This window comes from Amphiura filiformis, chromosome 1, assembly GCF_039555335.1.
Source record: "Amphiura filiformis chromosome 1, Afil_fr2py, whole genome shotgun sequence".
NCBI lineage: Eukaryota > Metazoa > Echinodermata > Ophiuroidea > Amphilepidida > Amphiuridae > Amphiura > Amphiura filiformis.
This window is the reverse complement of record NC_092628.1, coordinates 29,465,670-29,537,758: the sequence shown is the minus strand read 5'-3', so window position 1 is coordinate 29,537,758 and position 72,089 is coordinate 29,465,670. Positions and strand designations below refer to the sequence as shown.

The window sequence follows — 72,089 nt, the reverse complement described above, 5'->3', positions numbered from 1 at the left end:
TTTGGCGCAGTATAGAATCTTACGCTGCTACTACTACTGAAACTACATAATGATGAGAGAGAAAAAGGAATTTAATATATAACTCCTCAACGAAAGTTTGGAAAGTTTTTTCAAGCCTCTATATCTCAGATTATTTGTGTCATGTTCATAGCATGTTGGATATCAATGGATAGCTACTTTATTCCCCTTTACTATGACACTATTTTTGAAACAATCACGTTTTTCACGGCTGATTACACGTCTTGTGATTGTAGTAGAATCTCAAACTGAATGTGCCAAATTGAACATTATTCTGTGCTCAAGCAACGTCAGTCACTAACCTCAATAGCGGGTAAAAAACAACAACATTCGATTCGCAGCCACAACAGTCAGGCACCTCCTCTTCATGCTGCACACCAGCCTGGTAACACGTTGCTGTGACATGGCATTACATTCTTCAACCAGGATTCTTCGCTGATCATTCAATATGGTTCCAATGGCTACTCATGGCACGCACAGCACGACCAAGGTGGTCCCACAAGTGTTCAATTGGGTTGAGGTCTGGGCTGATGGTAGGCCATTCCATTCTCTCTGCTCTCATATTGCGAAGGTAGTCGTTGACTACCCTGGCTTTGAGGGGGGCAGCGTTGTCATCTAGGAGGATTGCATCGGGTCTCAGATTGTGAAGACATGGGATAGCCGCTTGGTGCATAGAATAAAGGTCGATTTGGCACATTGTGTTTAAGACCCCACTACATTCACAAGACGTTTACTCAGGCGTGAAAAAGGTTATTGTTTCAAATGTGATGCCATTGATATGCAACACGATATTAACATGTCACAAATAATATGAGACATAGATGCTTGAAAAAACTTTCCAAACTTTCGTTGAGGAGTTTATCAATAAATATTGATCAAACAAAAGAAAGGTGAGGAGGAAGTAAACTCCATTGCATAAATAGACAAACACATGTCATGAAAATAAACACAAAATACATGTACATGTAGTGGTTAAAATGTCATGTAAATGCCTTTGTATATGATGTTCAACCAATTTCAGTTCACTAGAAGTAAATGTGCCTCTAAAAACTTAAGCGATAATGGAAAAATAATCTTAGATTTTGAGAGAGATCTATTTTACAGATTTTTATGCACAATTTTTCAGGCGGGACAAAAGACCACTAGGTAGAATAACTTGATGTAAACACGAGTTTCAAAAATGAAATATCACGCCAACATTGGGTCTCAAAAGACTCAAATATGTTACAAATTTAGTAAAATGTATAAATGTGCTACTTTGAAGAGTATTATAAGATACAGTTTGATGTTTGCAGTTGAATTTTGAACTTACCTATCATAAGCAATACCAGTCATAATGCAGAGTGAACCAATGCCAAACAGAGATCCGCAAAAAGCATATGCATCACAGCCTGAAAAGAATCATTTCCATACATATGACTTGTTTACTAAACCTTGGTGACCAGTAACAGCCGAAAATCGGACAATAATATTTAGGCCTATATTAGTATAGAATGTGTTTTATACACTTCGTAGGTTGATAATTACACGGTTGTAAGTAACTTAGTGTTTATGAAATATGGCCGTTTTATATCGGTATTTTATTAAATCACATATCGTTGCCAAATGGCCAAATTACATGAAAAATTACAAAGCAATTATACATTTAAAACATTAAAAAGATTGAACACTTCATGATGCAGTCATGTCTACAGTAGAATTCATCTCGACCTTTGCGGGACTTAACCCCATTAAAAGCTATTAAACCAAGATAACACTCATTGAAACAGCTCAACTGATTAAATCGGATCTTCTCTGGCTGTGCACATGTGACTGTTTTCATGTGCGATATCGCAATAAAGTTTGTATTATAGATTCAGTTGGGTAACCGATTATAAAGGAAACGAAAGGAAACAATGGTATGTGTACCTTTGTTCACGAAATGAGACAATGGCGTGCTTTTTGTAAACCAGCATTCTTGAAAATGAGCAACATAATGATTGTTGACTTAACACGGTTTGGAAATAATTTCTTCATATTTTTGGTGTTATCTGTCGTTTACATATCCTTCCTAAAACACAAAAGTACGACCCTCTCCAAACACCTAAATTAGCTAAAAATTTAGGACATGTTACAAAACTATATTGTCTAGAATTTTAGAGTAGAGTACTTTTAATATTGGCCGGTTATTTTTCACACAGCGACGTTAACTAGGCAATGTACTATTACCTATAACATTAACTAAAACACCAAAGTACGAATATTTCCAAACATCTAAATTAGCTAAAAATTTAGGACATGTTAAAAACTATATTTTCTAGAACTTTAGAAGAGTACTTCTAATATTGGCCGGTTATTTTTCACACAGCGACGTTAACTAGTCATATCCCCATACTTTTAACGTAGGGCTATTTGTAGAGGTCACGCGTCAATGGGAAAGAGCACTGTGTATTGTGTATACGTAAACGGCCAGTAACTGCAGTATGTAAAGAAATTTTTAAAAGTCATCAAAAACAAATTACACACAAAATATTAACTTTTACCAAATATTTCACATGTTTTGGAAAACATCAAAATATACTAAATTTTAAAACAATTATAATAAATATTGACAATAAAGAATCAAATATTATAACAGCTCATTTAAAAAATGGAAAACAATATGTAAAACTTTAAATTTGCAAAATGAAGATTACAAAACATCAATATCTACAAACACCGAAATGTCAGCTAGAAAACATTGCCATTCTCAGGACTTATCCTTTGCTATATATCTACAAATTTCAATTTTTTTACGCATTCGAGGGTATCACAAAAAATACCTATCACCGAAATATTACTTCATAAACCTTCCGATTTTCAGCCCATAACTAATCATTCACTTGTAAGCTATTTTTACAAATTACAAGTAATTTTTACGCGTTCGCGGGTATCAGTGATATTGCCTTTTAGCAACTTATAATATGCAACTAATAAGCACATTGTACATTACTGCAGGAAACGCAACAATTTTATGTTTATCCTTGTGCTGTAGAAGTTAATGTGCGTCGGATTTGAGAGGGGGATGACTCAGCGGTGTTTGCACTCAAAATTATTGAGATAAATAAAGGTACAGAAGAAATATTGTGAGTAAGTTTCCTGCAATATTGAACCTCCTAAGTTGTATTTGTGTGTAAAAATTATGTTTACGAGCATAAGTTATTTTCAGAGTGAAACATTTTTCTGTGTTAAATCTCATCTGCCAAGTCATTTTCCATACAGACAAAGTATCAAGGTCTTTCTGAAAGGCTTCTGCATCAAAGGGATTTACTATATTTCCCAATAAATCACGCAGTCATCTGCGAATAAGCGCACTTTGGATGGCAAATTTTCAGGGAGGTCATTTACAAAGATCAAAAATACACTCTTTGTTTTCTTTGGGACAGGAAATTGTAATCCAACGATGTGTGGTGTTATTTATACCATAGTGATCTAACGGGGGTGGGAAACAACATCAAAAGCCTTCGAAAGGTCCATGAGAACAGCGTCAGTTTGTTTACGATGGTCTAAGGACTGAGCAAAATCATGAACTGTTTGTATGAGCAGAGAAGATGTAATAAAGAGGAGGTTGAACAAGCTATCCTCAAACAAAATATGTGTGAGACCGCTCATTCAAAGTAAATGATGAATCACCCTATTTAGCTGCTTTACAATAGAATACCACAATGGGGTTTGAACCCGGGATGGGTGTGATACACAAGTTGCAGCTAACTGCTTTTAGGGATAGGTCAGTGTGTGCATGTCATCATGCCATGCACACCATGCATGCAGACCCTGTCATCTTGTCAGATTTCGGATAAAATATGACTGAAGTTCCATGGCAAATTATAATTTTTGCTGCTTGTTGCCACTTTCAGCCTCTATTATTTATGATAAAGAATGTTTTCAATTATCAGAATATCTTTATTAGGTTTGCAGGAAATGACAGGAAAATACATAAAATAATAAAATAGAAATGATCAACAATCGTCATCTCTCTAAAAAATCCTAAAAATTCCTTCTTTAGAAATGTATATTATTTCCAAAAAAAGGGCGGATTTGGGGGGAAATTTTACAGCACTCGATTTCTTTCTTGTATTATCCACATGTGGTATTCCATCCAAGCAGCAGGTCCTTAACACACGCGTTTCATACTTTTCAACAAATTCTCTATAGAAACATTGGAAATATTTCCAATTCTGAAGTGAAAATCGGTCAACCATGGGCGGTCACACACATAACATCATAGGATATTTCAAGTGGATGTTTAACTACTTGAGAATAAAGGACTATGAATAGATGCGACAGGATTACCTACGGGATTATCTCAAGGATATAATTCTGTTGACCCTCCTCTTTATTACATCTTCTCTGGTATGAGTTGGGTGTTGCATGAGTGTTGTTTATTTGTGAGTATGTTATAATTATCTAAGTGAGATGGGACATGACGTGTTTCCGAATTTTGCAACTTATAGATGTTAAAGAAACGGGCCTATAATTTGCTGGTTTTGTACGTTCACCTTTCTTAAAAATAGGGGTTATGTTAGCCTGACGCCAGTTCTCTGGTTTATGATCTTAAACAATGCTAGTTAGCTAATGACCATATAAACCAATCGAACTATACATGTTTTGATGTATTTATCATGAGACATCCTACTTATTGCTAACTAGCATCGTTTAAGAACATTTTAGCCAAACGAAGATTTTGACACCATACTATCAGAAATGCATTAATACTCTGTGTGCTAGCCAGAATCTCCAGAACCACTGAACCAATACTAGGCTTCTTTGTACTTAATCTAATGCATTTTCACGCTGATTCCAGATATTGTTTTAAAAATGTACATTTCTAAACGGGTTCATTTCTTTAAAAGTGCACATCTTCAAAAGTTTTGAGCCGATTGATATAATTGTTTTGGTTTATTAAAGCTAACGACTCAAGGTTTCTTTACATACCAAAAAAAAGAGGGCACAATGAGGGGCCTCTTTTTTTTTAAATTTAGAAACAAAAATGCTATAAAAGCTTGATTATTCTTCTATATATGCGATTGGACACTACGAATGAGCCGTAAACTGGGCTAATTGTATTCTGAGTTACAGTGTAAAATGCGTGAAGTTCATATTCATAGGTATCTCAATTCCGTGCGACAAGTATCTCACCAAACACTGTTTAAACCAATCAATAATCCTATTGCTGAAGAGGATAATAAGTTTCTACCTATATCTATAGAATCCTTAAAAAGTTCTTGTCTTTGTTTGCTTTGGCTAAATCCTGTTCAAGTGGTGGATAACAAAGCATTGTATTTGTGTACAACCAACAATTAACAATGAGAGGATATTCCCGAACCTCGTTGACTTGGGAATGAGTTGAAATGACCGCCAATTATGAATGTTTGATATTTATTACCAGAAATGTGGAAAAAGAGACACATGTATAACCGCAAAAGGGTACACTTTTGATGAAAGAACAGAGTTCAACAAACCATAACCCCGCTTCTGGATATCGTTTGAAGTCAAATGATATACCATTTTAAAGCTTATGATATAAAGGGTTCACAAAAATGACTCCCCCCCCCCCTAAAATTACAAGACATTTCTTGCATAACTTGACGTAGAATTCGTTGTTTTGAAAAATCTAAAAACCTGTGAATAAAGGAATCATTTTCCTACCCTCCCAAAGTTCTTTCATTAAAAAATCTTTTTGTTTTGGCCAAAAATAATCACATTTTCCAAAAATGATACTTTCACTTTTCCACATTCTATACATTTAATGTACAAAAACATTCTCGATATCAATGTTTTGATTATTTAATGGTGTTTTTGTTTTCTTTAATTTTTATGTATACGATTACCCAGTCACCCATGCAATCATCTTGCAGTATAAAACAATGACTAATGTACTGGGGTTTTCTAGAAGATTTTATTGAGCCGGTGTTTCAACATTCATTTTGTTGATTTGTAAAATTTAAAACCTGTGAATAGAGGCATCTTTTTGCTACCCTACCAAAGTTATCCCTTCTCAAAATCTTTTTTGTTTTGGTCAAAAACAATCGCATTTTTCCAAAATGATGCTTTAAAAAAGTTGCGCTTTTCAACATCCCATACATGAAACCATCACGTAGTGCAAAATAATGATTTGTTGAAGCTAATTTTGACATAAATGAGGATGTTGAAAAGTGCAACTTTTTCTGAAAGCATAATTTTTAGAAAACGTGATTATTTTTAGCCAAAACAAAAAAAATTTTCAGACGAAATAACGTTGGGAGGGTAGAAAAACAATTCCTTTATTCACAGGTTTTTAAATTTTTCAAATCCACAAAATATATATCAAGTTATGCGAAAAAATGTTTTGTAATTTTAGGGGGAGTTATTTTTTGTGAACCCTTTATATTTATTAAACACGAAATAAAACAAAATTGAACGGGCCGACTTTACGGCTGATTCGTGGTGTCCAGTCACACATGTTATAAGGAACAGTTTTAAAACTGGTTTCGCTTTTTTTTTTTTAAATATTCGGCATCTTATTATGTATGTGTGTGGAAAAATAGCTAATTATAATGGTCATTTTGTGGGAATAACTGAAAAAGATGGGAGAACAATAAAATCATGAGATATCATTTTACTTACCAATTTGCCCAAATACCCATCGTTTCTTGGCTACTGAGATTATCATAACTGGAAACATAGTCAATACCATCAAGAAGTCGCTGATTGCTAGGTTTATGATCAAAATATTGTGTGATGTCCGAAGCGATTTGGTTCTGGGAAAGAGGAAAATTATGATATTAAGCTTTTTACATACTCAAGTAAAGTCAAAATAATACAATCGCTAAAGTTTAAGTTAAAGGTAAGTAGTCAGGTTTTTTCGTTTTGTGTTTTGTACCTCACATTGAGGCATGTACAAAAAAATCCAATTGCCCAGTTTTGAGGTAAATTGCACAAGCCGTTTTGGTATTAAAAGAAAACCTATGTTTTACAATGACCCATAGAACGGTACATAGTGCCATTATGCGGCACAGCAAACATGATTCGACCTTTGCATTACTTAAACCTGGTTAACAGGAAATTACTCCAGCAAAATCTATCGATAAAGTATAGCCCAGCCCATCCTCCACATTGAATGGTGGACTGCACTTATGCCCAAGTATGGCACTTGCCAATCAATAATCGCCCACTTGAAATCCCCGGACTCGCACCGCTGACCAAAGTTATGGACAGATATGGGAGGGGTTTTTTTTGCTGTCATATGTCATTTACATATCAGGGACGTACATGTACGAACATTTGCAGATGTCCCACCTACTCAGTTTTTAGCCTACATGTAATGTATACATTATTTTTGATTGACAGCAAGTACAAAAGATATCCGTCAAGTGGTTTAGCTTTAATGCCCTTCGGAAGAGAGCGGTCCACAAGTGAGTGATAGTCACGAAAAGTTGCATTCGATTTACACAGGGAATTTTGCAGGCTATGCCGTGCCCTTCCTCACTAAAACACCAAAGTGAAAATATTTCCAAACATCTAAATTAGCTAATAATTTAGGACATGTTACAAAACTTTATTTTTTAGAATTTCAGAGAGTACAAAAAATATTGGACAGTTATTTTTTACACAGTGACGTTAACTAGGCAATGTCTCAGAGGTCTCACGTCAGTGGTTTGAGAACGGTATATTCAGTTAGCAGCCTGCACAACCGATTCTTTTGTTTGGCAAGGCTCACTCAGTCATTTAATGAGGCAATACAAACGATCGAATTTGGTGTTGAAATGAGCTAAATTTTTAGTTACACCTTTTCGATGTAAAATTAATTTTCTCGGCCAAATGAAAAGCAATCATTTTCATTTTTTCAGTAAATGTCAGGAAAAATTGTAGTGCTTGATACTGTATTTTTTTTTTTTTTTTTTTGTTAAACTTAGGCGTGAAATTTAGTCATTTAGTGTAAAATTTTCGATTTTGATAGGCTTAAACTCTGTCCGTGAGCCTTTTTTTTTATCATTCTTTTAGCTTTTCAAAGTAAGATAGTTCGCTAATGAAGGATTTTTTTTAACTTTTTAACGCACATCACCGTGAGCGATATATCATAGTTTTGTCAGAATTTGCGTTTTCATTTCACTATTTTAACTGCCGGCCGACCATTTTTCAAAATCAACGAGTGAAATCTAAGGCTAATACTAATACTAGCATTGTGGATCGATATCCCTGGGTTTAATAGGAATACCGGCATGGCTACAGTGTTGCTAGAACTTCAATATAGCAAAGAAATTCCCAGGCCTATAGCGCTCCTACTGATCATGTTTAACCAGAACACTCAATTGGGGATTTGGGCTACCAAATCGCTGGTCGGGCAATTTGCTTTCAATGGAAAATTGACCTGGATAAACAACAAAGGAAATATCGACTATTTCTGTTGGTTGCTCTCGAGATAAAAGTACCGAGTTAGACATTTTCGAAGTAAAAAAGAAAAAAGGGTAAAATAAAAACGGAAATTCTAACAAAACTATAATATATAGACACACGATGTGCTTTACAGAGGTGGGAAATATCTTTCTTTAGCAAACTATATTAGTTTGAGACGCTAAAAATGAATTCCGTAAAAAGCTCGCGTGCGAACTGAAGCCCTATAAAAATCAAAAATATCAGACTAAAAGACACAATTTGATGCTTAATTTTAACACCAGGATTTGTAAAAAATGTATATCCAAGCACCAAGTTTTTAACTGACATTACTGAAGAAAAAAAAAATATTGCTTTATATTTGACCGAGAAAATAATTTCATAGTAAAAAGGTGTATCTCTGAATTGTGCTGATTTTATCAATCGACTTTCAGCGCGACTAAGCATTTCTAAAGAATCGGTTGTCCAGGCTGCTAACTGTATTGTGTACAGGAAAATGAAAAGCAACTGCAGTATGATGTGTGGTAAACCACATTTGGTGTTGAGGCTATCACTTTTTCATTCATATCATCTTAACGGAATATTTTTAGTCCAAAAATTGTACTGGGATTATGAGAAAAGTATATGCTTTCTTTTCATGCCAAAGTTTCCATTTTGATGGGAAAACATATCGATTTGTAAGCGCTCTTTAGCATAGTCATAGTTCATTGTTATTTACAACCAAATGATAAAACGGTAACTTTTTTTTTCTAAATAGTAACTTTTTGCACAAGATTTGCAATTTAAAGAGAATTGGCCATTGCTCATTAAAATGAAGCTAGTATATGGACAATATAAGTGTGCTCTTTTATTTAATGACATAGAAATTTGAAAAATTCTGCTTGGATAGGTGGTTTTCAACAGCTCTTATGATGCTATGCACTCAACCGTGTAGTATAAACACATACATACTGCGTAGTGGCTAGACTCAATGTGCTTGGGTACTCGGGTGTATTGAGGTGGTAACTGTACGTGGATGCATTTGTAAGAGAATCGTTTTATAGCCAAACCTTTTCATGTGATCATAAAAACTTTGCTGTAGTTAAAGCACTTCAGGTTTAGTTTTTCACATGGTATTTTAGCACACCATTATTTAGCATTAAAATAAATATATGAGGGAAAATTGAGGGCGTCGTTGTGGCACGAGTCACACAGTAGGACTGAAGCGTACACGCGTCTAACGAAGGGAGTATTTTGAAACTCATTGGATCTTCGCTAAAAAGCGTCCAATGTCCATGAGTTTGGTCCAGTCGGATAGGCATTCGTTGTCGAAGTTATGTAATAATCGGATTAACTACCATAGCAGTAGCATAACCTGTGTATGTCTGCTATCATAATGAAAGACACCGATAAAAAGAATTTATCGCGTCTGATGTCACTGTCAATTACGATCCTGGATTAGTTTGCACAGGTTAATAGTGCGTAAAAGGAAGGCCGATTTATCTGGTGCCGATCGGAGAAAAGGAATAGCAGAAAATGGCGAAAAAAGCCACTTTTATAGGCATTGTTGACATGGTGCCTTCGCGAAATAAAGTTTCCTACTATAAAGACCTAACTTTTTAGATGGTTTGTATGTTTGAAGGTGCAAAATTAACAATAAGGCGCCCGGTTATACCGCCGCGTTCAGCAAATCATCATCACGACACTTGTAAACAAACCGTGCTCGAGTTTGATTGACAGATGACGTCAGACGCGATAAATTCTTTTTATCTCTGTCTTTCATAATAGATTGAATACAATACTTCTCTTTTCAAAGATACTACATATTACATGTGCGAGTGATTAGCATTTCTTTGACATTTATGGTTTAATGGGATCTCCATTTTCATCCCTCTAAATGCCAGATCATATCAATCACCAGACGTAGGAATGCAATTCGTCATGATTATAAAATGAATGGTGCCATTCTAGACCGTGTTAGTTCCATTAAAGATCTTGGTCTTGATATTTCCTCGTCTTTCACTTGGGATGATCACATTAACAGGGTTGTTAAAAAGTGTAACAAAAAACTTGGTATGATTAAACGCACCATTGGCTTCAATGCCCCTCGTAATGTATCCAGGACTTTGTACTCAGCCTTGGTTCGTAGTGATTTGGAATATTGCAGTCCCCTCTGGAGTGGTACCTCAAAGCGCAACATCCAGAAAGTTGAGGGGGTCCAGAGAAGGGCAACTAAATTCATTTTAGATTATCCGAGGCTGAGTACAAAGAAAGGTTAACAGAGCTAACTCTTCTCCCATTAAGTTTTAGAAGAGAATATGTTGATCTCAATATATTTTTCAAGTGCAATCTGGGATTATATGACATCAATCTAGATGATTATGTAGTTTTTAATGGTATTAACAAAGACCGTCCCACCACCAGATTTTCCTCTGATCCTTTGTTGCTGGTAAATCAGCTTTCTAAAACTGAGTGCCACAAGATGGGCTTTTTTCAGCGTATGGTGCCCATTTGGAACCAGCTCCCTAGTATTATCAGATCTACAAATTCTGTTGCTTCATTTAAGCACCAAGTTTTGGAGTTTTACCAGTCCAAATTTGCTCGCACCTTTGATACAACTTCTGTTTGCACTTGGACCTCTTTTTGTAATTGTCCAAATTGCAGGCAAATGTAACTTGCCTGCATTTTCCCCCCCTCTAATTTATTTTTCCTTCCCTTCTTTTTTGGTTTGGTGGGGCGGTCTTAGAGGTGCCTGGCACCTGTTCGCTCCAGCCATTCACTGGACTTTTTAAAACAAATGTTCCTTTCATAATGTTGTGTAATTTTTGATGTAACTTATGTGCAATATTATATATTTCTTGTAATTCTGTGCCAGTGATAAAGTGTAATAAATAAAAAATAAATAAAAATAAATAAGCAGTCATGGCAGTGGCGTGGCGTCATAGGGACACAGGGGACACGTTGCCCCCCCCATCGATCTGAAAATTTTTTAAATTCCATTGGAACACGGCCGAAAAACGGGGTTTGCACCCCCCCCCCGGTGCCCTCCAATCATGGTCGGTGCCTCCTCCCCTTCCGCCACTGCAAAATCTATTTAAAAATTGTAGGGCGATCTATTCAAAAATTGTATTCATCTATTGCTTTGGTAATTAATCCTGTTACATCATCACTTCGACAGCGAATACACAGATTGACTTTACGATGACATCATACCGAAAACTTGATAATTAAACTCAACATCATTGAACTCAAGGTTAGGTACCTCAAACATCATCCAGGCTTTTATTCAGTCTGCAGACGTAAAACTGATGTAGCTGCAAGCGTATAAAGCTGATTAACCTGGCATGTGGTAATCAAATTTCAATTCATACAATAGGAAAAAACAATTAGTGACGGCCAGACGCAATCATGAAAGTGATCGTAACTTTGTGCGTATGTTGTCGCCAGGGGTTGTCGCCAGTTTTACACCCAAATGTAATCATGTAACTTGATACAGAGCAGGGGAAATATGTCACTATATATTAATTCCGTTTGCATTTTTTAATTAAAGACATAGTCTACGATCTTATAATATGAAATTGGTTACGGTTACACGAAGAAACGTATAAAAAACGTATAAAAGACGTATAAAGTTGTTCTCTAAAACCGCGTTTTCTCAGCATTCAAATATCGCAGTGAGTCAAATGTTGGTGCATGGATGTATCTTAACATTATTTTTGTGTGTTTATACAAATTTGTAGAATCCGTTTGAAAATCCTTCGTTTAAATCATTTTTACGCACCATGTTCACAAGATCAAAAACACGTTCCATGCAGTTGTTTTCAAATATTCGCTCCGTATAAAACCACGCCGAGTGGTTGTTTTCTCCTTTTTTGTATTGTACTACAAATCGACCAAAGAAATAATGTTGCCACGGGGAAGAACCAAATACAGTACCGATTAAATTTTATTAGCCCGTTTTTGGGAACAATTTTCGAGAATCTTGTACCACAAAACACTGTTATGTTACATTATCGATATCTGGATTGTGGAACGTTAATTTTGATTTCTAACTGCCTACATTATTTCTCAAAAGTATGTCGATTCCTTTACCATTTGAATTTCACTCCAAATTTAAGCTACTTTTGCAAAAATCGAGGTTTTTCGCCATCGATACCTCCGACATTTACAGCGGTGATGAGATTGTTTATCATAAGAGCCTGGTATGCACTATTCGATAATAGTCAGTTTGAGATCAATCGATTTCACAGGTCACTCAGTAGCTCAATCGGTTAGCGCGCCAGACTCACGTTCGACTATATATACTATAGTTTTGAGCTGGAAAACTTTGGTACGTGTTCGAGTCCCTATGTGGTCCATTCCATCTATTTTTATTTTATTTTTCTCTCACTTTTTTCTTTTTTCTTGTTCGTTTCTTCTTTCTGACTGCAGCGATTGATTGTTTTTTGCCCGTTTTTTTTCATTATATAATTCAGGACTTTTTAGGCTATACTAGTCTAATAATAGGCGCGGCCTATGAATATATTTTTACAAATTAGATTAACAAAATATTGGTTGTTGGTTTTGTTACTGTTGTTGTAGTTATTGTTGTAGGCCTAAATATTGCATAATCAGGGTATAAATAGGCATATACTAGGCCTATTATAGCCTATACAAGCATTGATTTATTTCACGACAGATATCATCCAGGATAATTTTAAAAATTGAAAATTTAGAAAATCCAAAGGAAAATTGCCGAAAACGGCTGCCCACAATCATCCCCATCAGCCCATATGGGAGTATCATGGTCGCCCCTTCCCTATCCCTACAACATAGGATGACTCATGAGCCGCGGTTTGTCCGTGGCCCTAGTTCAGATTGATACACTATTGTACGCGTGAGTTCATTCTTTTCTGCATGGCTGTTTCCATTATTAACTTACGCCCCTCTGCAATCAAGCCTTGAAAATCAATTGTATTTAACCTTAAAGGAGTATTTCGTGATCCTAGCATCGTATTTTTATGACATTTTCCAGTAGATATTCACGAAAAAAGCTTGTTTCCAAAATTTCTGTTGATTCCGATTATGCGTTTGCGAGTTATGCATGTGTTTTACACTGCTCCATAGGCCACTGTTGTAATTTCGTTCTGGTATACCAGAACGAAATTCAAATTTGGCGATATTTTTGCTAAATGAATTTATTTGGGGATGAGGCAGGGGATCACGAAATGCCCTTTTAACCTGATTGTTTTGCATTTTAATAATGTTTTAATATCTACCTCGAGTAACCGGCACTAGCTTTGAAGTTCAGCGTGGTTTCTTGCGTGTACATATGCGGTACGTTGATCACGCAGAACGCAGGATATGCTGAACGTCAAAGTTAGTGACTCGATATGTGACACTTCTGGTCCATGGAGGCCAAAGGAGGCATTTTTGAAAATTGAGTTACTGTAATTATTACATTATGCATACAATAAGCTATCATTTACTGAAAAACCCAAAGGTCTATAGTAGCATTTTTGGTTCTAAAGATTGTTATTGTTCTGCAAGGCTCACTCAGTCATTTAATAAGGCAATACAAACGATCGAATTTGGTATTCAAATGAACAAAATTTTGAGTTACACCTTTTCAGTGTAAAATTTTTTTCTCGGCCAAATGAAAAGCAATAATTTTCATTTTTTCAGTAAATGTCAGGAAAAACTGTAATGCTTGATACTGTATTTTTTTTCAAATCTTAGTGTTAAACTTAGTCGTGAAATTCAGTCATTTAGTGTAAGATTTTCGATTTTGATAGGCTTCAACTCTGCCCGCGAGCCTTTTTTTTTTGGATCAGCCTTTTAGCTTTTCAAAGTAATATAGTTCGCTAAAGAAGGATTTTTCCCAACTTTCTAACGCACATCACTGTGAGCGATATATCATAGTTTTGTCAGAATTTCCGTTTTGATTCCATAATTTTTGACTACCAGCTGAGAAAATTTCAAATCCACGCGTGAAATACTAGCATTGTGGATCGATATCTCTGGGTGCCCGGCCTGGATACAGTTTTGCCAGAACTTCAATATAGCAAAGAAATTACCTAGTGTTTCGGTATAGTGCCTTTTGTTTGTGTTTGTTTGAAATTGCTTAAACCCACCGAAAGTCATAATGAAGCAGCCAAAACAATACAAGGTTAAACACGGAAGTTTATAACAACCTATTATAATGACCTAAAGGAAAAATCATTTATGGTAACAATGAGCCTTGCATTGTAAGTCATGGTTAAAATGTGTTCGGAGTACCCACCCCACCCCCATAGGCCTACATAATATTACATACCGGTACCTTATAATATTTATATAGCACAGCTATAACTATACATTTAGAAAGTAGGTCCTATAGCGCTAATTTATGACAAATAGGCCTACACAAACCCGAACGCAAGTCTGAAGGGTGTAACGAAAATGCCAACCCGCGATGGGGGGGGTCATTCAAAATTCACCTGGAGATAGGAGGGACAGAAAATTAAAATCCCCTCTAATAACACGCGAATTTTTCTAGGTTTGGACAGTGGATTTTCCCATGGACCTCATCCTCGGTAAATAAATAAACAAACAAACAAACAGACAAAATGGTTTTCATAATCATGGAATCCATAGCCCCTATAAATTGAATTTGCAGGCTATTACGGGAGCAAATTTCCAAAATCCGCCTCATTTACCAGAATTGGGGATTTGGGCTACCAAATCGCTGGTCAGGCAATCCTGGTTTTCAATGGAAAAGGGACCTGGGTTGACAACAATTGAAATATCGAATATTTCTGCTGGTTGCTCTCGAGGTAAAGTACTAAGTTTGACATTTTCGGAGCATGAAGGGGAAAAGGGTAAAATAAAAACGGAAATTCTGACAAAACTATAATAATTAGACCCACACGATGTGCTTTACAGAGGTGGGAAATATCTTTCTTTAGCAAACTATATTAGTTTGAGACGCTAAAAAATGAATTCTGTAAAAAGCTCACGGGCGAACTAAAGGCCTATAAAAATCAAAATATCACACTAAAAGACACAATTTGATGCTTAATTTTAACACCAGGATTTTTAAAAAATGTTCATCCAAGCACTATGTATTTTATTTGACATTACTGAAGAAAAAAAAAATTTTGCTTTATATTTGACCGAGAAAATAAATTTCATAGCAAAAAGGTGTATCTCGGAATTGTGTTGATTTTAACATGTATCGATCGACTTTTAGCGCGACTAAGCAGAACAAAAGATCGGTTGTCCTGCGTTTAGACTGTTTGATGTCTATTTTCTTATGTATTTTATTGTTTTTTACTGCACATTTTTACCTTTATCTCAGTTTCAAATTTGCCGCCTTTGGCCCCCCATGGACCAGATCATGTCACATATGGACTTTAAATGGAATCGGCCAAATTTGTTGTCTGCAATCATGGGTTATTTTTCATTTAAATGTACGCTGCGACACCAATATTGAGACCATTGTAACAAATGATCACACAAAGTCTGCACAAAAAGTAACTCAGCTGTTATAAATACGCCTATAGATTCAGAACTAACAATATTTCAACATAAAAAGAAGGATGATTTATTTACGCGCATTTTGATACCACATTTGTCCAATTTTGTTAAATATTGACAATACAGCAGTGTTTTGAAAGAAAAATACCACAATTTAAAAGTTGCAGTTATTTGTATTGATTTGAAGTAAGCGCGAAAATAATGTCGGGCTTTGCGTGTTTACAGTGCTGGCTTTATAACCATTGATCACTGTAAACTGCAACTTTTAAATTCGGGTATTTTTCTGTAAAAGCACTACTGTGTTGTTAATATTAAACGACATTTGACGAATGGGGTATCAAAATGCGTGTAAATAAACCATCCTTCTCTCTATGTTGAAATATTGTGAAAACAATTATTAGTTCTGAATCTATAGGCGTATTTATAACAGCTGAGTTACTTTTTGTGCAGACTTTAGTTATTCGATAAGGGTGATAGTTACTTTTTTGGGATGTGTTCGAGGCAGGATACGCTGTAAGGATATTCATGTAAATGTAAATCTACCAAAAAACGTTGACAACGTAAAGAAATCAGCAAGTTTAAAAAACCCACCTCGGCTCACTTTTTGAAACTTGGTCCCATTTGTAAAAGGTATTAATTTAAACTTCGTCATATTTATATAAATTTAAAACATTTCCAGAAGTGTAGTAGGCTTGTAATCTTGTTGGAAACGCTGTATTCTGTTGAAATAAAATAAAAACACTGATTTCCTGTTGGTATTCAAAATGGGACCAAGTTTCAAAAAGTGAGCCGAGGTGGGTTTTTTAAACTTGCTGATTTCTTTACGTTGTCAACGTTTTTTGGTAGATTTCTTTTCTTTTATGAATGTAACCAAGTAGCTCCAAGCTTGGAAAGTCATCAGGTTACAAAGTGCTCCATAAAACGAAAAATAGATGTTTGAAGTTGCTGTTCATGATTTATGACAATAAATAATTAAACAAAACTTTATCAGTCGTTTATTTTTAAAACTTGCTCGTCACGCGTGACTGAGGCGTACACAATGATCAATATATATTTTAATATACTTGAATTATTCAAGGCAACGTAAATATGTACAGAAAATGTAAATATAAACAGCACACACCCAATGTTGACAATGCCAGAGAGATACGGAGAGTAAGTCCGATTTACTTCCAAGTTGGAACTGGTAAATGCGCATATATTTAAGCCTATACTACGGAAGCGTCTAAATGCCCCGACTAGGCAAGATAATCGTGTTTGAATGTTTGTGGTTCTTTATAGCCCTGCGGGCCAACCTAGTTGGATATGCCTATTAAGCGGCGGTTATCTGCGATCTTTCGTGGTTTGTGGTTCTAATTTCCCTTATCAAGCACTGGCCTCTATCGGGAGCTAATTTATAGTTTAAGCTTGTTGGATATCCATATTTCGTGGTTTGTGGTTCTTCGTAGCCCTGTGGGGCAATCTAGTTGCAAATACAAATTTCGCGGTTTGTGGCTCTTCATTTCGTTTCATTTCGTTTATCGCGGTTTGTGGTCTTAATTTATTGGATATCCATATTTCGCGGTTTGTGGTTCTTTATAATCTGTGGGCAATCTAGTTGGATATCCAAATTTCGCGGTTTGTGGTTCTTTGTAGTTCTGCGGGCCAACCTAGTTGGATATGCCTAGTAAGCGGCGGTTATCTGCGATCTTTCGTGGTTTGTGGTTTTAATTTCCCTTATCAAGCCTGCCCTCTATCGGGAGCTAATTTATAGTTTAAGCTTGTTGGATATCCATATTTCGTGGTTTGTGATTCTTTGTAGCCCTGTGGGGCAATCTAGTTGCATATCCAAATTTCGCGGTTTGTGGCTCTTCATTTCATTTCATTTCATTTCATTTTATCGCGGTTTGTGGTCTTAATTTGTTGGATATCCACATTTCGCGGTTTTTGGTTCTTTGTGGATATCCCTATTAAGCGGAGGTTGTCGGCGATCTTTCGCGGTTTGTGATTTTAATTTCCCTTATCAAGCCCTCTATCGGCAGTTAATTAGTTTAAGCTTGTTGGATATCCAAATTTCGCGGTTTGTGGTTCTTTATAGCCCTGCGAGGCAATCTAGTTGGATATCCAAATTTAACGGCAGTTGTTGGCGATCTTTCGCGGTTTGTGGTCTTAATTTGTTGGATATCCATATTTCACGGTTTGTGGTTCTTTATAATCGATAAGCCTGCGGGCAATCTTGTTGGATATGCAAATTTCGCGGTTTGTGGTTCTTTGTAGCCCTGCGGGGCAATGTAGTTGGATATATTTATTAAGCGGCGGTTGTCAGCGATCTTTCGCGGTTTGTGATTTTAATTACCCTTATCAGGCCCTGCCCTCTATCGGGAGCTAATTTATAGTTTAAGCCTGTTGGATATCCATATTTCGTGGTGTGTGATTCTTTGTAGCCCTGCTGGGCTATCTAGTTGGATATCCAAATGTCGCGGTTTGTGGTTCTTTATAGCCCTGCGGTGAAATCTAGTTTGATATCAATATTCAGCGGCAGTTGTTGGCGATCTTTCGCGGTTTGTGATTTTAATTTGTGACAATTTATAATATTTATTGCAAATATAATTTCAGATTGAACTGTGAACAGAGCCAATGATAAATGTGTTTTAAATAACGAAGATGTCATGATAGTCAGGCATGGTGAAAGTATCTGGATGGTGAAAGTAGGCCTAGGCCTAGGCCTAGATGAGAATAAAAAATCAGACATGTTTGTTTGATGAAAAAAAAATAATATCACAATAGCAATGGATGTTCGAGATGGTGTTATTCTTGATTTATGACAATACATTGGTTAATAAAACATTAAGAAAAAAAAGTGGTGGGAAGTTTCGAACCTGAGCAAAAATTCATAAATGGATTAGAAGTCCAGGACCTTAACCGCTTCACCACGGGGACGACCCGTTATAACGACGTGTGAAAGTGGAGTATTTATTAATATGAATGTATGCTGTGGTCCGGAAAGAATAAAAGAATTGCGAAAAACTTGATTTTTTGGCGAATGGGATCCAGAATTTGTATGTAGGGTATCCAGGAATATACTAGGGTATATTTGAAAGTGAATCTCAAAAGGTAGTGTGACAGTGACAGCCATGTATGGCTGTAGCAGTGACGAAAGATTGTGGATATCAGTATGATTAGCTATGATTTTCCACTAATTTTGGCTATGAAATACCGCGTGAAATAAAGCAAGAATGTTTATTTATTATCAAACAATCGGATTGACTGTATGATTGGTGTAACTTTTGAATTAATGAGTTATTAAAATATTACACTTTGGATAGTAAATACGATTTAGCATGGTTTTAGATATATTTTGTACCCAGTGAAAAATATCATAGAACAATAGCGTTTTGTTCGTGTAAATATAGTCCCGCGGTGCATCTTCTTATTCTTCTTTATCAGTCGTTTTTTTTAAAACTTGCTGGTCATGCTACCGCGTGACTCTAATTACTGTAAGAATATTCAGTTCAAGCAACTTTACTGCAGGGAATTTTCATAAAATTACAGCACATAATTTTCCGGTGTATCGGTATTATGGCGATATCTGGCGGTTTTCCCCTCATAGCTGTTTGAACGACGAATGACTTCTTTTCGATAACAATGAAATGAAAGGCAAGCATCTTCTCTACCGTAAATGTCATTATTTAAAAACAGTATAATTTATATTGAGCGATGATGATAATAGCAATACAAATATCTGTAGCTTCTAAAGTCTGCACAAAAAGTATCTCAGCTGTTATAAATACACCTAAGATTCAGAACAAATAATTGTTTTCACAATATTTCAACATAGCGAGAAGGATGATTTATTTACACGCATTTTGATACCCCATTCGTCAAATGTCGTTCAATATTAACAACACAGTAGTGCTTTTACAGAAAAATACCCGAATTTAAAAGTTGCACTACAGCGATCAATGGTTATAATGCTAGCACTGTAAACACGTACAGCCTGCCATTATCATCGCGCTTTGATACTTCAAATCAATACAAATAACTGCAACTTTTAAATTGGGGTATTTTTCTTTCAAAATACTGCTGTATTGTCAATATTGAACAAAATTGGACAAATGGGGTATCAAAATGCGCGTAAATAAATCATCCTTCTTTTTATGTTGAAATACTGTGAAAACAATTTTTAGTTCTGAATCTATAGGCGTATTTATAACAGCTGAGTTACTTTTTGTGCAGACTTTATATCGACTGAAGTAATGTAATGTTTTTGAGCGGAAATTATACCAAGGTCTTTAGCATGTTATAGGTTGCATGTCCTTGCTTCTACATTATTAGCTGAAAATCTCCATAAACATTATAAAAGCATGGTTTCATTGCGTTTGTATGTCGCTACAGAACCTTTACATAGTTTGTCACATGTTACCAACATTTGTCCTGGTTAGAGATTAGTAAAACATTCAACCATGATCTGGGCAAGTTAGACCTTCTTCTTTGTTTTGACAGCTTTAATTCACAAATGAATTATTCCCTAGTCCAAAATTTGACCACTTTTAAGGGATCCAAAATGAGCGTTTATTGCGTTTCGACAGTATTTTTTGTGGGACATGAGAGCACCTCAGACCTATCGAATTGCATTCTGAATACGAAGCATGTCTTTCTGATATCAAATAATTTTCATTTTTAAAAATCACAATATAATACAAATTTTATGACAAATTATAAAAATTTGATATTTTTCAAATTTTTATATATAACAGTCCTCGAAGTAAATTATATAAATCTAATGATATATTCTTAAAGTGTATGTAGCAGGAGGAAAAGCCGACGGTCAATTGAAAATTTTGACCTTTCATATTGAAGATATGGATTTTTTCCCAAAAAGACCTAATTTTTTTGAGTGTTTTGGGGAAAAATCCATATCTTCAATACGAAAGGTCAAAATTTTCAATTGATCGTCGGCTTTTCATCCCACCTACATACACTTTAAGTATAAATCATCAGATTTATAAAGTTTACTTCAAGTACTGTTAAATATCAAAATATCAATTTTAATGATTTGCCATAAAATGTGTATTACATTGCGAATTTCAAAACATCAAAATTATTTGATATCAGAATGACATTCTTCGTATTCAGAATGCAATTCGATATGTCTGATGTGCTCTAATGTCCCAAAATAAATACTGTCCAAACGTTCATACCCCAGCCCTTAACTGATTAACGGGGACTATTTCCATGTTCATTCTTGGTGAACACGGTAGGCCATCTTAATTAAATCCTGTGTCTCAGAGCTTGTGAGAAATTGAAAACCTAATGCGGAATGCGGTGTATTTTACTGTATTTTTTGTTTAATTTGTTTTATGTGTCACTACAGGATTTCGGACAAACATTCTGTGCAAAAAACATCCAATGTTGCTAATGTTGGAATAGCAGACAAATAAAGTCACTGCTACAAACTATTATTCTTCTCTTTTATTATTTTCTTGTCCAAAGTTTGCACAAACTTGAAATCAAATACGAATTTTGAGTTTTATTTTCGCCTTTTTGTTAAAAATTAAATAAAAAGAGATAAAAAATTAATTTCTTGATTTTCAAAGAGGACTACGCGCACGATTTTACTAACGCGCGTGACACATGATTAAAATTGAGATGGACTACGAGTACAGTATAATAAGTAAACAATAATATTATGCTCTGCATGCATGGTAAAAAGCAAGATCCGTTCCAGGAACGGTATTCTCTTTTGGGCTATTTCCGATTTTAGGCATTAATTTTTACAGATTGACGTGTGTGAATTCTAAACAGTTCATTTTGTTGTCTTATTTGGTTAACATCTCAACAAATAAAAGCCAATATTAATATTTTAAATGGTCCTGGAATGGAGTCTCAAGATTAAGAAACACAAATTTGAAGGAGTATTTTGTTGCAATGTTGTACAAAAAATGGTGTAAAAATAAATTTATTATGTATAATTCTCGCCATAATCGTTGTTTGTACACCAAATTTGTATTTATATTAGATTCCTTGATATACTTTAACAGATATATGAATAGAGACCTGAATTTCCCTCCTTAGTGATATTATCATTTTGAAACAACATGGGATGTTGAAAAGCGCAAATCTTTCTGAAAGCATCATTTTTGGAGAATGTGATTATTTTTTACTAAGGATATTGTTTTTGGAAATGGGACAAATTTGGGAAGAAGCGAAACGAATTCTTCTATTCACGCCTTTTCGAATTGCTTAAATCAACAAACAAATGCACCTTCAAGTTATGCAAAGAAAATGTTTTGTAATTTTAGGGAAAGTTATTTATTTTGAACCCTGTATTATGTTAATTTACGCCATTGTTTAATAGTGGTTTTAATGTTTAATTTGAAATGTGTATGTATCTGGTACTATTTTGTCTGATGTTTCATTTATTTTATAAGTTGATGATAGTGTGGAAGCTGATCATCCATACTCTTTTTTACTTGTGTGTGTATTTTATTGCGTTTTTTTTTCATTGTTGTAAACTTTGTAATAACGCGCTATGTATATTGGCTGTTTATAATTAAATATTACCGGATCACCGGTCGATCAACTGAGTTAACAAGTTAGGTGGGATAGAACAGCTGTTCTTCTCTGTCAAGACAAAATAATAGTAACAATAATAATTAAATTCATCCTTTACAAATATCAAAAAACAAATCTCTTGAAGTGGGTATTATATATAAGTCTGTTAATTTAAAAAGCCTTATTAAATGTACGCAAGATTACGATTCAGTATATATTTTTCCTAATTTGTAATGCTTACCGAACGGGGGCTCTGCGCTTCCTAAATAAACATAAAACTGAGTCAAAAAAGAAACTCGCACATGCTTACCTTGTAAAAATCCAAATTACAGTAAAATTCCCAGCAAGTCCAATAACAAAAACAACGAAAAGAAATATACCCAAAACCAACCGTAGTCCTTCCGGTATCGGCGGAACGACGATTGAGGTGCCGTTGGCTGGTACAGTATTGTCATACAGAATTGTAACAGGTTCGTTGTTATCATGCTGTCCAAAATATATTGAACTATTTCGTGATTCTCTGAGACTCAACACCGTCTCATCCATGCTCATTGCTAACTGATTAATACAGGCAGTGAATAAAATGAAGTTGTATTTAAATTACAAATAGATCCAACTCAGTAGCATCTATAGTCGCATAGTCATAGTCACGTATTATGTTTATGTCTCGTCAGACTACCGCGTTAAATTAGTTTGACTCAAATATAAACAGAACAAAATAGTAATTTACATTGCCAGTCGTTCAAAATAGGAGAGCTTTGATTGGTTAACGTTTCCTGCCAATGTTAACGCCAGTGTTTCAACTAGTGACTGCAAAATTTAACAATTCAAGTGACGTACATGTACATTACATGTGCATACTTACCCACGTAGTGGGTTATAGAGCGAGCCACATATAGGTATCCGAAGTATATTCAGCAACAAAAATGCCAACGAGGGCATCAATTTTTGTCATTTTATTAATTGTAATGTTCATGTCAGGGGCTAAATCGTCTCTGCACGTTTGTAAGTGTATAGTTACTTTTGTCGCATTAGGCATCTGAGTGGGAGTGGGGTCTAAGGGTGGTTCCCCTTAGTTTCTGAAACTTTAAAAAATCACGCTAAAATCACACATTTTGGTGACATATATGTGACCTCACGTAGACATCTGTAAATAATTATTACTCAATTGTTGAGTAAAATGGGAACAGAAAAAGCAGTTAAGTTGGACTATGGTGCGAGAGGTTGCGGGTTCGAACCCCGGTGGTAAATGGTCAAATATGGGAATAATCTCACCAAAATTACATGCACACGGGTGTTTCTCCTGTCAGTTTCTCCAATTTCTCTTCTCTTTTACTCACCCGGAGCGCGCCCGTTTTAAAAAGGCTGTATGTGCTACTGGTGGTGTCTGGGTGATATGTTTAGCGATAAATTTGAGTGATAATTGATGTTTGAAAAATTGGCTCTGGGGAGTGTATCAGGCTGAGATGCAATTTGAGTCATTCCATGAACTGGTACCACTGCAAATACAGCTATAAAGGTCGTAATAATCACGCAATGCTCTTCTACCATTCTTCCCAGTCTTTCCACGGATTAACGTCGGATTCAATGTCTGTCCTCTGAATCTCACTCAAAAGATTTGCCACACTCACCATGCATTCTTCTATTCCCGCCATCGAATCGCAGATCATGAGAATGACTAGCTATTTGCAGCCCGTCAACATTGTCAATCAGAAAATATTGAAGGCGCTTCTCAACATTTTATAGCTTATAGCATTTTATAACACAAAAAGATCAACGATAAACCCGGCATTGAGGCTTTTATAGACAAGGGCGGATCCAGGAGAGTTCGGGACACTTAAATAATTGTAGGAACATTTTATAGGCGATTTTGACAAAATGTGTGCAAAATGTTTCTTCTCCGATATTTCATAATTGGGCTCTCGATCATTTTCGTTGAAAGCCCTGATTTTAACCGAAGCGAAGAAGAGCAGTGCAAAAGGGGATCAAGAGAAGGATGGACATGGAAATAGAAGAGGAAGAAAAAATAAAAACAAGGGGCGGAAAGACTTGGGGTGGAGAAAAAAATCTACGTAGAGGATATTTACATAATTTCGCCCACCAGGAGCTACGCCACTGTTTGGTTGTTATAAGAAACGGTGATTATATACATGCAGGATTTTTAAACACTTTGCACTTTTATACAAAGTGCAATATCGTTCATGCCTTAAGATATTTTATGGTTAAAATGCATCAATAATGATCGCTTGATTGAAATTTATGTATAATATCATCATGCAGTTTGCGTAATGAGGTAGTAGCATAACAGAACATATCATGAAATAATTTATTGCAGTGATTTATTAAAATAACAACAATCATAATTATTGAGTTTTAACTTCCATTTTTACATAATACGTAAATCTTTATGCACATAATTTTTTTCAAGGTTCTTCATTTTAATCCTTATACGAGTATTATGGCGAATAGATGAAATCCGTTTTCTCTGTAATGATTTCGCAATTTTTTTAATCTGAAGGGATCCCCAAGAATGATTGAAACAGTAGTATTTGCCGTAAAATTTGTGTGAACGAAGCACCCGGAAAATGTTTAAAGAGTGGGTCCCCTTTCAAAAACCTGGATCCGCCTCTGGTTACAAACACGGGCCTAATTAGTAGACTTACGTGCAATTTAACGTTTTTCTTATCTTTTGCTCCCCTTTCTCTTCTCTTTTCTCTTCTTTTCCATTTCTCCTCTTTGTCCTCCTTTTCTTTGTCCTTTCTCCGCGCCTGCTCTAAGTATTAGTAGCGGTTTCTAAACTGTAAAAGTTCAATTGAAAATTTTGACCTCTCGTATTGAAGATATGGATTTTTTTCCCCAAAACACCCAAAAAAATTAGGTCTTTTTGGGAAAAAAATGTATATTAATAATATGAAAGGTCAAAATTTTCATTTGATCGGCGGCTTTTCACCCCAGCTATATACACTTTCAGTACATATCATTAGATTTATAAAGTTTACTTCGAGGACTGTTAAATATCAAAAATTTAAAGAATATCAAATTTTAATAATTTGTCATAAAATTTGTATTATATCGCGAATTTCAAAATCAAAATTATTTGATATCAGAAGGACACTCCTCGTATTCAGAATGCAATTCGATAGGTCTGGTGTACTCTCAGCTCCCACAAAAAATACGTGAAAACGTCGCTAAACGTTAATATCCCATTCCTTAAAGTAACACAAAAAAGTGAAAATTAAACTCCAGTTAGGACTAAATGAATGATTAGGATTGAGCTATGTTTCATTTGGCAGAACTTGATAATATTTTTTTAATCCCAAAAAATTAGTTCTGTATTTTTCTGGAATGGGGAGTACTGACAGGTCAATTACTTTTATTTATTTGTCATCGACACGACAGTAGTGGCTGACATAGTCTAGCATTCCCTGCATTAACACTAGAACTACGAAGGAGGGGGTTGGTTGTACTAAGCCCCTATGATTTTTTACCCGTAAGGCCCTAAGAATTTTTTACCCGTAGCTATACATTGGTACCAAATATAACGCGTGTGTTTACACCCAAACGACTTGAGCTAATCGTAGATCTATCCTTTGCACTCGTTTTAGTGATAAAAATTTGACCCCAGCACCTTACCAGGGGAATAGGACCGGCAATCAAGAATGACCATATAGAGACGGATGGTGAGGCCCACCATTGGTTTCTACAGAAATAAAATCAATGATTTTCATTTCGCTTTTGCAAAATAATTCCAAGAGCTAGAAACTTTTTACTTATCGATTAGTTGAAATAGCCATTTCCTTTTACATTCAGAAGAAAATTCGATGAAAATCGCATATTCGTAGAATTTTTAGAAGAAAATCGATTTTGCCTTTACTTTTTTACATAGCCATAATTAGCTAGAATTTGCAGGGGCGCCCTCACTTTATGACGTCATAACAACATTACGTGGGGAGTGTTTGTACTTTATTTGGTATCACTCGATAGACGAGACCCGTAACTATACATTGGTACCAAATGTAACGGTAACAGTGTAGTCCGTGTTACAAAATATGGCTCAGTCGTTCTAAGGTTAATGACTCACAATCACTTCAAAGAGTCGACTGAATTATTTCAAGACATTCATGAACAAGTAGAAAAGTAATACAAACAAAATTGTCCACTTACTCCGGTTGCTTTAAATTGTACATTAAAATCCAAGCAAAGCAAATACAATATGTTTTTTAATATTCTACCAAATTCATTCAAATGTTAATGGACACATATGTTAGGCGCCAATAGCATTACACCGCAAACAAGTAGGTAGTAACATATTAGAACCTCACCAATGCTCACAATATTTAATTGTTGTTTGAACAGAACAGGAAAATAATGTATTATAAATACTCAATTCTCCCGATTAACTGAGTGAAACGAAAAATTAAACTTTTGTTTATCATTTCCACATTTGGGCAGAATTATACGTTCTTTACCAATTTTTATAGACAATTGTTCTTCAAATTATATGTGATGCGATCAAGCAAAATCAGTTGGAACTCGGAAATACTGATTATGAGATATAGCCAAACAAAGGAATTATTTCCTTTTATTTTCTGTTGTTTTGGAAACTCTTTTAATTGCTCATATATTTGGAACTGGTTGTTTAATTTCAATGGGGTTTTCTGATTTTACTTGATCGCATAACATAATATGGTTACCTAAAGAGACAATATTTTTCTGATTAGAAATAAATTGTGTCTTTATATGAAAATAGAGACTTTAAAAGGTGAGGAATTCATTTTCTACCAAAAACACTCATTTTAAAAATAAAAATAAAATAAATTCTAAATCTTGGTAGTTTGACAATTTTATCAGTATTTAGTAAGCTATTGAGGTCTTTTGGTGCTAAGTGAAAGCCATGTAACTGTTCATGACAATTGACCTGCGATATGTTGCATTATGGAGTACTTATTCTTTAATGTGACTTAAAACATCACTTTGTTGGATTAACCCTAGAGATATTCTTATTATAATCATATGCTTTTTTCATGAAAATAGTAAAGAGGAAAATAAGTTTTTAACCAATGTTCGTAATACAAACAAAGTAGTCAACAAACTTCAGTTACTTTGTATTGCACATAAAAATCTAAGCAAAGCAAATACAATATGGACATATATATGTCAGACACCAATCGAAGCTGAGATACAGCTACTTATATGTTGTGGCGGCCATTTTGGCATCCATCTTACAGAAAAAAGTGTATTTTTAAAACTAGATCCTTCGGATTACTGCTGACTGAGTGAAAAGAAAAAGTGAACGTTTGTTTTTCCTAACATTAGACCCATTCAGTGATCCCAGCGCAAGTGTGCAAAAATTGTTTATAAATTGCTTTAAAATGAAGGATAAGTCATTCAAATTTTCATTTGTTTTTTTTGCTGTTGTTTTTGTTTTGTTGGGTTTTTTCTTCACAAATTAAAAAAAAAATCCGAAGAAAACAGCAGTACTAATGAAGTTGAAGCCCCGTTCAAATACATGTTAAATTAAAAATTGCTGGGATACGCGGCTTTTGGCTGAACCACTAGCAGGCTTTGTAAGCACATCTATGACGATGACAAAGGAACCCACATCTGAATTTTGGTAATTTTTACGATTGTCCGTATTAGCAAATCACTGAATGGATCCTTAAGTCACTTTACAACACCTTACATTGTGCGATCAAGTACTAAATATTACACAATAATCTATTCAGTAAAATACAAAGATTGTTCTACTATTTACAGCGCATGTTTGTGCACGGTATTCTGTTTTGTAAAAATGTAGTTTCTTATAATTGTTGAAAGTACTTGTTTAACGGTACCGTATGATATAATATTATAGTTTATGTAATGTATATGTTGATCTATTTGTTTTTCCGTCACCTCTATTTCATCCAACCTATAGTACAAATATTAACACGCATAATTGTCAATTCGTAGAGTTAATGAAAAGGCCGGAACAACTCCTATAAATAGGTAAATTTATCAAATGCTGTTTGAAACAGTCAATATTTGCAGAGTTCTTCAGATAAATTGGAAAATTATCGCAAAAAGCTGGATCAACATCACCAACACCGTCGTTTTAAGGTCACACTATGTTTACTGGGAGTTGAATGTTCTTAAACGTTGATAGAAAGTATAATATCGAAGATAATCAGGTGTAATTTTATTAACAATCTTACACGTGATTAAGGGATCTGGAATGAGCGTTTTGAGCGTTTCGACAGTATTTTTTGTGAGACATGAGAGCACATCAGACATATCAAATTGCATTCTGAATACGAAGAATGTCTTTCTGATATCAAATAATTTTCATTTTTGAAATTCACGATATAATACAAATTTTATGACAAATTATTAAAATTTGATATTTTTCACAATTTTGATATAACAGTCGTCGAAGTAAATTTTATAAATCTAATGATAATGATATATTTTTAAAGTGTATGTAGCTGGGAGGAAAGGCCGACGATCAATTGAAAATTTTGACCTTTCATATTGAAGATATGGATTTTTTCCCAAAAAGATGTTTTGGGGAAAAAATCCATATCTTCAAAACGAAAGGTCAACATTTTCAATTGATCGTCGGCTTTTCATCCCACCTACATACACTTTAAGTATAAATCATCAGATTTATAAAGTTTACTTAGAGTACTGTTAAATATCAAAAATATCAATTTTTAATCATTTGCCATAAAATGTGTATTACATTGCAAATTTCAAAAAATCAAAATTATTTGATATCATCAGGACATTCTTCGTATTTAGAATGCAATTCGATATGTCTGATGTGCTCTAATGTCCCACAATAAATACTGTCCAAACGTTCATACCCCACCCCTTAAACCCAGTTTGAAGTTGATTCGAATACGAGCAGCCAACATAGATCAAACACAATAGGAGTGTGTAGTCATTAAAAGAATTCAATTATATTACAGTCAGGAAAATAATAATACTACTGGTAGCTTAGATCATGAGTTTCATATAGTTAGTTGCATTTATCACAGATAATCTTGAATCTTTTGAGTCTTGATTTTTCGAGTTCTTTTGATCACAAAACATGCACTCGTTTATAGCAAGCTATCGAACTCATAACGTATTAACCAATCAGATTCGAGGTTTTAAACACGTGGAGCTGCTGTAAACATGGTAAACATCCTCGTCATTTGTATATCACTTCTGGCCACAATTTGTTCAAATAAAGCCCAACTTATAATAAATTATATGCGTGTAGAACACCGCCATTGAAATAATTTGATGTTGTTTACGGAACTCAACTTTAATTTTATTTGGAGCCAAATTTTGATTTGAATTGGTGTTAAGTAAGTGTAGACTTCCCATCGGTTATCTTTTGGTCACCCAGTTTTGGTTTACACACTCCTCGCTAAGTTCGAATTAACATTCACAATTTCATATATTCCAGGAAGTGCGGAAAAGGAAAACAAAACAATGTCAACGATACCTTGCTCTCTAGTCCATCGGTCCGTCATGAATGATGCACAGATAGGGTCACTTGGGTTTTGTTAAATTGTTGGGTTTTGTTAAAAATGTTTAATATTACTTGCTTCGACTTGCCATTTCAAGCAATTGAATTTGCAATAGAGGTTATCCGTGTCATATAAGTTGCATATCCTATCAGCGACTGCTATACCTTGTTTAGGACTTTCAAAAGAAGTACCTGCATGTGCAATCATGACTGTTTCAAAATAGCCTGCCAAAGTCATGCAGGTAACTCCGAGGTTGTGCATTGAATTGGTTTGAATGAGGAATACTACGGGAACCAGCGCCTTTTATTAGAAGTCACACATGAGTAAAGTGGATAACCTCTATTGCTTTTTGGCCTACTGTGTTTCAGGGTGATCATGGCAATGCAATGCTATGTATAGGCCGCAAAGTAATTAAAGGTACCCGTTATTTTTACCCCTGTATTTCCTTAACTAAGATGACCTACTTACAATGACTAATAGAGGTTACAATTCCGATCAAAATGGATGAAGGGAAAATATATTTTTTTAAATATTATGGCAAGTAAAACAAGTGCATTGGTTATGTTATTCATTCAAGTATATAAATTATATTCATTAAATAATGCAATCATCAACTCTGTCTTAAGAGCCATATTATAACATTTGCTGGGGAAGATGCCCTCACTGATTTTTAAAAATTAATTTTTACACGATTATATGGTACTTTATTAATTCAATATACCCTGCAAAAATCAAGACTCTAGGTGCTGTAGTTTTGTCAAAATCCGAGATTTTGAATAAAACAACGGAACCGGTGTTTTATTATTACGATGGAATTATTAGTCGAACGCATACACGATGTTCATAACACACAGTACGTACACGACGTGCGGGACGGTGATCTACACAACAAAGGGTCGTACCATAACATGACCGAAGGAGTGGTACGTATTGGCGACATATGCGCTGGTATTAAATTCGAATTTTCTTTGCTTTGCCGTAGTTGTTCGGCTCAAAAATAAAAGGGATATATCTGACAATAAAACTAACATTTTATGGCAAAGAAATGCTAATCTATTTTGTATGAAAATGTTATAATATGGCTTTAAATAATTATAAGTAAAGTTGACCCAATAATGCAAATTAAAGAGACGTACAATCTTACCCTGCTTATACGGACAGTAAAAAGTATACAGTTATTAAAATCATATTTGCTTTGCTTCCGAGAAAGTTCTTAAATGCATTTATTTGTACTTTGCTGCATCCTGGTCGAGGATATTAACTTTTTATATGTCATTGGTCAGGTGGACATGAAAACTCTTCCACATGTGAAGAGCTTATTTCCAACCCGTGTTAAGTCCACAAACCCATGTTTCTGATTTACCTGTGCGATATTGCAATGGGTTGTGATGCTATAGGTATTATAATTTCAGTTGGATGCACCATTACAAAGCAAACAGTGGATGGATGCACAGTAACAATACTGTATGAGGCTTTTGTTTCCCAAATTAGAACAATAGTCTGCATATTGTTATGCAGCATTGTTGTGGCTTGTTGATGGTACAATTCATTGTTGTTAATGTCATATACTTGTCAGAGTAATTGTGATTGTATCACACAAGTAAATGAGATACATGGGGTTGTGGACTTAACACGGTTTGGAAATAAGCTCTTCATGTATTGATATTTGAAATCAAAACATGTGGACCACGTCAGTCTCTAAACCTCATGATTATGTATACATTAAGGTACAAAAAACAAAATAATGACGTTCATATTCGCTCCGAATTATAATTTATGTAATACTAATATAAACTAAGAAATGCATGGATTTTACAGGAGACTGTAAACACTTTACTGAAGTCAGAATGTCTACCATTTGTGTCACTTTTGATAATAAATTTAATTTTGCACATTATGTCGTTTTCATACTGGGCCAAAATATCCACATGTTTTGTTATCAAATGGAGAACTTCCAACCGTTTTGCAGCTGACCCGGATGCATCAGAATTAGGGTTACTGACTTCCTTCTCTGTTACCCATCCGAAGACTTGACGAAGTTCGCATAGATGGTGTCACGCCCAAACCTGATGTGATTCCTTGACTTTCAGCTAATCGATGAAGCAATTCCCCTTGCTGATACATCATGGTACTGAGTGAGTTTAAACTGCAAATAATCAAAAAATATATTCTCATTCAACTGGGTTTAGCTATCTCATTTCGATAGCCCATTCTATCCCGAGCTTTTAACTGACTTTTAAGGGCTCTGGTAACAACGTTTGTACAGCATTTTTGTGGGACATCAGATGAGAGCACACCAGACATATCGAATTGTATTCTGAATATGAGAAATGTCCTTCCGATATCAAATAATTTAGATTTTTTTTAAAATTGGCGATATAATACTGATGGGGTGACGGAGTACAGTTGTTCTGGCTCAAATCTGGAAGAAATAACGTAACAAAAAATATACCGTATTGTAGCTGAGATTATGCTCTTCCGTATGCCATAGGGTTTGATCATCCACATGCCATAGTAATTGAATGAGGTGGCAAACATACAATATACGTTTTGCAAGACCAAACCACAATGTTACATTTTCGCGACTTGGTTTTTATTGTACATAATGCCCGTAATAAGTGGTTATTTCCTATATGCAATGTCGATTAAAAAGATTTTAACCTCCAAACAAAACATTTAAATTATTAGTGCACCGCACCCTACTATTAAAACTTAAAGCATAGGCCTAATATAGAATGGAGCCAATGACATGCTGTTTCAAATGTCAAATACGCGTTCGAGTACTGCGATATGATAAAGTTAAAAAGTGAAGACCAATAATATATTATTCTCCAAGGTGCCCTCGTGAAATATTACTGAAAATATACTAAATATCCTAAATATTGATCTCCGTCAAAAATATTGGTGACAAGCATGCAATTTTATCCGATTCTTTTGTAACACAACCTTAACATAACCCACATTATACTATCAGTGCAGAATAGAACTTTTAAAGGTGGATTACTTTCTTTCACATTTCATATCAACTAAAAAATATAAATAAAATATATACCGGATACGTGTATTCCGAGATCCGAATCCAGTACAACTCGCACTAAGTTGTTATTAATTTATTTATTTATTTATTACTTAACCCCCTGAGCAGTACCTGCCGATCTAACATTGCCTCTGATTGGTCAATTACATGATACCTTCATTTTAATCACCAATCATAATGGAGCTTTGCAAATAATTCACCCCAATGTTTTTGCGTGGTGAAATTATTCTAACATTGTTGCTGATTGGTCCAATTGATAATAAAAGCCAATCGGCAGGTAGTTCTTATGGGGTTATATTATATACATATTTAGCTATTTAGTGAATTGCAAGATTTAAAGCATTATTCAAGGATTAAGCCTTTTCTCTTGTACTAAATTTAATTAATAAATTAATCATTGTTAACTAACTGCTGCTTGCGCAAGCTTATTAATAAGTTGTATGTATTTATTTATTTATTTATTTATTTATTTATTTATTTATTTATTTATTTATTTATTTATTTATTTATTTATTTATTTATTTATTTATTTATTTATTTATACAAAACACGATCTCGTACTAAATAAGTAGACATTTAGGTAATGTACATATGTATAAAAATAGATGTAGCAAGTATTATGAAGTTCGCCTCTTATAATAACTTTTAGTTTTAAAGGAGAATGATCCTATAATATTTCACGTATTCCATAAGAAAAGTAACACTAAAATGTCAACTAGGCTGTTGTCATTTAATTAATTCAATTTCCATATTTATGATAACGTGAAAGATGACTTTTTTCTCCCTCACTAGTTTGTTTTCAACATTTAGAGAAAAATTTAAATACTTGAGTCCAATTTCCTTTTTTAAGTATTAAACACACACGATTATATAAAATTGCTACTTGCCTCACTCAAAACCAAATAGAATATGGTGAAAACAAGAATAATTACATGTATATTGAAAACGGTTATTGGTCTCCACCTACGCAACTACAAATGAAGACCCCAGTGGATAAAGTAGTTAAGTACCATTTTGACGAAATTGAGTTATTGGCAGATTATTAGTCATTAGGGGTCAAACATTTTTTTCTGAAAATGTGGGTCAATTTGACCCACTCCAAGTAGGGGTCACGTGAGGGGTCAAGTGGGGTCAAAATTTCAAAATGGTCCGATTTGTTTTAAATTGGTTCCAAATTACTCATTAGGGTACAGGGATTACAAAAATATATGGTTTGCCACATCTAATGTGCTTAGTTTAGCCGGTATAGGGTCAAGGTCAATCAAAGGTCAAACAAGGTCAAATTTTCAAGAGCATCCGATTTGCATAAATAATACACCAAATTGTTCCTCTCAATATGGGCATTTTAAAAATGTATACTTTTAACTATTATTAACTTTCAATTTTTAAATCTGACCCATGGTTTTAGTGGAAAACGTAGTCAAGTACAAAATACTGATTATTGATTATAGAAAATCAATAAATGACAAATCGTTGATTAATAGCTGCATTAAGTACAATATCCATATCAAGTCATTACAGCAAGTTTTAGACCAAAATAACTAAGTTTGTGGTCAATAGAAAAAATTCATAACTTTAAACCCATTTTTCACAAAACTAGTATTTTGGCACTTAACTAGGCCTACTTTATCCACTAAGGTCTTCAATTATACAGTCAGGACAATAATAAGGTAGCAGCCAGGGGTAGCAGTATATGATTATAAACAATTACCTTACATTCAAAGTGAGGGTTGGTTTTGAAAACCAATGTAAACATATGATAACAATGATATCAGTGACGACAAAGCAAATAGTGCAGAAATAACCAACTTATGCAACTATCATGACTATATTAGGTAGAAGGTATATACTCAACAGTTGTGCCCCTATTGGTTTGTGCACATGACAATAACCTTATTCAACAAGTTCAACCATTATATGATCTTGGCTAATTCTACCTTGATTGAATAATCTTGACCCCCATGTCATATCTTATTTCCTGGAATTATTAATAAGTTCAATGTTCGAAAGTGTGTTAATTTCAGTAATAACATTGCCCATGCATAGACCAAATATCTAAGGCAATTAAGTTTGAGTGATGGATATAATGTAGGAATAAAGAAATTTGCGAAAAATTTGAAAATTTGGCACTAATGGTAGGGCACCTGTGGCCGTGAGAGCACCAGCAGCATGATATTGAGACTGTTGGCCCCCCGGGGGGGGGGGCACTTCAATTTGAAATGGATATAGGTGTAGGGCTGGCGCTTTCGCACTAAGGGGCATTCGGTGAGAGCAACATGTAAAAAATATGGGGTCATTGGGTGAGAGCATGATTTTTGGGCATTCGGTGAGAGCAAAATGTAAAAAATATGGGGCCATTGGGTGAGAACATGACCTTTTTTTTTAAATGGAATCTTTGGGTGAGAACCAAAACAGCGCCACAAAAACCTCGAAAATCGAATTTCTAGTTCTAAATGGCTTCAAATTTCTTTATTTTTTCAAAATAAGTAACAAACTCAGTGATAAATGAAAGTTGCTGTTCAAATTGAACTTGTAAGGGTCTTTGGGTGACAGATCAAATGAAAAAATAGGGGGTCTTCGGGTGACAGAGCGCGGAGCGAGCATGTGTTCGTAAAAAAATATAGGGTCTTTGGGTGACAGCGATGCTGAAAAAGGGGGTCTTAACAGCCCTACATACGCGTCACCTCCAAAGTTGGAGTGCCTCCCACCCCACGGGTGTTGGCCCCGATGACCCTCAGTTTGATTATTGTACACCCATACAGACAGACCGCTCATAATTTAGTATAGATTTTCTTACATTGTCTCGTGTCTTGAAATTTCCTGTAGCACATCATCAACTGTAGCAGGTTTGGCTGCTTCGTTGTCAACCTTTTTGCTGAGGAAATTAGCATTTGTTGCACTGCCTAAAATAAATCTTGACACCTTCAAAATAAGAAAATTACAAGATAGCAAGGAAATTTAGATTAGATAGAGAGATTTTTAATGCAATATAAATGCTTATTTTCATGATTAAGAAAATCACCCATAGAATGCTGTGTCACAAATAAATAGGTCAGCGCAAGGGCGTAGCCAGTGAGGAATTTTTCCGTAGAAAAGAAAAAGCAAACTTCAAAAGTACCCAAGAAGATCCTAAATAAACAGCAAAATATATTAGGGACCACCTTTCCATCTAAAAGTGTTAAAATTAGTTCACTAGGTCAATTTCAAGGTGGGGATAAATTCATATTTTTAAGCATGCAATTTGTTTAGGAAAATGTCGTACCATCCTCTTTGAAATCTTGTTGACAAAGTTGTATAATTCTCTGCAATTTTTCTTTACTTTGTTTCAATAGCATATACAGTATGAAATCTTACAATTTCAGAAATGGTAAGATTTAAGATCAAGTCAAGTTATTAATATGAAGGTAACAGGAGGTCACAGCTGAGGGTGTTTTTTTTCAAAATGGCCGCCAAAATCAATATGAGAATTTCTCGTTCTCCAAGTGGTACTTAGCTCAGTCTATATTGGGCGTCGATAAACATATCCATCAGTCAACAACCTGGATATTATTTTATTTTTACATCTCGTATTCATTAGATGTTGATTACCTTTTCCAAGCACGAGTTCTTTGGTTTGTTCGGCGTGTATATACCACCAGCAGACCAAACCTTGCGCTGCAACCAAAGCGGGAACTTCTTTTCAAACCCAAATATAATGTCAACCTAGGATAGAATGAAAACAATAGATCAGCTGGCTGTGTTTTAAATGGCTCATATTAACCCACATTGCATATTATATATTTAACCAGAAAATTGAAAAGGTATTATTTGTATAGTTTGTATACTAGTATATACTCTTGATATTTTGAGAAAATATCCCACAACTTAGACAACAGAGCAAATTCTTTCCCTACATGTATTCCCGAAATGGTCATGTTACCAGTTTGTTACACAGCTAAGAGAAAATAGAGATCCAGATCTAGAATCAGTTTCATTAAATGTCTTTGTTCAGTTCAGTTTTCCAGAAAGTGACCTTTGTCTGAGGCAATTGGTTGTCAAATGTTGACAGTTGGTAACAGCTGTGGCCCTGTTATTATCCATTTTCAAAACGTTAGTAAAATAGGACCGATTTGTTTATTTAAGGACTTTGTAGCGTAATGTACTTACACACACCCACGTTCATGATGATCTCTCTCCTCTCATTCGCCTTTTCCTTCGCATTGAGCTTCTCTATCTCTCCACATTTTGCCACTTTTTTGGGGTCTCTCTCAGTGGCGGCACCAGGAAATTGACAAATTTTTTGCAGCAAAAAGTGGTAAATTTAAACTGGGGTGCAAGAAAAATGCGCCCTTGCTCTCACCACCACCCCACCCCGTAGCGCCGCCACTGGTCTCTCTACATATAAATTACGTATGAATATACATTTTCTTCCCTTTTTTTTAACGGTAGCAAAGAGGCGACAGAGAGGCATGCACAACTAAAAACAAAACAAAAACATATCACATTTTGGCATACGACGTCACAAAATTTCACTTCAATCATTTTAGTTGTACTAAATTTACCTGTAATCCAAATCGCTTAAGATACGACGATTGTAAGATTTCATCAATATCTCCAACAGATATACCAATCTGAAATGATTCCACACAAAAACACGTCTTAGTATGTGTTGTCTACTGAACGTATTTAATAACACCAAAACAATATCAAATAAGAAAATGCTAAGCAATAAAAACAAAATGAATTAAATCATTCAAACGGCATTATGATAAACAGCTAAATGCGTAACGAACATGGCAATTTTTATCATCATCATCATCATCAGCAGCAGCAGCAGCATCACCAACCACCAACAATAACACCACCACCATCATCACCATCATCATCATCATCATCATCATCATCATCATCATCAGAGCCACCAAACCTTTAAAATTTAGCAGATAGGCGGGGTCTCCTTGTTTTCTGTAGACAAAGGGCAGTCTCCAGTGAACGGTTCTTTTCAGAGCCACTAAAACCTTTAAAATTAGCATATAGGCGAGATCTGCTTGTGCTCTGTTGACAAAGGGCAGTCTTCAGTGAACAGCTCTTTTCAGAGCCACCAGTAGGTAAAGAGCAGCCTCCATGTGTCATTCTTAGGTACTCTGTCCTGAAGAAGTCAGGGCTACTCCTGGCGAAAGCTTGACAGTTCTAAACTTGTCCGCTAAAAGCCCACTAATTGTAACTGTTTTATTGCAGTAACTGACGATATGCATAATCATTGTATACAGGGGTGCGTTTGTGTGTGGGACGGAGGTTAGTGTGTGGGGGTGTTGTGTGAATGTATCAAAGCTCACCGTAAGATTGATGAGAACCATAGGCATCAGAAACAGAAATGTAACTACCAGAATATTAGCTACTAGTTCAAATGGATAGAGAGACTCTCCCGAATCCAACAAATCACCCTTGTTAATTTCACCCAGTGTCATTACAAATGTCGTGATTATTGCCTCCCATTCTCCACGGAAAGAAGGCTGAAATTTAATGATAAGAAGATATATTCAATTAGCACTTTCCATTAAACATGTTCGGAAGGGGGACGGAAACAACCTTTGGGACGAAAAAAGTGAGAATAGGATTTTTTTGCAAAGCCGACAAGCGTAAATTGACTTTTGGCAGTCCGGTTGAACGGCTCTTTCCAGAGCCACCATCTGTTGTGTACATTTGGGGAAATCTACTCATATATCATTGGACAAGGGGCAACCCACTATGATACTCTGTAGACAAACGAGTTGTCAAAATGTTCGTTTTGATACAACAATTCAAATAAAGATATGATTGATTTTTCGTTACCTATGTAATGTTTCAAAATAGGTCAATAATAGGCCTCAATGGTACTTGACCTATTTTGCTGTTTTGCCTAGGTAACAAAATATCCTAGACTGTGTAACCCTGTTGTTATTTGAATTGTTGTATCAAAATAACATTTTGACACACCTTTTGTCAAAATCGGAGCACATTTTTGACCAACATAGGGCCAAAAATGTGCCCTTTGACCTTTTTGATAATAACTCAAGAACGGTATGTCATAGATTAAATCATAATTAAATCATAAATTAAATTTGAGCAAGTTTGGAATTTGACCCTGTGTAAAGTTTAATGACCTTTCCTGATAAAAGCTACTCGAGTCAATTGCTATCATGCAGGCATTTTTGTGTAGCCCATGATGTCAAGCTTATGTCAACAACCGATGATACGGTCCTGCTTTGCCCCCTCCCATTCCCCCCTAGTAGTAACCCCAGGGACTCACCATAATACGTTTCTAGCTTATATTCTTCTTACTCAACTCTATTTTGGATCTATTCTATTACTTACATTTGTCCTTTCAAAGCAAATATAGAACGCAAGACCGAATCCGATGATGAAGAACACATATACGACCATAGCCTTTTGAGAAATAGAGGACAACAAGATGTTATTTAAATAAACGTTTAACTTCAACACTATACTATACTGCGTCAAAAAAGTATCCTTACACTTGAGAAAAAATCCTTCATTTAAAACTAAACCACATTTGGGTAAATTTCTTTTTTTAATTGATGCGCTATTTAATCCTGCACATTATGACATCCCATTGAATCCAAGTTGACCTCAAGAAGTTAAGTTACAAGCATTTGATTAGACGAAGGTCCAGTTTTAAAAGTGACACCACTCTCAAACCAGATGTCTAGTCCGTGGATTTTTGACTAGACTAGTTTGTCACTTTTAAAACTGGACCCTCGTGTAATCAAATGCTTGTAACTTTACTTGAGGTCACATTGATTCACTGGGGTGTTATAATGCGCAGGATTAGATGGTGCATCAATTTAAAAATATAATTTACCAAATTATGGTTTATTTTTAAAATAAGAAATATTTCTCCAAGTGCACTATATTTTACGCTCATCTGGGATTTAATCTAAATAGTCGTTTCTGATGAATTTATTGTGTACTAAATAATATCACATAATCACCATCTGCTGAAGACGCTAGTTGATCTTGGGAAAACGTTTTATTTATAACTCTGTATATGAATATCCACTCAAAGATGGTTATTTAATTGCATAAGATTTACATAATGCCACTTGAAAGCGGTCATTGACATGATGGAAGACCAATCAATCAATCAATTTTTTATTTTATCCATTCATTAAGCAACAAGCAACAATATACAATGAGTTGTACAATTATGAAAATAACAAATATAGATAGATACAGTTTACACTGCAAAAGGCAAGAGCTGAAAGCAACACGTACTACTTTTTTCAATAAAATATTGAATTAAGGAAGAAACGGTCAACATCCAATAAGTAATACGGCCTTAGTTAGGATCACCTGAAAGTAGTTTTAACATTATTGTATTACCACAAAAAGCATTGTATATAATTAAAAGTAATCGACCGGTTGTTTACAAGCAGTCAAGTTAGCTCAATCGATAAGGCGTTCGACTATGATGCGAGAGGTTGCGGATTCGTATTACCACAAAAAGCATTGTATATAATTAAAAGTAATCGACCGGTTGTTTACAAGCAGTCAAGTTAGCTCAATCGATAAGGCGTTCGACTATGATGCGAGAGGTTGCGGATTCGAACCCTGGTGGTGCCTAATACTAGGGATGCCCACTCTCAATACAGTTTCCACTAGAACGATTTTTCATTTACTGTGTGCGTGCACTCACACACGTATTGTCTATGGAGAAACTGATCGATACAAGAAATCCCAGGCCTGTTAAATGGCGTACATACTTGTTTTGATCCAAATGTAGGCCTATATCAGGGTGTTTCAAGAAATTCCTGATTCCACCAGAAAACATTAACCAAACTTTTTCGTGTTTGGTCAGTAAATAGAGAGGACCTTCCTGCATGAAGAGATCAACTTTTTTAATGAAAAATTTAATGAGATGAGAACTACAACAGGTTGAAGTGACACCATTCCGTGCATCATGTGTTCAAACGCAATTATCTCCGAATTTGGAGTGAATCAGACAAGCAAACTTACATACTCATAAAATTTAACTATTTATGAAGACAAAATGTGTAGGATGTTAAGAAATTTAAGAATGTTTAAGCCTACCGCGGCCCATCTCAAATCATGCACTTCCCAGTGCACTGCTCACTACCATGTCCATTTCATAGGGAGTATAAAAACCGGGGACCATCATGGCTTCCATGCACACACAGTGTATTGCTCAATGTAGTAAAGATAACCTTTGAGTTGGAGCAAATTTCTCAAAATTGGTAGTGATTAATGTTACCAAACTTATGCCATGATGAAATATAATAATTTTTGAAGATAAAATGTGCTGACCTTAAAAGATTGAACAATGTTTAAGACTACCGCTTTTCATTTGAAATAATGCACTTATTGTTCATCTCCTCTATGGAGATATTTTCCATGGCGGCCATCTATGATCATGCTTGAGGTTTCACTAAACAAACCATGGGTTTTGAGGTCTTATATTTTTTGTTGTATGTCAACAAAATCGATAAAATTTTCAGGATGATCTTATTTTCATGTTGTTATAAGCAAATATAATGTTCCAGATAAGATAGTTAATAAATACATTAAGAAAAAGTACCTTAAAGTTGCACTTTCTGTTAGTATTCCTTTTTGGACTTTAACTTTTTAACATGTTCTAGCAGCCCTATATAAAACCGTGACACTCGAAAGGCCATATCTCTGGAATGAAACGTCCGATTAAGATTATTTAAACGCCAAAATGTTTCTTTCATCAATTCCCATCCAATAAGTTAGGTCTGAATCAATTTAAAAATACTTCAATTTTTAGTGGACATGCCTACTAATACGCTCTCGTGGAAAAAATCGAGTTAGCTTGAAATTCCCCTGGACAAGGAACTTACTGCTAATTTGTCTCGTTGTAACTCGTACGAAACTCGGGGAGCTGATCCTTGTTGCGAAGGTTATTTGTGGAATGTCTAGGGTGTGTGCTCTTGAAGCAGCAAAGTCCCTGAATTTGATTTTTATGGTTTATGGAATGATGTGAGGCCGTAGTGTTCAGCGACAACCTGTAAAGTGCGCTGAGGCTTGTGGATCAACGTCAAGGCGTTGTGCCTGTGCGTAGCGCAATATAAATCACTGCGCTGTTTTTACGGGCGTGTCTCTCTTCACTTGAATAGCAAATACAAGAAACGGAAATGATTCAGGAACCACCAACACTCAAAAAACAATTCCCCCGCCAAAAATCTTGAAAAAAAGTTGCCCCGAAAAAAATGCTCTGACATCTGGTTGAAGAGTTACAGAGACTAATATTGCATAGTTCAATAATCTCAATAGGATCAAATGGCAATCTATGGTGTTTGACCTTTGTTATCGTCTATCTTGATAACTTTACATTGTAGATAGTGCAACATATTATGTTTCTGAATTCCTTTTGGTAGACGAACAATAATTTCAATTTGCTACAACTTTCTCGAAAATGGGATCAACTTTAATTTTTTGACCACTATGCAAACTGGAATTGACCATTGACCTGTTGCGGCATATAACTTCTGATCCATAGATCGTATTGAGAAAAAACTGTATATATATTTGAGATCCTTGGGCTTAGACAAATTTGATATAGGCCTTCTTTGAAGTGATATTTGAACATTTTCAATTTTAACCCTGTATAACCCTATGGGGGTATTTTGGGGTCATTTATTTCAAAATACCCAAGGGTGCTGGAGTGGATATAGAAAACATCAAAAAACATTACCAAGCCAAATATTCCTATTTCAGCATCAGACTAAATGGAATTGCAGCGGATTACAAAAACGTTACGAAAAGGTCCGATTTGTCTTTGCCTGAGATTTACAAATAATGTAAATCAAAGACTTGAATCAATCTAATGAATTGACTATTAATAGACTTACCTTAAGCAGCGATTTAAGCGTAGTGAAAAACATAGCCACATAAAGACCGAAAAGTCAAATCTGTAAATAAATATATATTACGTTTTGTTACCTGGAGAGATTTGATAATGTCTCACCTCCTTTTTCAACCAAATCGACGGTAATAACTCTTTTAGTGAGGGATCAACATTTAACCACAAATTGCCTCAGGCAAAACTCACTTCCTGGGAACCAAATACTACATAAGGTCATTTTTATTTAACTCATTGACCCATTTGTGTTATATATACTGTCTCTAGTTATAATGACATCCTTGTGATCTGGTCAACTCATTGACAGATACCAACCTCTGGAGGGAATTCAATTTTTGATCAGTTCTCTCCAGGTAGTGAAACGTAATGATATTTGATGCTTGGTTGATCTTTAGTTTGGCTTATAATTTCATTTCTAATTACAACAGTAAGACACACTTATAATTTTGACCAATGTTTGTTATTTTTAACGTCTTGAACTAATGAAATTGGACCTTAGTTCAAACTTGTTACGAATTTGATTAGCTTATGAATTAGATCGGTATAGGGTTTTAACCAGTCAGAAGACACGAAATATGTGTGATAATAGGGAGAGTAATGGACGAGAACATGGACTTTTTCCGACTTCATTATTTCTGAACTTTAAGCCCAAATTATATAAAGCTCCACATTTTTGGAATGTTAAGTTACAAGCATTTGATTAGACGAAGGTCCAGTTTTTAAAAGTGACACCACTCTCAAACCAGATGTCTAGTCCGTGGAGTTTTTGACTAGACTAGTTTGTCACTTTTAAAACTGGACCCTCGTGTAATCAAATGCTTGTAACTTTACTTGAGGTCACATTGGATTCACTGGGGTGTTATAATGCGCAGGATTAGATGGTGCATCAATTTAAAAATATAATTTACCAAATTATGGTTTATTTTTAAAATAAGAAATATTTCTCCAAGTGCACTATATTTTACGCTCATCTGGGATTTAATCTAAATAGTCGTTTCTGATGAATTTATTGTGTACTAAATAATATCACATAATCACCATCTGCTGAAGACGCTAGTTGATCTTGGGAAAACGTTTTATTTATAACTCTGTATATGAATATCCACTCAAAGATGGTTATTTAATTGCATAAGATTTACATAATGCCACTTGAAAGCGGTCATTGACATGATGGAAGACCAATCAATCAATCAATTTTTTATTTTATCCATTCATTAAGCAACAAGCAACAATATACAATGAGTTGTACAATTATGAAAATAACAAATATAGATATATACAGTATACAATGAAAAAGGCAAGAGCTGAAAGCAACACGTACTACTTTTTTCAATAAAATATTGAATTAAGGAAGAAACGGTCAACATCCAATAAGTAATACGGCCTTAGTTAGGATCACCTGAAAGTAGTTTTAACATTATTGTATTACCACAAAAAGCATTGTATATAATTAAAAGTAATCGACCGGTTGTTTACAAGCAGTCAAGTTAGCTCAATCGATAAGGCGTTCGACTATGATGCGAGAGGTTGCGGATTCGTATTACCACAAAAAGCATTGTATATAATTAAAAGTAATCGACCGGTTGTTTACAAGCAGTCAAGTTAGCTCAATCGATAAGGCGTTCGACTATGATGCGAGAGGTTGCGGATTCGAACCCTGGTGGTGCCTAATACTAGGGATGCCCACTCTCAATACAGTTTCCACTAGAACGATTTTTCATTTACTGTGTGCGTGCACTCACACACGTATTGTCTATGGAGAAACTGATCGATACAAGAAATCCCAGGCCTGTTAAATGGCGTACATACTTGTTTTGATCCAAATGTAGGCCTATATCAGGGTGTTTCAAGAAATTCCTGATTCCACCAGAAAACATTAACCAAACTTTTTCGTGTTTGGTCAGTAAATAGAGAGGACCTTCCTGCATGAAGAGATCAACTTTTTTAATGAAAAATTTAATGAGATGAGAACTACAACAGGTTGAAGTGACACCATTCCGTGCATCATGTGTTCAAACGCAATTATCTCCGAATTTGGAGTGAATCAGACAAGCAAACTTACATACTCATAAAATTTAACTATTTATGAAGACAAAATGTGTAGGATGTTAAGAAATTTAAGAATGTTTAAGCCTACCGCGGCCCATCTCAAATCATGCACTTCCCCGTGCACTTCTCACTACCATGTCCATTTCATAGGGAGTATAAAAACCGGGGACCATCATGGCTTCCATGCACACACAGTGTATTGCTCAATGTAGTAAAGATAACCTTTGAGTTGGAGCAAATTTCTCAAAATTGGTAGTGATTAATGTTACCAAACTTATGCCATGATGAAATATAATAATTTTTGAAGATAAAATGTGCTGACCTTAAAAGATTGAACAATGTTTAAGACTACCGCTTTTCATTTGAAATAATGCACTTATTGTTCATCTCCTCTATGGAGATATTTTCCATGGCGGCCATCTATGATCATGCTTGAGGTTTCACTAAACAAACCATGGGTTTTGAGGTCTTATATTTTTTGTTGTATGTCAACAAAATCGATAAAATTTTCAGGATGATCTTATTTTCATGTTGTTATAAGCAAATATAATGTTCCAGATAAGATAGTTAATAAATACATTAAGAAAAAGTACCTTAAAGTTGCACTTTCTGTTAGTATTCCTTTTGGACTTTAACTTTTTAACATGTTCTAGCCGCCCGATATAAAACCGTGACACTCGAAAGGCCATATCTCTGGAATGAAACGTCCGATTAAGATTATTTAAACGCCAAAATGTTTCTTTCATCAATTCCCATCCAATAAGTTAGGTCTGAATCAATTTAAAAATACTTCAATTTTTAGTGGACATGCCTACTAATACGCTCTCGTGGAAAAAATCGAGTTAGCTTGAAATTCCCCTGGACAAGGAACTTACTGCTAATTTGTCTCGTTGTAACTCGTACGAAACTCGGGGAGCTGATCCTTGTTGCGAAGGTTATTTGTGGAATGTCTAGGGTGTGTGCTCTTGAAGCAGCAAAGTCCCTGAATTTGATTTTTATGGTTTATGGAATGATGTGAGGCCGTAGTGTTCAGCGACAACCTGTAAAGTGCGCTGAGGCTTGTGGATCAACGTCAAGGCGTTGTGCCTGTGCGTAGCGCAATATAAATCACTGCGCTGTTTTTACGGGCGTGTCTCTCTTCACTTGAATAGCAAATACAAGAAACGGAAATGATTCAGGAACCACCAACACTCAAAAAACAATTCCCCCGCCAAAAATCTTGAAAAAAAGTTGCAAAAAAAAAAATGCTCTGACATCTGGTTGAAGAGTTACAGAGACTAATATTGCATAGTTCAATAATCTCAATAGGATCAAATGGCAATCTATGGTGTTTGACCTTTGTTATCGTCTATCTTGATAACTTTACATTGTAGATAGTGCAACATATTATGTTTCTGAATTCCTTTTGGTAGACGAACAATAATTTCAATTTGCTACAACTTTCTCGAAAATGGGATCAACTTTAATTTTTTGACCACTATGCAAACTGGAATTGACCATTGACCTGTTGCGGCATATAACTTCTGATCCATAGATCGTATTGAGAAAAAACTGTATATATATTTGAGATCCTTGGGCTTAGACAAATTTGATATAGGCCTTCTTTGAAGTGATATTTGAACATTTTCAATTTTTAACCCCTGTATAACCCTATGGGGGTATTTTGGGGTCATTTATTTCAAAATACCCAAGGGTGCTGGAGTGGATATAGAAAACATCAAAAAACATTACCAAGCCAAATATTCCTATTTCAGCATCAGACTAAATGGAATTGCAGCGGATTACAAAAACGTTACGAAAAGGTCCGATTTGTCTTTGCCTGAGATTTACAAATAATGTAAATCAAAGACTTGAATCAATCTAATGAATTGACTATTAATAGACTTACCTTAAGCAGCGATTTAAGCGTAGTGAAAAACATAGCCACATAAAGACCGAAAAAGTCAAATCTGTAAATAAATATATATTACGTTTTGTTACCTGGAGAGATTTGATAATGTCTCACCTCCTTTTTCAACCAAATCGACGGTAATAACTCTTTTAGTGAGGGATCAACATTTAACCACAAATTGCCTCAGGCAAAACTCACTTCCTGGGAACCAAATACTACATAAGGTCATTTTTATTTAACTCATTGACCCATTTGTGTTATATATACTGTCTCTAGTTATAATGACATCCTTGTGATCTGGTCAACTCATTGACAGATACCAACCTCTGGAGGGAATTCAATTTTGATCAGTTCTCTCCAGGTAGTGAAACGTAATGATATTTGATGCTTGGTTGATCTTTAGTTTGGCTTATAATTTCATTTCTAATTACAACAGTAAGACACACTTATAATTTTGACCAATGTTTGTTATTTTTAACGTCTTGAACTAATGAAATTGGACCTTAGTTCAAACTTGTTACGAATTTGATTAGCTTATGAATTAGATCGGTATAGGGTTTTAACCAGTCAGAAGACACGAAATATGTGTGATAATAGGGAGAGTAATGGACGAGAACATGGACTTTTTCCGACTTCATTATTTCTGAACTTTAAGCCCAAATTATATAAAGCTCCACATTTTTGGAATGGACACGAGTCGTGAAATCCTATGGTAACGTCAGATATTCATAAAAAATCTGCACCAATGAATCCAAAATATATGCTTTTATCCAAAATAATTTGAAAATATGGATGGGATTTTACCTGCAAATCTTTTCTTTGTTTACACACGTTTGCTGGCGTTAACAACATACCGAATGCGACTTGACTGCGTGTCATACACGCAGTTTTGTGCCGCGTCACAATATTTCGCATTCTCGCATTCCTGACTCATATGTCCCGCCAATTTACTCCAGCTGTCTTGCGCCATGTGACTTTTTAGAGTTGTAAAGAGTGAAATAATAATTTTAAATCAAGACGAAATGGGAGGAAATATTAAAAAGTATTTTCAGTTTCAAGTGATAAGTATCAAGAAATCTCAAATTTGGGCATGGACGAATGTATGTGTCTCCTCTTATTCTGCCCTTAAAATCCAAGTAACCACGGTTGGAAACCGCTTTAAGATTATTAGGCTGGAGAAAACAAAATGTCTTTGGTGGGGGACTCATGGAAAATCAGGTTTTACAGGTTCAGAGTATGTAACCAATAAACAATTGTGAATTCGGTCTATAGATATTAACAAAAGGGCTATACTGTATTCAAACTTGGTCGGTATTAGCACTTTACGTTAAGCGCCAATATTACAGGTGTTAATATCGTCCAGATTTATAGCCTTCCTTACCTTTGCAAAATGAATATAAAATTCATCCATGTAACAAATACTGCCAGAGCTCCCCATGCCCAGTTGGAATCGCATGGTAGTTCTGCTGGTGGATAAATGAAGTTGAACACAGTAACATACAAAGTCCACTTTAACCAAGATTCCATCGTCCTGACATAGGCAATAGGCTGTAGTTAAGATGGTATTAATATATAATTATAATACTATTCTTCTATCATTTATTAAAATAAGTTGACAGAGAGACAAAATCACCTGTGTACCAGCTTTGATCCCCGGGGGTTCACTCCCATTGTGGCCTGTACACCATCCGCGATAATCAACTTTTGAAAAGCACCCTAAACAAGGATTTAACCCTTGGCTAAAACGATGCCCTTTTCACAAACAGGGATTTTATTCCTTGTATCAAATTTCATACCCTAAATTTCATTTCCGCGTATTAGCAATTGCAATTTTGCTACCCTTTTTTCCAATTGTTCATGTTTTTGACGCCCTAAACACGGTACGCGCGTATCGTGCATACCCACGAAAAACTACCCTTTTACGCATTTTCATTATCGCGGATGGTGTACAAGCCACAATGGGAGTGACCCCCCCCCCCGGGCTTTGATCTAAGGTAGCGCAGTGGTAAAACTCTCGGTCGGTATTCGTGAAGTCCGGGGTCGTAAAGCCGGGGTTCAAACCCCGCTGAATGAGCCCTGATTTGTTTCATCTTCATTACTCAATTTTTATATGAAATTAGCCAGAGCCTCATAAACTCATTTTAAGACAAAAGTTCTTTAACTTATGTTATTCCTTTCCGATTCACCCATACATTATTCGTCTTGCATTGTCTAACCCTTATAGGATGGACTATGTGGACCGTCTCATTTCTTTATTTAATAAGTTATTTGTTAAACATAATTATTAATACACGTTTAAACGTGTTATTCATAGCTTCATCCCTCAGTCAGAGGAGTTGTGTATACCACCGAAACCACTGGCTACATACTGCTGTGTGCAAAACATTACTTTCAGAATCATTCGCTTAGCCCAAATTTGATCGTCAATTTTGTATTGAGTTCTGTATAACAGATACACAGCACTGCACAGTGGAATATGGCGAAATGTTATATAATAACATAATCATGCATAACTTGCAAATGCAAAATTTGAATGTACTGAAATTTTGAGAATAAACCATTTTCGTGGATACCTACTCAAACATACCACACAAAGTGATGGAAAAATCACAAAATATTCCTTTTAAATGTCCAGAATTAAATTAAAAACCAAATATGATGTCCACTTATCTCATATCTACGATTTATTATGCCCTAAAAGTACACTTAAAAATCCAGAGCCCTCTCAAAACACAATCCTGGAAGCTCCTGGGTATAAAAAACATCTCAAAATTTTTTTTAAACCATGATATTTTATAATAATCGGCAGAGAATTCCTTTTGTTAGAATAATTTTTACCTGTCTAAATATTTGAGGCAATTCCCGGATAATTCGGTATATGATAAACATCAAAATATAGATCTGCATTCCGATGAGGTAATAGTCTCGTATGTAGACACCCTGAAATGTGGAAAAAAAGTATGCCTTTAAACATCTTTACACTTCCCGTTTTCGAATGAGAATAAGCGATATGAATTGGTTTTTTTGCTATATTACATCCACAAAACAAAACAAAAATAACAATTACCGACAAATCAAATCCAATGTCCGTTTCTTTTAACATGAAAATCGACCGATTCAGATTTGTACTATTAAACACTGGACAACCGGACTGGTCAGACTCAGACATTTGAAAGAGCGGTTTCAGGTCTCCTAGTCGATCGAGATATATAATGTTGGATACCAGAAAGGTAAGATACATTAATAGATCGCAGTAATTGCAGAGAGCAGCATACTTTTTCCTGTAAGACATAAAACAAAATGTTAAAATGGATTAATTTACAATTGGATATGCCTTGCCATCGATCACGACGTTAGCCACTTCTTATGTCAATGGTTTTCATCATAATTATGTTTTCATGGACATACTGATTCATGGACATGGGCATACCGTACAAGCTGATTGTACATGGACATACCGTACAAGCTGATTGTACATGGACATACCGTACAAGCTGATATCAGGGATATACCGTACCCGCTGTAAATGAAATAAATAATTGTTGTACTTGCTTACGCCAAACCCAAGTTACATTCATTTTATTTGAATAAAACCCATCATTTTTTGTAGCTGCACGGTTTGGCTTACCAAGCGCGTAGTGTATTGATTGGTATGGCGCTCAATATTAAAATGCAAAATCCCCGACGGTGCTGCAGTTTCGATGGATAGCTGCTCGTATAACCATGATAACTCTTATAACTCATGTAATTTATTGCCTTCCGGATGGTCTTACTAAAATTTACTTCGGAAATGTTGTGAAGGTGCCATACTGTACTTGGCTCGTTTCTTTGTGTGCAGAGCAATATCATGAATATGATGAAATTAAAATTTAAAAATTTAAAAAGAACCCTTGTAGCCCGTCTGTTAGGCCATAATGTAGCCCGTTAGGCATTATTGATTTTGCATTTGAATATCGCGCCATACCAGCCAATACACTACCATCATGGCTACATGCTTGGGAAATGAAACAGTGTCCCGCTACAAAAATGGTTGGTTTTATTCTTTTGTTAATATAGACGTTCAGAATCTTCTCTTTTCAATGATTTCGTACAAAAGTGCCACAAACATGAGTCACGGTTGTTTGATGGCATGTAAAACTAAGTCATTTTAAAGAAAAGTTGAACAATGATGGCGCTATTTATCTAAAATCTTTACAAGGGGTAGACACTTGTAAAATGGTATTAGAACATCAGAAAAAAAACAAATGGCAAGGAAATTTTCAAAAAACTTTTTATCATAAAATGTAAGGTACCACTCATATTATTTAGCTAATTTAAATTTAAAATATATGTAAATAGCGCCCTCAATTTGCACACAAATGCACAGTTTTAGAATTTCAATTACCACAAAAAAAGCAGATAAAGATGAATAATTTGACATAGACACGAAAATCTATGTTAAAAATTGCTACATAATATTATGTATACAGTTTATTATTGTGATAGCTGTTGGTATAATTCAGGTCTCGAATTGAACATTATAATAATGTTTTGTTAGAAAAATTAATAAATGATCACATCAAACAACCGTGGAGTTTACTTCTTTTTGAATCAGCTTGTATAGGCATTGTATGCCACAACTATATCTCGTTGTTTCTAGTTCATGCAACAACTATCTCGTTGTTTCTAGTTCTACTGTGTTTCTACCATCCAATCCCTCGGGTTAGCATCGAAACTGAGATTAAAATACGCTGTAGTATTAATCCCTCGTAATCACAACTGACAATCCTCGACAGTGCTTTACATGTCACGGGATAAAGGGTGGGGGCCCTGGGGGGGGGGGGCACTCTAACTTTGGAGGTGACGCGTATGTAGGGTTGTTAAGACCCCCTTTTTCAGCATCGCTGTCACCCAAAGACCCCATATTTTTTTACGAACACATGCTTTGTCACCCGAAGACCCCCTATTTTTCCATTTGATCTGTTACCCAAAGACCCTTACAAGTTCAATTTGAACAGCAACTTTCATTTATCACTGATATTGTTACTTATTTTGACAAAACAAAGAAATTTGAAGCCATTTAAAACTAGAAATTCGGTTTTCGAGGTTTCTGTGGCGCTGTTTCGGCTCTCACCCAAAGATTCCATTTTTAAAAAAGGTCATGTTCTCACCCAATGACCCCATATTTTTTACATTTTGCTCTCACCGAATGCCAAAAATCATGCTCTCACCCAATGAGCCCATATTTTTTTACATTTTGCTCTCACCGAATGCCCCTTAGTGCGAAAGTGCCAGACCTACACCTATATCCATTTCATATTGAAGTGCCCCCCCCGGTGGGGTAAGTACGTGAAGGACTTTTTAACTGTTTTAACGTACCATTTTCTGGCAAGAATGTTCTGAGACAGTTCATGTGCAAGAAGTGTTTCTCTTCTGTATTCAACCATTGTCTAAATATGAGAAAGAAAAATATTTAATAAATAATAAATTATGTATTCTAGTAAGTGAGAGGTAAGGTATTCTAACACTTAACTTGAACAAACACAAATGGGAAAGAATATTATGGCATAAATAAAACTTACGCGTTATACGTATACATAAATGAAAAGCAAATGAGTTGTTTAAGTTACATTAACTTTTCTGGCGTCGTTGTTAGCCTGTTGTTGGTGTAATTGATGTTATTATTGCTTCTTAATGCATCTTCCTTAACCATTCTGTGTCATACCTCTAATGCAAAATACCTGCAGTTGTTTTTCTCATATGATATATCATCTGGTCCTGGATCAACAAAGCGATAGTCATAGGTCACCTGAAAAAGGAAACAAAGGACAAAAATGCCCCATATAAATGCCACGATATTACCGGTACCTAGTTTTTGAAAGACTTAATAGAATATTTTGCACAAACAAACTTATAAGAACAGTGTGAAAGGTATAAGGAAGCTAAACTTACGTTGAGGTTCTTGGGTCTTTGCATAAAAAAATTGGGGGTCATATCACAAATATCATTCTGTTTTGCCGGATGAAAGTAAATTGCGTTTTTTAGTGTGTGTTTTGTTTGTGTGCTGGAATCATCAACCAAAAGACTTATGAAGACTAATTTTAGTATTATGTACTAGCATTCTGATATTTGGCAAACTTGCTTCATATTCGCTTTCATAACATTAAAAAAAAAGAATGATATTTTGGCATGCGCAAAAATTTGAAAGCCAAGTCTGTTTTTAACTGTTATTTTATATTTTATTTGTGATAAAATGATGCAATGTCCCAAGAAGACATTTAAATTAACCAACATTGTATCCACCTGTAATTCAGGGTCTATATTATCATCGTGTGACTTGGTTACACATTGGTCCATAACCTGCACAGCTGCATCTGGTAACACTTCGATCAGTTTCTTCATCGGGCTCAGACCATTAGCGTCGTAATTGTGCATTGCTTTTTCCCAACTGCAAAATATATATACAAGATTATGATTTAGTGACCAAACAGACTCCGAAAATTCGATGAAACATCTTCATTATTTAATATATTTCCATTCTTTTTTTATTGTTGAACTTCTAACGAATGTTTGATAACATAAAATTGATAATATGGTACGTTGATTGTTACAGCGCAGTACGCCATAATGAAAAAATTATAAAAGTGTTTTTAGAATCAAATCAAATAACGCTAATTTAATGCACATGTTAAGGAAGCTTGATTACCTTTTAGAAATAACAGAGTGGGAGGGTTTCTAATGAAATATTTGGGGGTGGGGGGGGTGTAAAAACCATTTGTTTCTACTTTTGTGAAAATGAAAACTGAAAGGATCGTTAAATATATAAACTGAGCTCAAAAAGAAACTTATAATTTTTCACAAGGTCATATCTTGAAATCCTGTCCATCAAATTGAACCAAAATTACACACAGATTTTCTTCAATACTCTTAACACATGTCAGTAACCAAGCAGTTATCCAACTGACACAACAGCAAAATGCACTGACATGGGACAGCTTCCTGGACCACATTCACAGCCCAGCCCTGTTTCAGGAAAAAGTGTGTGAAAAGCAGAAAGCAGCCCCGTTTTTCATCTGTACAAGGATCTTGTGTGCATTCTCACAGATTTTTTGTCCTGGGTGCCAAATGTTGGGCTGTGAAAGTGAAGGAAGTCCAGGAAGCCGTCTCATGACAGTGCATTTTGCTGTTGTGTCAGTTGGACAACTGCTTGGTTACTGACATGTGTTTTGAGTAGAGTATTGAGGTAATTCTGTGTGTAATTTTGGTTCAGTTTTATTGACAGTATTTTAAGATATGACCTTGTGATTCACAAGTTGTAAAAAATTATAAGTTTCTTTTTGAGCTCAGTTTATTTAATTATTCCATAGTACCCCACTAAAGATTACTGTTTCTTTTATATCGGCGTGGGTTCGAGTCGATCCATGCAAAACATGTTTCCTTTTTGAAAATGTTCATTTTAGGGAAATCGGCCTGGGCAAATTTGTGTATGACTTAGGGGTGTGTGTGGTCGAATGTCTGGTGGAAATATATTATCGATTTTACGTCATCAAACATTCCTTAGAATGGAAATATATGGGAATATATCAAATAACGAAGGCATGTTGCATCGAATATTCTACATCCACTCAAAATTCTCAAGCGGCCCTTAAATACTTAAAGAAGTGAAGTGTTTTTAACTTTAAAACCAAGAAATTAAACGATTTAATACGTTCAATAACACTCAAGCTTTTCTTTTTCTTAACTATCAATAAAATTTCTAAGATAACATCCGGAATAATTCAGACATTTGAAATGAAAAAAGTAACTCGCTATATTTAGCTTTCGCCATCTGGTCTGACGGCTTGATGACAGACAATAAACTGGCCCACTGCTTTTCCCGAGACACGGCTTGTTGACATTTCCCGGAAGCGATGATTGTATTTGTTCTCAGCAGTGGATCGTATACGTAAACGAGAGAGATACCTTCGTCGCGGACTCGCGGTTGATTGCTTTGGCCCCTTTTTTGCGGATTTGGATTGCTTCCCTTATTCTTCCAGTGAATGCGTTTGAGCCCCTTCCCATTCGATGACGTGACATGAATTCTTGAGCGATGTGGTCAGTGATAGCTGATTTGTGTTGTTTAATATAAGTTGATTCTTTTGTGTTTGCTCTTGTGAACTTCCTTTCCGCTATTGTTTCTTTCTTGTGTAGTGGACCAAGTCACTTGTGATCAAGCCGTCAGACCAGACGACGAAAGCTAAAGATTATTTAATCTACAATCCTACAAAAATGCATCTATTTACTGATAACACCCGGATAAAAGTTCAACTTTCTTCTCTTCATTTTATGAATTGATGATCTCATCACAAATTGAACGCAAAAAGTACTCTTAAAAGATGGTTATTAAAAACAGAAGTAGTAACATATTCATCTGACATTTTATTTCCTTTATATAAGAATAATTTTATGGATTTAATAATGTAAGAAGCATGACAATAGCTTCATGAATTTATAAGAGTTAAGGTGTTAAAAGTTCCTGTTAAAAGTAAAGCTCAGCTTTGACCCAAACAAAATTCGATTATCTTCAAAGCTTTTAAACGCTCTTATCTCTTCAGTTATTAGAAAAAGAATTAAAGGTCATCCAAACACCCACACACATATAGCTCTTGCCATAAAAAAAAGGAGATCAATCTGTTATTGCTTGTTTTTAAGTATATACTTAACTTGTTTAAGTATATTATACTTAAAAGTATAATATACTTCAACAAGTTAAGTATATACTTAAACAAGAAATAAAAGATCGGTCTCATTTTATATAATCTTGATGAATAAACGCCCGGATATACTGATTAGTGATTACTGAATAAGTAATTATTTTGTTTCGTCTTTTTGTAAGTAACAGAAAACGGTATTATGCTTAAAAGAAGAAACTTGTAATTAAGAAATAAAGGGTAATGCATGATCCTTTACACGAAAATAATGTGTCCGAGGCAGTAAAAACTTAAATAATGGGTGAGGCGCAGCCGAACCCATTATTTAAACGTTTTTACTGCCGAGGACACATTATTTGCGTGTAAAGGATAATGCTGCACCCTTTATTTCTATTCTATTACCACAAAATAGTGTGATTTAAAGAGAAAATATCAATTTTTTTGCCCAAATATTTCAAGTTGTTTACCTCAAGGTGGAGCGCATACGCGTAGCCAAAGCGTATGCACATTCCAATAACATAACCTAACATTCCATTCTCCCCTATAAGCAGGTATGCACATACAATAACACACCCCTGACATTCCATTCTCCCCTACATAAGCAGGTGCGCTGTGCGCTCTGCTGTGCGTTGTGATGATAGAAGAACATAAAGTTCGTTGCCCTTGACTTTATCGCTAATTAATGGTCTGTCACGTGACGCGTTTCAACAAATCACAGTGCGCGATTTTGAATAATGGGTCGTGGGGGTAATAGAATCATATATACTGGTTATATTTTGACATTTAAGCGTTCAATGTTTTGTCTGCCAAGCTGCTCCTCAAGTTCAAGAGATTCATGAAAAGAATATATATGAAGTTCAGGAGATAGATGAAAAGTATACAAATGCCATTGAATTCTATTGAATCCTAATAGCTTTACACTTTGCTGTGTCATATACTAACTAGATATCGTAGACAGTGCAAACTATTCTTTTCTTTTTCAGAAGCCGCTATAAAGTAAGGGGAACAGTGTAAACCCTTAAATGTCCATGTTCTGGTTGGAACATGGGCGTACCAATAGCTTTTGCGAGACAAAGGGCAAGAGTGTCGCCACTTTTGGGTGGAGCCTCGGGGGTATAAATATCCTATACATCAATTGTTCTAACGTTTTTAAACATTTTTAACTTTCTAATTATTGCTTAATATTGGGCATCCCGTCCGTCCTGAAAGAAATAAAGATATCTTTACCATTTGCTAGACAATATTGCCTTAGCTACGTCCTCTTGTTTCCTTTCAATCGCTACATCCAATGCGTATTTGCCATATTTGTTTGGTAACGTAACATCAGCTCCACTGTTAAGAAGTATTGTCACCGGCTCGGAATGACCAACATAGGCACACAAATGAAGAGGAGTATTCTGTGTAAAAAAAGAATCATATCTAGTCATAGCTAGTGCAACCTTCCGCATTTTCCGTATGTTATTTTTAACTTTATCCATGTATCGTAGATCCAATAATTCGAAGACATTGCAATTCAATATCTACCATAGACTTCGTGAGTCAACAACTACGCTCTACGCAAGGGCAATTTTTCCCTAAAAAGGTCCCCCTCCCGGATATAAAATCATCGAAAGTCTACTACTTTGGGGCATAATCGCACAATTTTAATTTTCCGAATTTTACACTGCAAACAAATTGGGCGAAATTTGGCCCAACATTTCGCCCAACGTTGCTGAAGTATGCATCCCACCCATCTAATGGGCAAATTTTCACCAACACCGTTGGACACATATTTTTGCCCACTTGTTGGGTAGATTTTTTCAACAACAAATGAGTCATTTTCATTACACAACAAATGGGCATTACTATTAAATGTTGGGCATTTAAAATGTTGATATTTTGAAGGCCAATTGTTGGACGATTTACTATTAAATGTTGGGCATTTTAAAAGCCAATTGTTGATCGATTTACTATGAAATGTTGGGCATTTCAAAATTTCAATTCAAAAGGTCGATTATGGGCATGTTGGGCAAAATACAACCAATAGTTGGTTAAACACTATGAATGGGAAGTTCATTTCACTGTTTTGTAGGAAATTATATTATAAAGTATAACATTTTATCGGGTATGACACTTAGTTTAAGCTCAGTCCATGTCGCTTGTGCTTGAAGACCCCAATCCACACAAGCTTTGCAGCAACCCACCGGTCATCTTGTTGTCTGCAATGCATTTGCATATTTTCTGCACAACACAAATGACCAACCACAGTTCGCAAAGGAACACCATGTGACCATGGTTGAGCAAAACCATACTTTGACCAACTTTATTGGCAGGAAAAGAATGTTCTTTACCAAGGTTGGTAAAAACATCATGAACTTTTGCTTTGTCGCCCAACAAAAATATATTTCCCTGCTCCGGATTAAACTCGCCAAACGTTGCTTGATTTGTTTCTTATATTACCCAACATTTTATTAAATTCATGCAATTCCCAACGTTGGGCAATGATCGATGTCATAAATTGTGTATTTGTTGAATGTCATTTTACCAACACGTTATCGCCCAACATAAAATCGCCCATTTTTTCTTAAAATCGCCCAACGTTGCTGGATTGTTTTTATATCATCCAACATTTCATTATTCATGCAATTCCTAACGTTGGGCAATGATCGATGTCATAAATTGTGTATTTGTTGAATGTTATTTTACCAACACGTTATCGCCCAACATAAAAAAAAAAAATTTTGCTGTGTAACATCCACCCCCCCCCCCTTCCCCAACAAAATAATAAACCTGGCGCCATCGCTTCTTCTAACTTAGAAAATATTATATGGGTCCTAGCTTAACTTTGCCGGTATACATAAAGTTGTATGGATTTTACCCTGTCTTTATCTAGGACGTTCACTTCTGCGTTGTTTTCTATGAGAAAAGCCAGAACTTCAAGTTGGTTGTTCTGTGCTGCTAAAGCCAGGGCAGATCTTCTATCATCATTCCTGTAATCCACAGAGTCAAAATCAAACAGTAACTGACAATTAATATTGTGTTTGAAAAAAAAATTGTTTGAAATGTGAAATTTACTGCCGCATTTTACTGGCTCTTTGAATTTGGATAAATAAACCCATTATGGTATTTGCTTTACCTGCTTTCAATGTCAGCTCCCATTTTAATGAGATATTTGACGACGTGATGGTGGCCATTTTGACTAGCAAGGAGTAATGGTGTCATGTCATCTATGTCATCATCATTGAGAGGCACTGGACATGCGTCAAGTAGCTCCATCACACAGTCTAAATTTCCTGATCTAGGCACACATTGCAACAATAACAAATAAGATAATGATTAACATTGCAATGCAGTTTGCAAATAACGATATTGATGATACTTTAAAAGAATAATTATCAGATTATGAAACATATGTGCAAGTTGAAGACAATAATTTATTGATGAGGCCAATGATGTTTGCAAATATTTGGGATATAAAAGAGGTAAACAAAACAGTTGGTTATTCTTACTCAGAAGCAACGTGTAGCGATGACTTCTCCTCGGCATTCTTTCTGTCTACTTTGGCACCATGTTCAATTAGAAACTTTACTAGCTGTTGTAAAATAAGAAATAATAATTATAATGCTAAAGGTTCCCCGGCGCCCTTGAATCAACACAACACGGAAAAACAGGAAAGATTCGATTGGTACAGGCAGAAGTATAACAATAACATCCTTCTCTCTTCGATCCAAAATGGTCCAAAAAACCGACGGCGTAAAGTCCCCTTTGGATGGAATTACGTCCTAGACCCGGGCTCTCATGTACAAGGGGCGAGTTGCAGGCTACCCACTGTGTCATCTTTTATTGAGATTTGAGAATAACTATCAAGTTGAACTTTTCAAGAGATATTAAAGTTGAGATATAGGATACACATTGTAAAAAACACCTTACTTGTACATTGCCAACTTCGGCAGCGTAATGCAAGGGTGTCCGTTCCCGTCTATCCTGCTGCTCAATAAGAAGCTCACCATCATGTCCATGTTCGAATAACATCTCTACGAACTTTTCGTGTTGTGTCTCAACTGCCCAATGCAAGCATGTTTTCATTTCTTTATCTACTACTTTGATATCGGCTCCATAACGCAGTAGCGATCTACCAGCGTCTACTTGGCCTTTCCAAGCCGCGCAAATTAGAGGCGTGAAATCATCTTCATCTCTTGCGTCCAAGAACAAACCCTGAATTGAAATAAACCGTTATTACTTATGTCAATTAATTGAAGCATAAAATATCAGGAAAAAAATAAAAGAAATATAAGCAAATAAAAAAGATAAGATACTTATAATCAAAGACCGAATTAAAAAGACTAGTTTGCGTCTGACGTCGTGTCAACCAGACGGTCTTCAATTATAGACGGGCTCACATTTATTTTACCACTCACCTGACGTATCAATATCAAAATAGTATCTACCCGATTGTATAAAGCCGCCCTAGAACAGAAAAAGAAATTGCGATAGTATGATTTAAAAATATACAAAATCGGGCAAATCGACACTTTGTAAGGGGAAAATGTATTTACAATACAATTTTGTAGTCATCACTGCCGAATCCCAAAATAACTATAAACCGGTCGTTTGTATTGTTATGATTGTCAAAGCTCGTGGGCGAAGTTAAGGCCTATAAAAATTTAAAATATTACACTAATTTCATGCCTAATTTTAACACCAGGATTTTTTAATGTATATCTAAGCACTATGTTTTTACCTGATATTACTTAAGAAAAATTTATTGATTTATATTTGACCGAGAAAATTAATTTTATAGCAAAAAGGTGTATATCTTTATTGGGCTGATTTCAACATGTATCGGTCGACTTTTAGCGCGACTATGCATAACAAAGGAAGCTGGTAATCACCGTTCTGAGTGTATAACACTTGTCCTTCGGAGGTACGTATGTCCAGTTTACGATTAAGATGTCGATTTTTTTATGCGGTTAAAGCCGTTTTACGGGCCGTTTTATCATTGTCGCTGCTCGCGGTATATGCGACTCGCGTTGGGCACTTCATATGTGGGGACGGTTTATAGTACTCTCTGGTGTTCGTCGGATGCGAAAACGAATATATAAAGTAGATGATTCTTTCTTACTCAATTCTAATGTCAGTTCCTTTCAACAGGCCTACCTTCTTCATTGTCTACGTTGTATATTTACCTATGTAGTGGTGTCATTTGTTCCTTATCACATATCTCTGTCTGGGCTCCCTTATCTATTAACATCTGGACTAGAGACGGATCACCTAAGACTGCGGCCTGATGCAAAGCTGCAAAACCATTACTCACTTTCTGACAGTTCACTGGAGCACCACGGTCTATCAGAAATTTAGCAACCTAGAAATTGTTTAAACACGAGAAATTCTTGAAAAAATGGAACTACAAGTACTGGTACTGAAAAAAACAACCTGCACAATCCCAGTGCTAGTGTCATATTACGTGCGCGAGGTGTATCAAAATGATTGGTACCCGTCAGCTTTATTGTCTAATAAAACGCCTGCTTCTTCTAAATTCAACATGAGATCCTCTTAAAATGACTACAATTCATAGTTTTTAAAGTAATTTAATAGAAGGGGAAGGAATGAGAGAAAGGGGAAGATATTGAAGAAACTTTACATTTTTTACATGGTAAAATGTTCAATGTAAAATGATAAGCTGGCATACATTAATAATTGTGTGCACAGAAATTATAAATACACATTTCTTTTTCAATTAATTATTATCAATAATATAAATAAACATACCACTAGATTTCTACTGCCGACTGCTAAATGTAGAGCAGAACTACCTTCATTGTCTGTTAAAGATAGATAGTCAAGGATTCCGATGCCCTGTTGAGAAGCTTCAAAAGGAGGAAGATTAAAAATATTTTTCAAATTTGAATCTTTAAATACAAAATAATAGAGGTTATCCGTGTTCTATAAGCTGCACATCCTACCATCGACTCCTATACCTTGTTTAGGACTTTCAAAAGAAGCACCTGCATGTGCAACCATGACTATTTCAAAATAGCCCGCCAAAGTCATGCAGGTAACTCCGAGGTCGTGCATTGAATTAGTTTGAATGAGGAATACTACGGGAACCAGCGCCTTTTGTTAGAAGTCACGCATGAGTAAAGTGGATAACCTCTATTGGTTATTTGAAATATTATTGTGCTTTGTTTTAAGGAACTCAGTGTAAGGTAAACGACAGGCCGTAAATCCAGGTTCCGCGCGAGCGCCCAGGAGCAACAATTGCACGTCTCGATAAACTCACAGTCAGAGTCTAAGAAAGTAAAAAAACACGTTTATCCCAGGCGGCATAGGAAGCGCGACCGTGACGTACGAGGCTGGCGAAGATACAGGACTGACAGCCCCATTCAAAATACACGGTTAGCAATTACAAATGGAAAATTAACATACTTGCAGTGGGGTACTTTGCAGAACCCCGACGGTTTTAGAGTAAGATAATTTTGCTTTGACACCACATAACAAATTTAGAATTGTTTGTGAAGATTTCATGATTATGTGTTAATCCAATGGCGACCTCAAAATTGGCGATATCGCTTCCATCACCGCCTAGTTTATCCCAGAGGATGATTTAAGCACTTCCCAGCAAGTCTTGCGGTTAGCACAGCTGTGTGAGTGAACATGACACCACTGCCCACCCACTGCATACACACGTGCATGGTTAAATTTGAATTTGGACAGATATATTTACAATAAAAACACCTTCAAAAAGTTGGTCGATTTCACATTTTATGTTATCTACGGAAGGTGTGAATTATCCTTCGTGCATACATCACTTTAGATCTGAAATCGACCAAGTAATAATGACACACGGGCAATTCTAAAACAACATCTTTTGCACAGAGTTCAATGGGATTTGAAAAGTAAAGTGGCAGTTGAAACTCTAGTGATAACACTTTTACAGTGCATGATGGGGCTTCCTTAAATCATCCTCTGGGTTTATCCCAGCAATCAATGATGTCTTAAAATAAAATCACGTATATTTCTCATAGAGGGCGTGCGTGACTTCACCTAATACCATGGAATGAGATGGGAAGTCGATGGTCTAGATACTTGTTTGTTATAAACATTACACAAAATCATCTAAGAAGTTAATGAATCATCAACATACCGATTGTAAGGAAGTACTGGACAATTTCAAGAAATCCACCTTGTGCTGCGAGCATCAGTGGTGTCTCGTTATTGATGTCTTTGGCGCAAATATCAGCACCGTTTTCCACCTAAAGAGAACAAAATATATAGGACTATTTAACACCACAAAATTTGTTTACACTTTACAGCAATGATTACAAAGTATCAGCTGTATTTGAAATTATTCAACGGTCGTCATCGTAGGGTGAGTAAACCAGCAGCAGTCCCGGGGCAAATTATAGTTTTTAGTGAGAAGCCGAAATCGCTTAAAAATAGAATTGAGACGATTGAGCAATTTTGGGGTCTTTTAGAGTTGAAATATTATTATCAAAATCGTGGGACTTTCAGCTCTCTGTTTTGGTCAAATTCAGGGGCATCTGTGGGGTGCATACCCGTATATGATCGTTTGTGTTAAGTATCTCCCTATGTCTGACAAACTTACCAGATATGTAAATATTTCCAGTTCGCCATTGATCATTGCTTGGTGTAAAGGTGTGGTTTTGTCTTTATCTCTTGAATTGACATCCGATTTTCCCTTTTCTACCAATATCTGTAATCAAGCAAGAAGAATTTTATTTGCCACGACCCTCTTATCTTATCTTGACGTTATAAAAAATAAAAAATGTAGATATTTATATAGCGCTTTATGCCGTAAACAGCCTCAAAGCGCTTTACATTTATTCCGCCGTTATTAGAGTATGTCGGAACCACGTTTGCTGCCTACAAATGGCGCAGGGTTCATCAGTACAACGACTGTGACTACCCCTAACAGCTTCCCATTGCACCTGGGTGTTATGGCACACACCGTAATATAGCGCGAAACTGTCTTGCCGTTATCCGGGGGAGTTATAGACCTATTTATTACTGATTTTAGACATCATATTGCAGCCAAAAAAATCGATTTTAATTATCATATTCAATTTAATTATTGAAAAATAACTTAATAAGATATTTGGCAAAAGTTCATTCTACAAATCTTTGTAAACTTGCTTGATTTATTGTTGTAAATGATTTATGTACGTTTTACAAAAGTGTTGTTGTTTCAGCCTTCTTTACAACATAACTCAAGAGCCACAGTAGCTACAATAGTATATCTGTGATATTTGAATTCTTCTACACACTCGCTATGAAATGATCAATGCAATTTTTGCCAAAGCTCACTACCAATCGCAAAATGCTGTGAAGAACCAAATCCAGTGGCGTAACCATTGGGGGTGGGGGGGGGGGGGGGGGGGGCAAGCTGCTCCCCGGACACAAAAACTGGGAAGAAGAGCCAAAAATTGGGAAGGGTAAAAGGGGGGAAGGAGAGAAAAAGAGGGAAGAAAAAAGGGGAGGAGAAGAGAAAAAAGGGGGAAGAAAAAAGGGGAAGGGAGAAGAGAAAAGGGGAAGGGAGAAGAGAAAAGGGAAAGAAAGAGGGAAGAATATCTATACTACTTTCATTGTGAAATTTTGTACTCTGAACACTGGATTTTTAGCTTCTAATATGCCAAAAACCCTGGACCCCACCAGAGGGCCCTAAGGCGGGCCCCTGGACCCCACCCGTTTAGCACTTCGCGGCAAGCCGCTCGCGATGCGCACATAAATAAATACAACTTTGGGTCAAAAATTGGGAAATTTTTCAATCTTGCCCCCCCCCCCCCCGAAAGTCAGGTCTGGTTACGCCCCTGACCAAATCGCAACAGTTTAAAATAGTTGCTAAACCTTAATGCATCTATTTACCCTAAAGCTAATCCAAACACAGACACGGCCATACCTTGATAAGCATCAAATGTCCTCGCCGACAGCATACATGAAGAGCAGTTTGCCCATTGGTTAATGCATCGGTTACGTCAGCACCATGTAGCAGCAGAACCTCTGTTGCGTTTGCGCAATTGTACTTAGAGGCTATGTGAAGAGGTGTAGCCTCGTCCACAGATGATTTTATGTTGATATCTAAAAATACAAAATGGCAAATAATATCCCGGGGTCTAGGCGGTTAGTATTATCTAAAATAATATCAAATCGCCGTAATGATCGGAGGGATGGGCACCCCCTCACCACCTTCTCATAATTTTAACCCCCACCCACCCCGAACCCCACACAAAATGTGGGCATTTTGCCTCCCCTCCTCCCCATTGCCTAAGAAAAAAATGTGGTCACCACTTCGAAGGTTGAGAGCCAGAAAGCCACAACTCACAATCACACGCTCCCAAAAAATGAGCATAAAGTCGCCAGGGCACTACAGAATATACATTTCATTAATCATGACAAAATTCAATAGAAAACAAAAGTCATTGTGGAGGAAATATTGATTTTCAAAGACCAGAGCAAGAAGCCTATTTTATGCTGATTTCGTGAGAACTAGTCATATTCATAGTGAGTTAAGGGAAGGGGTATGAACGTTTGGACAGTATTTATTGTGGGACATTATAGCACATCAGACATATCGAATTGCATTCAGAATACGAAGAATGTCCTTCTGATATCAAATAATTTTGATTTTTTGAAATTCGCAATGTAATACACATTTTATGGCAAATCATTAAAAATTTATATTTTTGATATTTAACAGTACTTGAAGTAAACTTTATTAATCTGATGATTTATACTTAAAGTGTATGTAGGTGGGATGAAAAGCCGACGATCAATTGAAACTTTTGACCTTTCGTATTGAAGATATGGATTTTTCCCAAAACACCAAAAAAAAAAAAGGTCTTTTGGGAAAAAAAATCCATATCTTCAATATAAAAGGTATCAATTTTCAATTGATCGTCGGCTTTTCCTCCCAGCTACATACACTTTAAGAATATATCATTAGATTTATAAAATTTATTTCGAGGACTGTTAGGCCTATATATCAAAAATTTGAAAAATATCAAATTTTAATTTGTCATAAAATTTGCATTATATCGTGAATTCCAAAAAATGAAAGTTATTTGATATCAGAAAGACATGCTTCGTATTCAGAATGCAATTCGATACGTCTGAGGTGCTCTCATGTCCCACAAAAATACTGTCGAAACGCCATAAACGCTCATTCTAGATCCCTTAAGGCTTGCTGGTTCTGAACCCTCGATATACATGTGTATCCGAGGTTGGAGATTGTTTTTTCTTTTTTTTTTTTTTTTTGGGTGTGTTTGTGTTTAAAAAAAAAAGCGCAGTGATTTATAGTGCGCTACGCACAGGCACAACGCCTAGACGTTGATCCACAAGCCTCAGCACACTTTAAATGGTGAGTGGGGTGGGTTGTATGTGTTTCTTACCGGCTCCTTTTTGTATGAGTTCTTCTATAAGTTCTACATCATTCGACTGCGCAGCAACATGTAGTAGGGCTAGCCCATTCTCATCTAGTTTATTCACACCACAGCATTCATCACGCCACAACCAAGATAGGTTAGTATGGCTGAAAATTGTGTCAAGCTGTCGGGCGAATAAAAGAAATGTAAAAGGAAGCGAATCTTCTTCATTTTGTTTTATAATGAAAGACAACGATAAAAAGACTAGTTTGCGTCTGACGTCACCTATCAATCACAGTCGAGCACGGTTTGTTTTACAAGTGTCGTGATGATATGAGTTGCTGAACACGGCGGTAAAACCGGGCGCCTTATTGTTAATTTTACACCTTCAAACATACAAACCATCTCAAAAGTTAGGTCTTTATACTAGGAAACTTTCTTTCGCGAAGGCACCATGTCAACAATACCTGGAAAAGTTGCTTTTTGCCTTGTAAAAGTACGTAATTTTTCGCCATTCACTGCTATTCCTTTTCACCAGATAAATCGACCTTCCTTTACGCGCTAATTAACCAATTTGACGTCAGACGCAAACTAGTCTTTTTATCTTTGTCTTCAATTATAGTCTACCAATGTGTTCTGTAATGTGCATTAAGAATAGGATATAATTTAGGAGAATGATGCATTATGGGTATGTAATACCATTTTCATCAGTACCCCGCTTCTCTTTTTCTTGCAAATTTATGAAGTACATAAATATGTTCATCACCTCAAGTCCTGAACTTATAAAATATCTCTACATACAAAGTACTTTTAAACCATTTTAGTAAATCCACTCTCAAACCAGATGTCTAGTCCGTGGCGATTTGAATAGGCCAGTTTGTCACTTTTAAAACTGGACCTTCGTCTAATCAAATGCCTGTAACTTTGCTTTTTGAAGTCACATTGGATTCAATGGGGTGTCATAATGTGCCGGATTAGGCAGTTCATCTATTCCAAAAACCAACTTACCTCAATATTGTTCAATTTTGAAATTGTGATTATTTTTCCAAGTGTAAGGATACTTTTTGGAGCGGTATATTAACATACCTTGGGATGTAAATGGTGAGTACAATTATTTAGATTGCCTAGTTGAAATGGATTGGACAAATAAAGGTAAACTAGTTACCAAAATCACAAACGTGAAGCTTACGAAAAATTACCTAATATGGTGGTATAAGTGACAAGAAATCCCATTTTTTTTTAACATTGCGGTAGTATGGTTGTGGTAACATGTTACCTATGGCTTAATTAAGTTTCAGTGAAATAATGTCGCTAGTTAAAAATACAAAATATAGCTCAACATTGAAAATAGAAGCATTTTAACCAGTTCGTTTTTGATAGGTGTGGAGCACCAAGTTCTTGAAGTCATAAAAGAAATCAGGAACCACTATTCCCATTTTACATATCAACAGTATTTCTCTGTTGCGTTAGCAACACATATCCAAAATTTTAACGAAATCCGTTGATAGTAAGCTTTCCAAAATGAAGCGAATTTAAAACATCAGTGATGTACCACCTTTTGGCTTCTACCCACCCTTCTATACACTTTGTCGATTTTTTTTCTCATTTCTTCACAAAATGCAACAAAAAAAACCGCAAAAAAATGCAATGGGTGTAGTACCCCCTTAATCTAATTAAATCCACAATATAATGGTGTACTTCGGGATTGACAGATATCTGAATGTGTCTTTAATTACGCTGAACTTACATTAACAAGATGTAAATCCCCATTGTCCTTCGATTCCCCTCCTTTTTTCCAAGAAAAGAAACGTTTCTTTGTTTTCTGTCCTGTCTCCTTTGTAACATCCTGCTTTAGCCCGTTATGAGACGTTTTCTTCTGACTTGATTCCCTAAAAGTTCTCTTATCCCGTATGCTATGGTTAATTTTCAGACTTGCGTTTCTCTGGCGTTTTCGATCTAATGGTCCAAGTTTCTTCTGTCCGCCCCCACGTACAGACTGTTTCCTTACATGGTCGGTGGTGAATGTTACAGAGTGTGGCTGACTTGACTCCGATGATTCAGTTCGTCCTTTATTATTATTAATACCATCACTGGAATTTCCAATCGACGTATCACTTTTTCCGTTAAATGAAGATGTCGCCATGTTTGGCGGAAGACTCGATTCTTCCTCGTCAGCCATAGCTTGTATTGCCTGTTTGGTAAAACACGTACTAAACATCAATTGTTTATGTACCAATAAGGGCCAACTAAGGGCTCTGCACGAACTTTAAGTCCTGGGGAGGGTAACTTGGGAGAGGGGCAATTTGGCCAGCCAAAATAGGGTTAACAATTTTTGTCAAGAGAAGAGGGGGGAAAGCGATTTTTGGCACATACGCCTTTTAAACAAAATGCTCTAAAAAGCTTAAGAAAACAGTACGGAAACACTTTAAGCGTATGGAAATTTTCCTGGTGTTGCAAATTTGGATCCCAAAAATATGACATGGGCAAAGGGGCAAGGATTTTTGGCAGGCCGGGGGAGGGGGCAAGCGATTTTGGCAGGCCGCAGGCATTATAATGTGTGAAATAATCTTGAATTTTAATTTTCAACACCTAACACCTTTCAACATAAAAGGGGGAAAGTGTGTCATCCAATTGTTCCAACTTTTTCCATAGACTTTCTATCGTGTTCTCACATCCGCCAACCGGCAAGTTCGTAGAAAACTTGTTTTGGTGTCAGATAATAAAGGAATTACTAAGCTATACAAAAATAGCAATATACGACGTATAAGGTGTAAGTATTCTTTTCATTTTTAAAATATCATTATCATTTCATTTTGCCGAGAACAATGTCACGCCGCCAACATATTAAGGGTCTTAATATAAGACACATGGCTATAATAATAATAATGACAATAACAAAAATAAATAATAATTAATTATCAAATCGTATGTTTCATTTAGATTACTATAATGTTAATGTTTAATGTTTGGCAAATTGTATTAAAAACGCCTGTTTTCTCTTGATAGGAATCATGTGATCTTTTCATGGGACTGATACAAGCCAATATTTACACTGCAGTACCAGACGAGTATATTTCTGATGCGTCATGCATTAATATGCTCGATTAATTCTTAAGTGAAATTTATGGATCACTGGGCAAAAATAATGCATTGACATTGGAAATCTCAACATGATCTACAATTTATGGTGTCCATCGCTTTCCTTAAGGGGTACTACACCCCTGTGGTAAATGTGTGACTATTTTTGCATTTTTCTCAAAAAATAATAACACACTGGTAACAAAAGTTATGTATATTATTGGGGCAAGGAATCCAATTACTACACTGAAATTTCAGTGACCCAAGACTAGCGGTTCAGTATATATGATAGGAAATGAGGCACATCATAGCGGTACCTTATTTCTAATCATAAATAACAAACCGCTTGTCTTGGGTCACTGAAATTCCAGTGTAGTAATTGATTCTTGCCCCAATAATATACACAACTTTTGTTACCACTGTGTTATTTATTGGTTTTTGAGAAAATTGCAAAAATACACAATTTATCGAGGGGTGTAGTACCCCCTTAATGTTTAATGTTTGGCAAATTGTATTAAAAACGCCTGTTTTCTCTTGATAGGAATCATGTGATCTTTTCATGGTACTGTACAAGCCAATGTTTACACTGCAGTACCAGACGAGTATTTTTCTGATGCGTCATGCATTAATATGCTCGATTAATTCTTAAGTGAAATTTATGGATCACTGGGCACAAATAATACATTGACATTGGAAATCTCAACATGATCTACAAGGATGGTAACAAGTTATGGTGTCCATCGCTTTCCTTAAAGACCCATTCAGTGATCCCAGCGCAAGTGTAAAAAAAATTAAAATTGTTTATAAATTGCTTAAAAGTGAAGGATAAGTCATTCAAATTGTCATTTAGCTTTTTTGAAATGACAAATTTGGCCAAAAAAACCGAAGAAAACAGCAGTTCTGACGAAGTTGAAGCTCCATTCAAAAGTTTCAAAAGCTTTCAAATACACGTAGCTAATTTAGATACTGTCAGTATCTAAATTACAGATTCGTGTAAAATGTCTTATTTTGTCTTAAATACATGGCTTGCGGCTGAACCACTCGCAGGCTATGTTAGCACATTTGTGATAATGACAAAGGTACCAAAATCCGAATTTTGATGATTTTTACGATCGTCCGGAAAAGCAAATCACTGAATGGGCCGTTAAGCATGTTAACCTTCTTCATCCAGCGAAGGTATCATACAGATAAAAAAAATGTGCAGATAAAAGTTTTAATCATTTTATTTGAATGATAAGTGGATTTTACGAAATCGTAAATTTCATGAAAGAAACAAGTTAGAATGAATATTTTAAACAGTTCTCTCATTGCCAACAAAATAGTGACTTACTTTATTATATTTCATCACCATATCACCCCATGAAAGACATAACTCATTGCATTTTAGCATTAATAGATAAACTAGTGTGAGGGTGCCACATTATTATGATATCAAGTTACATCGATGTTCTCACTTAGTTGAATAGATTAGGCATTATGTTTGTTTAATGATATACATAGGCCTATTGCATTTTGCTAGACAAAACCAGTGATTTTTTTTTACTTACTACTAGTATATTTCTTCCTTGCTCGAACGGACTTCATCAGGTATGACTAATAGGAAAGTCGATCAGATTATTAAATCAGTCATACATGATGAAATCATCCGATGTGAAGGATAAAATAGTAAAATTCACTTGCTTTTATCAAACAAAATGGAACTATATACAGGTCTTACTTAGATTTTGTACATTGTTTTGGCAATATGATCGCAATTTAAAAGAAAAAACTTACTCGAGAACTCTAGCTTCGAATTTGCACACGATAGTTACGCATTTTAGAATGTGAAGCTATCGGTGAGCAAATTCTTGGCTAGACATTTCGAGCAAGAAAAAACATGTATCTATTTGGCAAAATGATAATAATGTCTTTGAAAGAAAATTTCATCAGTTCTTCATCATTAAATAAAGAACTTTATGTCATCAAATTGTTACAGTGGTCATTGGGTAAAGTCGACATCAATCATAATATTTATCATTTTATACTGTATAAATTAAAACACATAAACCATTTACCTCTATTATTTAGCCGCAATATCTTGATCATAACACAGACGTCAACACGGTAGCAAAATCCTACACTTGTTCTTTACTGAACATTATTCAGTTTTAAGGTAGCTCATATCATGTATACTGCCCAGTAATAATGCAAATAACTGTCTGTTACGTACATGTAAGTTCGCTAAACCACTTTTTGGTATCCGAGTCCCGTGTTTAGTGACCTGGAGCAAACTCTCAAACACGAGTAATGGTGACGATTCGTTGTACGTGTGTCAATACCCTATTGTTCCCCTTATTATTTGGTTTGTAGATTTATGATATTTTATATCATGCATCAGTGGAATTTCATAATAGTATTTTTCAGCATGACTTAGGCGAAACAGTGTACACTGTAGAGACGACCACTTTGACACGAATTAAAGTATTCGTGTCATTGAAGTGGTCGTATCGAGTTGAATTAAATCCATTTAGTGTATATATTGCCATCTGAAACAAACCGGACGGAACCGACGGTGGGCCGCAGGTCGAGTTATGATTTCCCTTACAATCGTGCACAAATTAAAAGTTTCAGAAAAATTAAAGGCGTCGCTGGGAACAAACTGCACATTATTGCTTTATATTAATCATGTCTCTTCCCGTTTGTGATTACATGCATACATAGATCTGGAATTATAGAGTGTCCTAATAAAAATCGAACCTAAGGCCTAAAAAAAATGTTTGATTTGCGTAACGAAAAAAATTCGGTTAGGTCGGTCGGCAACTTTTTTAAAAAATTGTTAAGACTCACTCATTTTAAGCGGTAAATTGCGTATGAAACAGGTCTTGGAACTTTTTTGTTTCTATTTTTTCTTTTCTTTTTTTAAAATAATTTTTGCTAAAATTTTTTTAGGCCTAATGGTGCACGCTATGTATACATCATTTGACAAAAAGATCAGTTGGTAAAAAGCTGCTCATTAATTGGGACTGATCGCTAACCCTACGGTCGCTAGTCCGAAACTAAGGCTCTCAACTCCGAAACCAAGTTCGTTAGTCCGACAAAAGGGCTATTAAGTCAGCTCCTTCACTTTCAGCATCACTATCACCTGGACCCTTCCAAAAACAAGTTTTTTCACCCAAAGCCCCCCTCCCCCTTTTTTTCCATTCGTTCATCCAGATACCCTTATCAAGTTA

At 35.6% G+C, this 72,089-nt stretch overlaps 1 protein-coding gene across 2 annotated transcripts; it reads right to left on the bottom strand.

Annotated features, from left to right (window-relative positions):
* Nucleotides 1-30,927: 30,927 nt before the first annotated feature.
* LOC140140574 (transient receptor potential cation channel subfamily A member 1-like) lies at nt 30,928-71,110 on the bottom strand. Of its 2 annotated transcripts, XM_072162360.1 has the most exons (27): nt 70,935-71,109; nt 67,550-67,993; nt 65,830-65,986; nt 64,341-64,519; nt 63,030-63,137; nt 62,568-62,676; nt 61,193-61,290; nt 60,610-60,785; nt 59,842-59,890; nt 59,354-59,638; nt 58,933-59,015; nt 58,560-58,721; nt 58,302-58,413; nt 56,672-56,841; nt 53,058-53,202; nt 52,480-52,563; nt 52,134-52,204; nt 49,843-50,056; nt 49,614-49,715; nt 48,157-48,323; nt 46,773-46,833; nt 39,289-39,360; nt 38,271-38,447; nt 37,497-37,565; nt 36,544-36,657; nt 35,753-35,877; nt 30,928-32,064 (listed from the first exon to the last, which is right to left on the bottom strand). In XM_072162360.1, the coding sequence occupies exons 2-27, from the start codon at nt 67,979-67,981 to the stop codon at nt 31,914-31,916; spliced, it is 3,672 nt and encodes a 1,223-aa protein (XP_072018461.1). In that variant the 5' UTR covers nt 67,982-67,993; nt 70,935-71,109; the 3' UTR covers nt 30,928-31,913. The 2 variants fall into 2 exon arrangements, with proteins under 2 accessions (XP_072018461.1, XP_072018517.1); XM_072162416.1 differs by lacking the exon at nt 37,497-37,565 and having other exon boundaries at nt 70,935-71,110.
* Nucleotides 71,111-72,089: the final 979 nt, after the last annotated feature.

Bases quoted from the DNA above. Each gene is read 5' to 3' on its own strand.
- LOC140140574 (XM_072162360.1), bottom strand. From the start codon at position 67,981: ATGGCTGACGAGGAAGAATCGAGTCTTCCGCCAAACATGGCGACATCT. The intron at 59,891-60,609 runs GTAAATATACAA...TTTCTGTTCTAG, and splicing joins CAAATGACACCACTACATAG to GGCGGCTTTATACAATCGGG. The intron at 53,203-56,671 runs GTAAAGATATCT...TATATTTTGCAG, and splicing joins GCAATATTGTCTAGCAAATG to TTGGGAAAAAGCAATGCACA.